Raw genomic sequence first — 72,089 nt, 5'->3', positions numbered from 1 at the left:
GAGTCGTGCTCAATTTGATCGATGTGAGGTTAACTATTACAAATTTGTACTACTTATCTCAATGTCTAATGTTCGATCTCCATTCTACCTATGGAAAAAATATATATATGACACCAAGAGTTTAAATTTTCACTTTTAACTCTTGGATTTTAAGATGGTTCCAAAAATTACCTTTGTACATTTTGTAACTAAGATAAAAAAAGATGAGCATAGTTCAATTAATTTAGACATATACTATCAACCGAAAGATTTGAAGTTCAAATCTCTACTCCTATATGTTGAAAAAATAATAATATAAAATGCGTACTTGAAACAAAATTAGTATGAATTGATGTAAACTCTTTATTCTACGGATAATTCCATACATGATGTCAACGATATATTTTGAGTTGGAGTGGATTGTAAAATTATTATTCTATACCATTGAAATTAATTTGTACCTTATGTCCTTAAGATGGTTCCAATAGTTACTTTTGTACATTTTGTAACTAAGATTAAAAAAAATTTAACATAATTCAATTAATTTAGATATACACTATCAATGAAAAGATTTGAAGTTCAAATCTCTGTTAAAAAATAATTTACAATGCATATTTGAAATAAGTTAGTGTGAATTGATGTAAATTTTTTATTCTATGAGTAATTTCATACATGATGTCAGATGATATAATTTTAGCTGAAATGGATGACAGTAAAAAAAGTTATTATTTCATACATTTGAAATTAATTTATACCTTATGTTCTTGACATAGTTCAAATCGTTACGTTATTTTTATTAGGAGTGTTCAAATAATCTGATAACCTGAACAACTCAGACTACTCAACCTGAACAACTCATAGACTACTCAACCCAAAATGTGAATGGCGGATTGGGTTAGTTTTGTTATTGGGTTAGACTGAGCTAAACTTTTTTTTGTTGGGTTGGATTGGGTTGTGGGTTGACTAAAAAGAAATTTGGGTTGACCCAATCCAACCCAAATTTTATGTATACGAATAAAATATATACCTAATATATGTTTCTCTTTGTTTAAGGTTTGATTATTTTGTGTTGATTAATGTGTGAATTTTTAATATTTTTTTCTTTTAAGATTGTTATGATATCTGTCTTTGTCTAAAGTTTACAATAAATATCACAAATATTTGGTATTTAGTATTTGAATTTTATGAGATTTTAGTTATTAGTCATTTGTTGTATATAAAATTACATATTTTTAATTAAAAAGGAAAAAAGAAGTTATATCTCGACAACCCAACTTGAATTTTAAGGGTTGGGTTGGAGATTTTTTGGGGTCTTTTGGGTTGTCAATCCAATCAATCCAAATTTTTGGGTTAGTCCAAAAAACATCTTCAATCCAACCCGAGTCAACCCATGTACACCCCTAATCTTTATCATAAATCAATCACTTTTTGGGATCAAATGTTTTTACATTAATAGTATAAAATATAAGAATTTCAAATAACAAATAATCAATTGTTAATTTATGGGTAAATTATAAGAAACAGGAAACATAAAATACTTAAACCCAAAGTGAGTTTATGTCCGTAGTAATTGGCATGACATTTTTCTCTAAAAGTCAAAGTTCCATCTCTATGCCTGTAATTGTTGTACTAGAAAAAGAAAACACAAACGTTACATAAAGTTCCAAAGATGTTCTTACGACTATTTATTATTTTATAAATAATTTGATATATCAATTTGAATTTCTTTTAAAATTGATATAAATTATATTATTTTTATATTTTATTTTTCTCAACAAAATAAAATATCATAATCTAAGATTTTTTATAAAATAAATATTAATTTCAATTTCAATTTGAATATATTACTAAAAAATAATTAGGATTATGATATAACTAAAAATATACGATATACATAATTGACACAAATATTTACACTTTATAGCAAAAAGTTCAAAAGTGCTTTGTATTTTTAGAATTTTTTCCTTTTATATAAATATTTTTCAATATTTTATTTTTATTTTTAAAAAGATATCTTTATTTTAATTATATAATACAAATGAACATAAATATATATATGTAAAATAAAATAAAAAGAAATATGACAAAAAAATAAAATGGTGATACCTCCTGAAATTCATGTTTGACATCCAAAGTTCTCTAAAACGTAAAACCATTCTCAATCTCTCTTCTTCCTCAAAGATCTGTTCTCTCTTTTCTCCATTCCACACCATGAGAAGGTCTTCCGCCATAGCTTCCACCTTCCTCTTCCGCTCAATCTGCACCTCTCATGCCGCCGGTGCCCTTTCCGCCTCCGCCACCTCCAATCACCGTCTTCTCCAAGCCGCGCTCTTCAGTTCCGGCCCTCACCCCCACCGCCGCTGGTTATCCTCTCTCCTCGATTCCGTTACTGGTAGCTCTACTCGAGCTCTGTCGCTTGGCGTGGTTGGGGCTGTTGCTTCTTTAGCCGCTGCTGTTTCCATGTCCCAGGAGGTTTATGCGAAGGAGCCCTTGCGCCAGGAGTTGGTTCCTAAGGAGGTCGTGCTCTATCAATACGAAGCCTGCCCGTTTTGTAATAAAGTTAAAGGTGAAGTTCTTAATTTATTGTTCTTGTTGATCTCAGTCTTCTGATTGATTTAGTGGATTGATGAATTTGTTGAGAGGGATCTTGGGGAGGGAGTTCGGGTTTATTTATATGATGCGACTAGATAAACATTGTGCACTTTCTTCTGCTGAGGTGGGGGCAATCCAATTAAGGGTCTTAGGGACATCTGAAATTATAATGAGCAACAACACATTTTGCTCTTTTCAGGATAACCAATTTTGATTTTCTTTTGTGTTCTCTACTTATAAGCGTGAGCTTCCAGAACTAAATATACGTGACTGTTTTGGAGCCCAACATGAGATGGTATATCCTCACATCCTATATCATCTTAGTGTTTGGAGATCTATTATTCTATTTCACCGATTTTAATTGTTTGTGGGCCCATTTTCGGAACGTGTTTTGTATCTCACAGTCATTTCCTTTGTGTATTGTTTGTCATCTCAATGTTTGAACATACTCGATCATACTTGATTGTTTATACTCGATCAGAACTCTCAAGACATCAGAATTCTCCAGATATCAGAACTCCTCACATCCTATATCATCTCAGCGTCCCAAATAGCTCCTTAGTAACTTTGTTATGTCTTCTAAAAGCTTTCTTAGACACTGATAATATAAAGTCATTCTTGCTACTCGACTGTTGATTTCTCTGCTTCAGATTGACACATCATCCTTTCTTTTTCGTTTTGGCTACAATATGAATAAATTTTAGGATTGCATTTGAGAATGGTTAAGGAGAGATGAATTGTCTACGAAAACTGTGGTAAGTGTATGTATCTGCTGCTGAACTTCTCCAGGCAACATCTGGGTTGAAGTGTTTTATTGGATCCCAATCCAATGAAGTCTTGTAAATTTTTAATCTACTTATTTTCGTAATCATGGTGAGACTGCAAAAGAAAATAAAATTGTATGTGGTTTCCACTATATTGAGATTTAGTCTTTTTTTTTAACCAAAAACTGCAAATTCACTATGGCCATAATTGTACTTTTCAAATCCCTCTACATGGTTTCATGCTCTCGTGCACTTAATGACGATGTTTCACTTTCGATCTCAGCTTTTCTTGACTACTACGATGTTCCGTACAAAGTTGTCGAGGTTAATCCATTTAGTAAGAAAGAAATTAAATGGTCGGATTATAAGAAGGTGCCAATACTGGTGGTTGATGGTGAACAGTTGGTTGACTCGTCAGGTACTATTTCATTATTCTGAGTGTTCTTTTGAATATTTGAAACAGCAAATGTCAGTTTTGTCTAGGCAATTATTTTACAAGCACATTTAATTTCGTGTTATGTATATACTAACTCCTGGCAATGGCATTACTGCAGCCATTATCGACCAGTTGAGCCAGAAGGTTCTGTCAGATAAGAATGCTTCTTCCGTGTCTGGAGATGATGAAGAGACAAAGTGGCGTAGGTAGTTTCTTACTCAGAGAACCTCTTTTCCAAATTTCTGTTCGTCAAATAGTTTGAATAAAGATTACTCTCACTTTTCCATGCAACTGAATTTCATATATGAACTATTTATTTAAGGGGGAGGGGAAGGGGGGATTGATAATTGTTTATCAGGTCCGTCCACTTATGTCATTATGATCATATCTTGATTATACATACACCCTGTGTGAAGTAGTTTTATATCATCTGAATGAAAAATTGTGATAGAAGAGCAGAGGCTACGCATGTTCTGCACCTTGTTGTGATATTAGTATTACGCACAGGTCAATCTGGAAGCCTAAGCTTAAACCAGATGCATGTTTTTGTTCCTTGATCCATATTGCATACTTTTTAGTATCATGCAAGTCAATTTTTGATAATATATTTCTTGAGTTCAACAATTGTAAGGAGGGGATTGAACTATTGACCTTTGAAATGATAATTGATGCTTGAGCTATGTTAGTAGGGGCTCTTTTTAGTATATTTATTTTATTTTAAGTGACCATTGTATTATTAGCATTAGTTTTATGAAATCTTTGGCGATGCTTTTCATTTGTTTAACTTTCTGTACTTCTCATGGTTACTGATGCAGATGGGTAGATAATCACTTGGTACATGTGTTATCACCAAACATATATCGAAATACTTCCGAAGCTCTTGAAGCATTTGACTACATTGCTAGTAATGGTATGACCTAATCATAGATTTTTTACTGAAATGTTCTGCTTAACAAACATATCTTAATGTGGATTGAGGATTTTTCATTCTTCATTGGCATTATATTCGAATCCACTTTTGTTAGACTTTAATTTCTATAAATCTTTATTTATATGGATAACAATTTACACTGTAGCTAGTTTCTGATTATGTTAGGAGATTAACTTCTTGGTTTGAGAATTCAATTATGGTTTGATTCTCATTCTCATTGTTACTTTATTTTGATTTAGGCCCTTGTTAATATCTATTGAGTTTGTTAAGCTATTATTTCATACATCCGCCTCTCTTGTGAACCTTATTCTTAGGTAATTTTGGCTTTACTGAAAAGATTACTGTAAAGTATGCTGGAGCTGCTGCTATGTACTTCGTGTCGAAGAAACTAAAGAAGAAATATAATATTACCGATGAGCGTGCAGCATTGTATGAAGCAGCAGAAACGTGGGTAGATGCTTTGGCCGGACGGGACTTCCTAGGTATGTACTTTTGATTTTATTTTTTAAGAAACCGGGAAGTGCATTCAACAAAAAAGAAAAAATACAACTAAGGGGAGGGGGAAGAGAGAACTCCCTTCCAAGGGAAGCTACTTAAAAAAAAAAAAAAAAAAAAAAACTTTCCAATCTGTGGAGTAATACCAGAAGAGGATAATTGAGCTGTACATTGCTACAGAAAAAATTAATAGGCGAGAACTTATCTTCAAATATTCTATGGTTTCTTTTCATGCCAACAACTCCACAGACGTGTCTTTTTTACGCACATACTACTGTAAGTTGTAGTCTTGTGGACGCTTTTTATTTTTATAATATTTTAAATTTTCATGATGCTTTTTTTTTCATGAGATGAATTGTTAGACTCAACTTGAAAAAAGAGAACTTTTTATTTTGGTGCTAATGCAGTTTTAAAGCACCCCCTTCAACATGACTCTTCTTTTTTGTTTTGAAAAACTAACCGTGTTTCCCACAGCATTGCTTCATTGCTCTAGGCTACATCTTTGTCTTGTTAAAACTTAAAAGCATTTTAGAAAGAAGAAAGAGAGAAAGTAAGAACCACCCCTTGTTTGTCTGGCCATTTTTCTACCAAAAATGGGAAACAAGTTGATATCAAACTCATCCCTTTTAAAAAGAAGAAAATGAAAAAGGAAGTTTGGGACAAATGTTTAAGGCTTTAAAATGTCGTTGGGTTTTCAGAATCAACTTTCCTTAATAGCAACACTTGAGGATATAAACAGTTCTGTCAGTTTTTTCTTCCATGACATGAATTTCAATGGTTCTTGTTTTGCATTCTTAGGAGGCTCAAAACCTAATCTAGCTGATCTTGCGGTGTTTGGGGTGTTAAGACCCATCCGTTACTTGAGGTCTGGTAAAGACATGGTAGAGCACACACGGATCGGTGAATGGTATACCAGAATGGAGAGCAGTGTTGGAGACTCCTCCGGGATCAGATCTTAATCTCTCCTGTTATCAAATCTCATTTTCTGGGCATTGGTTATCCTGGAAAATTCACTTTTTGTTCACTAAATTATCTCTCTTTGTGGGTACACAAGATCTATATGTGCAAATTTTGATATTGCAATTGATTTTTTTAGAAACTACCATTGTCATTATTACCATGAGAGATGGTGTCATAAATATCAGAGTAATAAAATGAATACTTTTTTTTTTGGGGGGGGGGTTTTACTGTAATACTTGTTGAACAGAGTTGCAAGAGAGAGCAGAGAAAACTTACCATTTGGAGAGGAGCCAGAATTTGAAATGGAAGTACAGAACTCAACGTATGGAGTAGATTTTCCCACAGGAGAAGGCAATTGAAACTCCCTAATCATACCAAGCTTTTATTTGTTTTTTTTTTTTTTTTTTAAATTCTCTTTTGTTTGTACTGCATGATGTGGATGGATATATGTTGAGGATTGTGATTTGTTGAAAATATTTTGTAAGGATGTGATATAACCTCCTGTGCTTTGTTCAAACTATGGCATTAATGGCCTCTGTTTGAATACTCTATTTGAATTCTCTGTTTGAAACTTTCAATGTTGTACATGAAGGATTTTAGAATACAAGCTTGTTTTTAGTTGTTATTCACATAGATGGTTGGAATTTTAATCTCCCTCTTCTCGAGAGTTAATTTGTCTATGTTTGTTGTATAAAGTTGAGTTGAGTTGGTAATTATTATCTGTGTTTAGTGTGTAGAGTTAGTTTGAAAGTTTGTATTTAGGTGCAAAGTTGAGTTGAATTGAATTGGATTGGATTGGTTTTTTATTTTTATTTTTATTATTATTATTATTATTTTGCTTTGCTATTGTTTATTAATTTTCAACTATATACCTATTTTCTCCACTCTTTTGTGACATAAACTGGAAAATCTCAATTTGTAAAACGAAGTCGATTCTTTTCAACGTATTCTTTTAAAAAACTTTAAAAATTCTAACTCTCCTCAATCTGTAAAACATATCATCAAAATACATGTTATATTGCTGCTCAATTACTTATAAATTGGTATATTGTATGTATGTATATTGAACCTTGCTAACTTAACATTATTATTTAACATATTGTATACATAAATGTTGAAAAACTGGATAACTTAACGGCTTATGTTTATATAATATGAATTGTATATGTGAAACTGAAATTGTACATAGAATAATTACCTTTTATTTTATAATGATGGTAAGAATGTGATAGTGTAGTATGATTACATTGTTTTATATATCACAAAAATTATGTCAAACAACCGACCATGTGACCATTCCATAAAATATATGTTTTCGGGTTGAAATATTAGGTGGTCAGTCTAGTGGGTTCGAGCAAGTAGATGTATGCAGTATCGTAGTTATTTCTCTTCCAATGGTGTTTCTATGCCAATTATATCAATTAGGTCACATCTGTCATCCCCAGCCAGTCCTTCAATGCCAAATATGGCATGTACTACCTCCTTCCGATCCATCTCATATTTCTCAGTTTGCTACGCAACGAGTCTACCTACGTACGTTGACTGCATATCAACGGTTGATCACATGATGTTGATCATTTCATTCTGAATGTTAGTTGTTTCCTCTTACTCCCTCTGGATGGCTTTGCCGATATGCTTGCTATGCCGATGGAAATATCTGGTACACTTATTCTTCCCGTGGACATATCTACTTGATCTCCTTCCATTGCATCCTCAGGTACCTGGGTTTGTTCAATCTGGGGTAGGGTATTATTGTGATCCTAGCTGAATCTCGTCCTCCATTTCCCGAAACAAATTCGACGCCATCATCACTAGGGGCTCGCAAGACTGGCCGTTTGCCCTGTCCTTCCCAAATACACTTGATAGTTCATCATAATGGGGGAATGACTTGTTCAATGATTCCTTCGCATTAGGATGACTTTGCACTGGTATATGGAAGCAATATTAAAAATTATACAAAAGTAGGTATGATGTAGATTGTTCATTATTTTAAAAAACTTACCTGAACCCAAATGTTGAAGATCTCCTTGTCCACATGAACGCACTTGAACTCCTTGTTCCATCCAAACCCTGACTAATTTAACATCTTTGAATATTATTTCTTCAAACTTCTAATCTTGCATTTGATGGTATTTTGGTTTAGGCCACACCCAGGAAACTTCTCTTCTATCATTCACTCCAAGTGTTGTTGATATCCCGATCGAAAAGTCCCATTGTTGGGCTTCCAATCGGACTCCACCAAAGAGATTAGGGCATTCACCAACCCAGCATCCTTGGCTTTCGTCCATGTGTGTTTCGATCTTTTTCCATCACCTACCATTCTAATTCATGCATGTATACGTCGTAAAGACATTATTCAAAATTAAACATTTTCGTGCGACATTTAAAAAAACCATGAAGTCAAATAATCGAATTAAAAATATTTACAACATAAATGAAGCACAGGAATTCAACAAGTAGATAAGATATTCAAGTATGTTTTTCTTCGTACACATAATCATGATCCTTGTCATTGGGAAAACATTTCGATAGACAAGTCAACTCTAAATTGGGTCCATTCGTCTGATGTCTTAATAAATTCAATATTCTCCCTCTCTATAAACAGAAGAAAAATTATTGTCCAAATGGCTCATCGAGTAAATAACCGATCCCCATTTTTCTTGTGATTAAGTTGTGAATCAGGCAACACAATTATCATTCGACATTGGACATGTATCGAGTAAAATGATTTGCCCCTAAGAATTGTCCATCGCCCCTTCAACGGTCTGAATGCCCGCTCAATAACATTTATTGTCGACGAATGCTTCATATTGAAAAATTCTCTCGGTGTTGGTGTGTTGCCCGCGCCATACCAGTTTGAGAGATGGTACAGTTCCCCTCTATACGGAGCCAAAAATCCTTCAACATTAGGGTAGCCAACATCACACGTGTAGTAGTATCTTGTACCATTTTTGGGATTGTAATATATGTCTATTAATGGATTAACTCAAGGTTGCTTATATACATTAGTGATTTTTATACCCTTTGGAACCCTCAGTCCGTGCGGTTACGCAACTGCATCCTTCAAGACCCTAGAGTCGGCGGCGAGCCCTCCCCTTTTGGTATAACAAAGATGAATTCTCTGTTCTGGTCACAAATCGCAAGAACATTTGTGGCAATTTCCCTCTTCCTCGTCCTATATCGGTGATCGATCTATGACACTAACATTCACTTTCACGTACGTGTCATCCAATGCACCCAAACAATTATGTTTAATTTGTTTAATCATGATAATTCAAGAAGATGTCAACACGATTTATTTCGGATGCATTAATATAATGATACTGGAATTTTTTTCTACCTTAAACCATTTCCATCGTCTAATGGTATATGCAATTATAACCAGTTCGAGGGTTTTCAACAAAACTGTGTGTAGCTATATTACTACTGAACTACATTGAAGTATCTCGAAACCGTCTCGCAGATCTCGAAAAATATGTGTGTACTACTCTATTCTTCACATCACGAGTAAAAATGTGTAGGAACATTGTCATCGTCTTCTCAATACCAATACATCTACCTGGCTCCAAACATCTCATAATTCTAATCATGTTGCACAAAATCATAAAACGTCCTTCTATCCATTCAAGTACTCTCACAACACGTCAAGTCACTCTCATAAATGAGGTGAAAGAACGTCAGTCGTTGAATTCAGTGTTTAACGTTCGTTGGTTATTGTTCTATCATTCTATTATTATTAAGCAACATTGCCAATGTCAATAATAATTGTCTTTGAGACTCTATAATACTTGTTATGATTTTAAACAGCTCCTGAATAGTCTCCATCTTACTAGGGTAAGGAGGGAAGTATGTAGATCCTAAAAAGATGAATTATGCTTAGATTTAGTGAACTTAGGTTTAGTTACAAAATGACAAGTCGTTACAACGAAGTACATCACTCATATCCTACTACGAACCGAGTATACATTACGATCATCCCAAAAGTGGAGCCTATTACAATTGCAATGGTTGTACTACATTGTCTTATACCCTGGTTAATAACTTGTCCAACGTGCATTGTACTGTAAGACCTATACGCATACTCCGCTTCATTGAATGTTTCATGCAACTTGTATAATGCCTCCTTGTACTTACTGACATGTCTATTACATTCGTGTTAGGATAGGTAGATCCCTAGGTTATGACCAAGGAAAACGACATAGAATTTGTGTTTTCCCATCTATCTACATTTTCAAAACATGGGCAGTCGTTACCAATAATCAGCGTTAAAGTGAATGGTTTTTCAGAGAGTTAGGATGCAGAGGTTCTAATGGATATGGTACGAGGGTTCTCATGCAGCCCTTTACTACCTATAAAAAAAATAAATTGTGCAACTAGATATTCTAGTTGACAAATTATAAGTATATTTACGTAATAATGAAACAAGCCTACATAAGTATTATAATAGTTGAGATTTTTGGATTTGTCTAAAATTTATTATAATAGTTGAGAACACATTAGCCTACAATTTAAGCATGATCCAAAGTTGGTTTGTAATGATAGTTTTGGGACTTAATAACATTACCTAGAACAACTTTGTGTAACTATATAATAAATATCACCTAAAAATGTAGTGTATATATATATATAAACAAGACACTACTTTCATATTGTAAAACAATTTAGACAATGTGGTTTTAGTCAAAATTTGAGGGTTACAATTTTGGAAAAAGTTATAAAGTGAAAGAAATATATACAAAAATATCAAAGTACCCAAAATTAATTCTAGGAAAACCCTTGTCATCTCACACCCAAAAAATAAAAATAAAATAATAAAATTTGATTTTTAAAAGAAATTTTTTTCTCATATTAGAAATTAACGGTTCAAAATTTAAAAATTTGATTCTTGTTAAACGCAATTTTAAGACATGTTAAAAGAGCAATTTTAAGACATTTTTCATTTTATTCCTCTGTTTTTATGTTAAAAAAGTACCAACTTTCGTTACTATGCTCATTCCTATACTTAGACTTTATTTGACGTGGAATTTATGTAATATTAGAAAATATTATATGTACTTTCCTTCAAAATCGATCTCTATTCATTCATATTTTTTTTGTGTTTACGGATATTTTAATGAAGATTAATTTTATGTATTTATAGCTATTCTTTATATAAATAAAAACAGATTTTCTAATCTATATACATTTGAAGTGTACTTTTTAATTTCACAAAAGATTGCCATATAAAATAAAATGAATATGGAATGCACCAAATTAAATTTATGAATAGAATTCTAAATTGAAATTTAGAGATTGAAAATTAAAACAAACCTCAAAATACTTATAACATATCAAAGTCCACAAATAAACAGTCCCCAACAAGTTCAACAAACGATAGACTATAATAAAGATCATTCCGAACATAAAACTTATGAACCTCAAACTAGTTCCGAAAGGTATGTTCAATTAGTTTAAGCCCTACACGGAAGAAAAATAAGCATAGTTAAACCATAGGGTATCATACCTTTGATTATGTTCAAAATGAATGAAGGTCGAGACAGTCCACAACTAGGGGAGTAGAAAAATCAGTTCAGGGCCTAACAAAAACACATAAATGTTAGCAACAGATCTTGCTTTCATTATAAAGAAAGAAGGAAGCATACCTTATATGGATGGAATAAGTTGAAGTTAAAGATGAAAAAAATGAAACAGAATATATTGCAATAGCTAAACAAAACACATGAGAATGTAAAATGGTATTTAAAAAAAAAAAAGTTGAAATGAAAAGTTTAGAGTAAGGACGTACCAACATAGTTTACTAGAGGAGGCTGTGGAAAAGTCTTAACAAATACAAGGAGGGTTTCAAGTATAAATAGATGATAGAATAAGGATGGTTGGTGAGAAAGTTAAGTACACTTAAGTGCACCTAACCGTAATAAGTACAAATAGTAAGTACAGTACATCCATAATAAAGAGAATCAACTCATAAATAAATAAATTAAGTAATGGTCAGGTCAATATTAATTCAGTGGTTGAGTTGAAAATGGACATAAATACAACATAATATCTCACACATGAATAGACATTATAATAAAGATTAGAATACCTCAAAATTGAAATAACTATTTCATTGGAACAAATCCAACTCCAAGCAAAGAAAATAAACAATTTCAACACTTGTAAAATTGAATTTAAATTTAAATATACGAAAATTGAATTTAGTTGAATACTGAAAACAATTTCAATGGAACAGAGAAAAAAAATCCATTCATCAGATGTAGAACACAAGATTGATTGAATATGTATGGAGGAAGAAATTATAAAGCAGTCCACAAAACATAAGGAAAAACATAAATGAACTAATTTTTTTAATCTAAATATCAAAATGAAATAAAAATAAGTTAGAAATCATACTCAAACATGAGTTTGTAGAGACAAATCAACATTGGCTTTTAGGGGGAAAAAAGATAGAAAACATACCTATCGTTAGGGTGGATTGCCACCCCACAAGCTCCAATAACATGGTCAGTATCCTCTACCAAGAATTTACTTGTCCAATTTTGATGGAAAGACATAAGAAAAACGACAAGGGAAGGATACGTGGTTTATTATTGAAGCGGCAAGAGAAAATCTAGAAGAAAAAAAATATGGAAGACAGTTATAAAACAAAACAGATATCAACAAGGGAAGGAAGAACAAAGACAAAGTAAATACAATATAAATTGATAACAAAAAATATAACCTAGTTGAGCCAGTGGAAACAAATTATAAGAGACTAATAACAATTTATAAGAGTAAACCCTAGTTAGTCACAAACATGCAAGCCAACATGATACCCAAAATAGAACGAAAGCTAAATTAGAACCGTCCAGAATCGAACAAAGTACAGAGCCAACAACAATCGAAAAATCAAACATGGAAGGACGAATAAAACATGAGGAAATCAAGATGACAACGTACAAATCTTCGGCGAGAAACCAAATATTCGAAAAAATAAATTAGATCTAAACAGTAAAAAAAAAAAACAACTAAATCTATTATAAAATCATTCATTTATACTAAAAAATAGTTAGATCTATACAAATATGGTTAGATCTACTGAAATATCGTTTAGAAAATTGTTCGTATCTACCCGATCTAAAAAATAGACATATTTAGAAACCAAATAAGAGAAACGTATCGTTGAGCAAGAAAATTCGAATATGGAATGAAGTATGAGAAGGATACAACTCATTCGAGCCGAAGAGAGAACGAAAAGATGAGATGAAGAAGACAAATCGAACGATGAAAGAAAAGAGAAGATGAGAAGAGAGAGACGTGAGAATGAAAACGCGTGATGGGAAGAGGGAGAGAGGAATGGGAGAATATAATTAAAACGCCTGAAAATGAAGTGTGAAATGAGGAGAGAGAAGGGTAAGTAAAATAGTGAGTTTAAAACCCACCGTTTTCTTTTAAGCGACAATCAAACAGGGTGTGAGATTTTTAAGCCCACCCAACCTAACTCCATGGAGGCTATCAAACAACCCCTAAATCATTTTTATCGACTAAACAAATATGTTGTCACTATGGACTAGAAATTAAATACAAATATAGTATAAATGTTATCGACATACTTAAGGAAGTATACTTAGGTTCCCAAGTTGTCTTACTATTGGGTTGTATGTCATAAAACTCGCAGTTTGTATTGTTAAACATATTCTATTATCAATAAAGACGTTATTGATGTCTATTCAATAAAACAATTGTTGAATATATAAATTGCACTTGTAAAAACCAAATTCAATAAACTAAAGATCCATGGTTATTATATGAATATTCGAACTTTATGTAGAGACGTAAGAGTGGATCAAGTTTAGTAAATAACCAAAACGGTCTATAATATATGAATAAGACTGGATACCTTATTCTGGTAACACTATCGGATGTGGCTTACTCTGTTGTCATTATAATTTGTTGTAAAGTGTTACAAGCGAAGTGATTCTAATTTGTTCATGTATCGACATGAGGAGCAGGGGCGTCTTATGGCAATGACTTTGCATAAGATCATACCAATAAATAAGTCACTCTTACTTTATAACGTTGTTTTCTGTTTAAGACTAACTATTTCAAATAGATGACTTGGGTAACTTAACCTTAATCATGAGCTAACTATGAACTGTTTATTTGGGATTATCCTTATATTTGCATGGGTGAGGGTTGACTCAACAGCGTCGGCTCAATAAGCCTCCCATTTCAGGGGTAAGACCGGGTAGATAGCTGGGGACATAAGGTGCAAGATGGAACTCACTCCTACCCGCTTTTAGGGATAGTAGAGAGATTGTTCCTTTAAGTGCTGACTTCGGGTCTTGAACAAGGGGCCCCACCCTCTCATTGACCTGAGAGGGACTCAATTTAGTGATTGGATCGCAAACCAACTGTTTATTAGAGGATCAGTGGGACTTAAGGAGCAAGATGTAATCTCAAGGATAAAACAACTATTGACTCAGACGTTATTACGAATAACTTGTGAAAGGTTAACTTACTAATCATGATTATATCGAGTGGACATAATGTATCTACGTGGAGGGGAGTGCAACTACTGGACTTTAGTAGAGTGACCCGGTAATTAATGTTGGTGGTTAATTAGGTTAGAGAGTTTAACTGGTTAATCTCGGATTGTTGGAGCTCGTGATCTGTAGGTCCATAAGGTCCCTCTACTAGCTCGTAAATCTTGGATTACTATATTAAAGGAATTTGAAGCGTTCAAATTCAAATTGAGAATTCAATTTGAAGTGTTCAATTAAGTTAGGGTTTGGATGATTATATTCGATATAATTAACATTTAATTTATCGAAATTAAACGTAATTGGAGAGTTTAAAATATTTAAATGTTGATTTAAATATTAAATACATGAATATGATTCATGTATGATATAGGTGTTTAATCAATTTAATATTTGATATTAAATTATTATTTAATTAATTAAAATTGTTTTATTAATTAAAATCAAATTAATTTTCAATTTTCAAATCCAATTTTAGAAATTGAAATATGTATTTGATTTGTTTTTTAATTAAATCAATTGAAATTGAAAAATAATATTTGAGATAGTGGAAAAATCCATTTTTTAAAAAGTGGATTTTTCCACATTTGAAAACCTATCCCACTTAATCAATCGAATTTGATGTGTCAATCAACATCATAACATGATGTTTGTATGTATTAGATCATAAATACTTCAATTTTTGGCAATTGAAGACAAAATTGTATGTTGAACTTCAAAGTTTTTTCCATAGAAATTGGTTTCTGCTTAACCTTTTATAAATCCACTTCAATTCCCATCAATTCAGAATTCCACCACTCCAATTCAAGTTGATGAATAGTAGATAAGACACTCTTGGTGGTCCAGAGTTGACTTGCATCTCAAATTCATGGAGAGTAGCTTGGATTACGTGGAAGTCTTCAAAGATGTAAGTTATGAAATCTTTATCGTTTGAAATGTTATTTATTGCAAGCTTTTATAACTTAAATTAAGTGTAATTAGAGTGTTTATTGATTCTGTTTGCTTCCGCATTATGCATATTTATTTCATCACATACTACGATTATTGAGAGATCATTTTATGTATGCCATGTGATGGTTTTGGGGTCTATATATATATATATGTATGTATGTATATATATTTTGCATAATGTTCATGTGTGATGGCTTGGAACTCCCGGGTGTGTTCCATAAATGAGTGAGGAAGAGGATGGCACCCCAAGGCACCACATGGTTGGTTAATACATAATGCTCAAATTTGTATAGTGTTTTTTCTCTATTGAAACTGAAAATGAAATCGAAAAAATCAATTCTTTTAGATAGTAAACCAAGAACTCTAAAGAGTTAGAAAAAATCCATTTGAAACTGGTCGGTTCGGTCCAGTTGGTTGGTTTTTACCAAATTTTGTGCACCCTTATAGTAATCTATACTTGAATTTATTATAATGCTCAATGTAATTCGGAAAATTTATACCGATGACCTAAAAATTAAGCAAAAAATATCAAATGACTCAATTTTTGAAAAAAATGTCAAATAACTATTTGTTGATATCAAATTCGGGTAAAATTACCAAACTCGTGCGCACGCTGAAAGGCATCTGGCTCTCGGTCTCTCTCTCACTCTCCCGCTTGCTAATGATCCATTTGCTAATATCCATGGAATAATGAGCCATCTTCTTCCCCCATCTTGCCCATCTCACTCATGCCGATCTCGCTCTCGTCGGTTTCGCTCTTCCTTTCCTCACTCATAAAATCACTATTTTCTCTCGCTCTTGTTCATTGTAGTTGGTCACGTCGAAGTTGCTCGTGTAAACTCGCTGTACTAGAGAAGAGGAAGAAAACGCGCAGAGGAGAAGAGGAAGATGACGTAGCGGAAAAATAAAAGAGAGGGAGAAAGGAAGAGGAAAAAGAAAAAAAAAGGCGTGGAGAATAAAGGAAAAAGAAATAAAATCAAGAAAGTAAGAAAGCAATGACAACAAAGTAATTTAACGTGATCATGACATCAACATAGAACTATTTGACATTTTTTTTTTAAAATTTGGGTCATTTGTCCTTTTAAATCTTTAAAATATTATAATTTCAGGTGATTATGATATTAACAAAGGATTACTTTTATTTTTTCAATTTTCCCACATAATTCAACCTATCTCATGCTAAATATCTGTTATTATTATTATTATTATTTTTATTTTTGAAATCTTTTTGTTTTTTGAAAAAAGAAAGAAAGAAATAAAAGAACCCTACTCATCGGGGGGGGGGGGGGGGGGGGGACTCCGAATTACTGATCCATGAAAGTGAGACTTTTCATAATTGCTAAAAATTATGTTGAAAAAATATAAAATATAAATCTACAGTTCAACCCCCGAAACCCAAAATTGACGGAAGAAAAGGAGAAAGAGAGAGAGGAAAGCCTCCATCCACCATATCCCTCATCCTTTGTCAATATCTCTAGTAAGCCGGTTACTCTAATCGTTATCTTCTCTCTTTGTCTCCACCTAAAACCCTTCTGCTGAATCGCAACTGAGCTTCTAGGGTTTCCATGGCTTCCAATTCTGCCAACCTATGGGTTCTCTTGGGATTGGGTTTGGCTGGAATCCTTCTGATGACCAAAAAACTCAAGAAAGCGATTAGAGAAGACTTTGGAGCGTTTATCGACAAGTTTCAGCTACTTCCTCCTCCTCAGCCTGCTCCTCCTAAAGCTCCTCATCCCCTGACCGGTCTCACCTTCGCCGTTTCCGACGTGTAGGCTTCACAGTATTTCATTTTCGTTTTATGATCCTTGTTATTGTTATTTGTCGCTGTTGTTATCGCTTTCGTTGTTTTGGCCGGCTTTTCTTTCACATATATGTTTGTGAGGGCGTTGGAGGTGCAAAACAAGTTGAACGAAAAAGCGTCTTGATTTTATTGACTGGGGGTTGGTTGCTTTGTGATTTGTTAAATGCTTTGCATTTCAATTTATGGAATGTGGACTTCCTCCATTTCCCCTTCGTGTTTGCGTTTTGGATTTAGGAAGAAGAATGTTTGGGGAGTCTATGAAAAAACTAACGTTTTTTGAGATTATGATGTTTTTGTTTCATTGAGGATAGCTGTTGGAATCTATATGGTATATATCTGATCAATACGTTCTCTTAACTGCCGCGAGAATCCAATAAAAGTTTTTTGAAGTCTGGAAATAATCTGCCTTTTTTGTTAGGGGAATAAGGAATAGATGATTGTCATGTCACCTTTTTAATTTTAGCCATTAAGGAATATTTGGTTAGAGAAAAATAGGTGAACTTTTGAAGTTTAGACTTTAGAGGCCATGGGAGGAGTCTTGAGATTTGACTCATTTCAATTAATCTTTCCGAGTGTTTCTCTATGTCCAAACATTTTTTTTTCTTGTAATCATTATTATTATATTTTTTTCCTCAATGGTTGGAGCTCATTTTTGTAATTTTTGTTTTGTTTTACGCTTTTGATTTTTATTTACCAGTTAGTTTTTCTTGTTTCACATTTGGGAAGAAAAAGAATATAATAACTAATTGTCTATAACGTTTTGTGATGGATTCATGATTACATGTTCATTCTCTCTACACGAGCCTTTTCTAGTTGGTTCCTAAAGTGGAGGATTTATATATGGTAATAATCAGATTTGAAATTGAAGGACATGTGACTGGGTTTGGCCATCCAGACTGGCCAAGAACACATGATGCAGCTTCTCGTACATCTCCAATAGTTTCTGCTCTTGTCGAAGGAGGAGCTACTTGCATTGGAAAAACTGTTACCAATGAATTGTCAATGGGGTAAAGATTTTTCTTCAATTTTTTTTGTGCACTCAATTTTCTTTGATAGGGTTGAAATGGAAGTTCATTAGATCTGTGGATTAAAAAAAAAAAGAAAAAAAGAAACTTTATGGTTTCTCTCAACTCCTTTTGCGGTGAATGAGCATTCTCTTTAATTTGGTCAGGTGTCCTTTGGTATGTTATCAACAGGAGCTGTTCATTTAGTTTAGAGTCAAAACCATGTTTTTCATAGCTTACAGTAATTTTGAAAAATACTACTCTATTACCTGCTCATTTAATTACTAGTTATGATAATAAGGTGTTGCTTGAATTCCAATCAGAGTTTTTATTTAGTTATGTTTAATTTTTCTTAACCTCAGCATCAGTGGAGAAAACAAGCATTATGGCACGCCCACAAATCCTGTATCACATTCCAGAGTTCCTGGTGGGTCATCCAGTGGAGCTGCTGTTGCAGTAGCTGCAAATCTCGTTGACTTCTCTTTGGGTGAGTTTCTTAAATCCTGTGTATCCTGCAATTCAATCATGCTCTCTATCAAAACAGGTTTTCCACACATTTAGGAGGCAAGGGTATCAGCACTTCAGGCACCTTCGCATATGCTTTCCTGCTCCAAAATTTCCCCTATAAGAAAACCTTTGAAATCTCTTCAGTGATTTCTCCATCAAATATTCTTGTAGGCTCCCAAGTGGATTATTTGTTAACTTCAGCATCACATCCTTCCTTTCCTTTAACTTATTGGTGTTTCTTTTATTTATTTTTCAAAAGTTCCTTATATTATTTTGGCATATTTATTTGATTACTATATGAATATGCCAAGGTGTGAAAGCTGCTCTGTCAACTTTTGAACAAGTTTTATCTTTATCTTGCTTTACTACAACAATATCTTCCACTTTATACCACTCCTGGTGCTCTCTATCAAAAAGTTTTCTTCAAACTGGAAATTCAAAGTCCGATGCATTTCATCCCTATGCTTACCAGGCATTTTCTGGCATTGGAGATTTTTTAGATATCAAGAAGCTGAAGATTCAGAAGAGCATTGTCAAACCATGAGTCCTTCCAGAATCTTAGCTTTGCCTTTCTCTACAAAACCTCTATGTTCTTCAATATTCATCCACAGCCCAAATTTCCTTTTGCTAGCAAACTCTTTAGTATGACTAAGTAGGCTAGTAGGTCAATAATCCTATACTTACGACAATACTTCTGCACATCGTTTATAACTGATGGCAAAAGATGTATGTGCCTATCTCATGTGGTTTTGAAGATATATTAACGTCCTTGGTAAGTAAGTGCTTATGAACAAGAATTTGATTAGCCTTAAGCTCCCTCCAAAGGCTTAAGTTTCACGTAACCTTTCTTCCTATTTCGCTTCCTTTGGGCTCTTTTTTATCCCACCCGAAAGTGCCAGACCCGAGTGAACTCACCCCTATGAATCTAAATGGAAGTCACGCAATGGATTCCTTTTTGTTATATTAAGCAAGTTGGAGTGCGACACCTAGGTCTCTCTTTCAAGCTCAGGAGAGGGGTTCTTGACTAATTGAGATAGCAACATAACATCTTTTCTTTCCCACCGCACTGGTAGATGAGATTATGTTTAAGCTCGACCAGTGTCCGGGGAAGATGTTTCAGGGCTGGCTCTACCACCATCCGAGTAAGATTAATAACGAGTAACAAGTTCGCTAAGCTTCCTGGGTTGTCAACTAGAAGGGTGATTCAAAGAGATGGCAGTGCTCACTTCAAGGGTAAGCTTGTATCCGGCTTATGTCTAGCTGAAGGAGGGCGTAGATTAGAGGAGAGGGTGGGATACGAAGTCGGGCATCTAGGTGCAATCCTCCATCTGTAGTCAACAACTTATGATGGTTCAGAGCTGGTTGCTAAACCCTTGAGATGACTTCGTTATCCAAAAGATCTTGTTCATGTCTTGCTCTTTGCCCACGTCGAAAAGGGGCAGGTGAAGGTGCATTTCCAAAGAAGGAATTTGACATTGAAGAAGTGAGTCTTGCCTTCCTTGAATGATCTGATTGATTGGATTTCCAGTCCGAACCCCAAGATGGGGAATTCTAGAGTACACCACTGGGTAGATCCGGATGAACGGTCCCAGTGTGAGAAGATTCAGTCTTTCCCTAGGTCAGATAAAAGTCAAAGAAGAGAAGTCAAAGTTCGTTAACCCCGACACCATTCAAGGTCCCAAGCCTTCGTCATTGCTTAAATCGCCCCTTTTTAAGCGCAAAAGACGAAACGTCTTCTCATTTTGAACGAGCTCACCCCATTGCCTTCTCTCTTTAGGGCAAAAGAGCTTTCCTGCCTCTGCCCGATTCTACTTTGGATCTCCCATTTCGTAAATTGAAGCCAAAAAGGCTAGCTTTCTTCTCCACTTTCGATTGAAGCGAAAACGCCGACTTTCCTCCACTTTGATCGTTTTGATCCCCTCTTCGACAAGCTTGTTAAGCCAAAAGCACGAGCTTTGAAGCAGAATTGTTCTTTTGCTTGACGTTTCGCCGAGCGTTCAGTCCTGACTAAGCTGAACCCCAAGAATGATTATCAAACTGCGGGCATCGCTCATTAGTTGAATCTGGTGAGGGAAAACCAACTTCGAAAAGGTGGTTCTAAGAATTGAATTCCACAAGTTCAAACCACAGAGGAAGGTCTAAATCCTAGTGAGAAAGTCGGGGTTCGGGCTTCCCATAGTGAGTTCATCGATCGTCAATCTGAAGTCTGTAAGCGCCTTTTCCTGAGTCTGCCCATTTGTGCCTGGTTAATAAAAGAGCTCGTACCTTCTAGCTCCTCCTAGTTCGACAAGTGAGTCTGCTCGTCCTGCCTTCCCTATTTGATTTCCTAGAAGGTTTTCAATCCTAGGAGCTTGGTTCTGCTGCATCCCAAAGGCGTCTTCGGTTTGTTAGGATTTCTATACCATCTTTGCCCACCTTCCTGTACTGACAGGTGAGATAAAGGGCCACCCCCCGGATCTCTCTTACTAAAGGTTAGGGTACGAGGTTATTTTACTGAAATCGAACCCAAGCCCCATCCCTTTGCCCGTTCTTCCAGCCCAATAAGTGGCTTTTCCTGAGTGAGCTCCTTTGTGTAATACTGTAATACAATAAGTAGTTGACCTTGCCCGCGCTTCCCGCTCTGGAGTCTGCTTTGGCGTCCTGTCTTCTGTTTAATGGATAGAGATGTGGGGTGAGATCTCCTCCACAATCACTTTGGGAGCAAAAGGGATGTTTCTGTTTCTGTTATTCTATACTCCCAATTTGTCCATAGGATGAGGAAGGGTAACCCATTTCCAGTTTACAAGGTAGCTACTTCTGTCCACATTTGTCCCGTCCCAATGAAGTCTCTCAAGATTTTCTCCAGTCTTTTGCTTGCTTAATCAGAATTTTGAAGATACATAAATGGTAGGGGAAAAACCTTTGACAGGATCATTGTCTTGAAGTTAATCTTTCACCTCTAATGATAGGGAAGCTGTTCCATTTTGCAAGCCTAGAGCGCACTCCATCAATAACAGGATTGCAAAATGTTGTAGCCTTCAAAATTTTCCCTAGAGTAAGCCTCAAATAGTTTAGTGGCAAACTTTTACATGGTTATGCAAATGCGATGGATCATCTTACCAGGAAGCTTCCTTCGCTTGTTGGGCCATTTTGCTGCATTCTCTGTCGGAAGACGGAGGAAGATCTGGATCATATCCTTTGGCGCTGTGAGTTTGCTAGTTCTGTTTGGGAGTGTTTTCTTCCGACGTTTTGCTATTCATTAGTTTGCACATCATGATAGCCAAAGGTGAGAAATGGAGGAAATGGATTATGGGATGTTTATCTTCAACCAACTTCTCCATTGGCAAGCCTAGAGGCAAGATCAAAACATCATGTGGGCCTTAGACAAGGGGATCCCCTCTCCCTTTTCTTATTCACTTTGGTTGTTGATTGCCTTGGTCATATGCTTACCAAGGGGCTTGAATCTAATCATGTGGAGGGTTTTGCTGTTAGGAACTCGGATCTCAGTATTAACGATCTACAGTTTGTCGATGATACCGTCCTTTTTTCCTCCCCCAATGAAAAGCTGGGAAATCTCTTCGAGATTTTTCAAGCCTTTGAATATACCTCCAGTCTTCGCATTAATTACTCTAAGCCAGAATTCATGGGCATACACTTAGACAATAGTTTAATTGCTTCTCTTGTAGCCTCTTTTGATTGCAAGGTCAGAAATTGGCCCTCTACTTATCTTGGCTTGCCTCTGAATGGTAACCCTCACACATTTGCATTTTGGGAGCCTATCATTGAGAAGGTGGAGAGGCGTCTTAACAGTTGAAGGGATAATTATATTTCCAAAGGAGGTCGGTTCACCTTGATCCAAGCCATGCTTAGCAAGCTACCCACATACATCCTATCTCTTTTTAAGATATCATCCACGACAAGTGATAGGATTGAGAAACTTTATAGAAAATTCCTTTGGAATGGGCACAATGACAAAAGCGGTATACACTCTATCAATTGGCAACAAGTTCAGCTTCCTATTACAGAGGGGGGCCTTGGCTTAACTAACTTGAAAAAAAAGAAACAAAGGCCTATTGGCCAAATGGATTTGGAGGTACCTGTTCAAGATAGATGCTTTGTGGAGGCTCCTTATTGATGCTAAATATGGCTTACCTTTCCATCCCCATAGTAGATCCATCAATCTTTTCAAAGGCCCATGGAAACATATTGCTAAGATGGCTTATTTGATTCATGATAACATTGAGAACGTGATTGGAAATGGTGAGAAAACATCATTCTGGAACGATAGTTGGGTTGGATTTATCCCCCTCAAGACCACTTTTCCTAGGCTATATGCTTTATCCAGGAAGAAGGAGGCATCCCTTGCACAATGCTAGAATTCGACCTATCAGGCATGGGATCTTGATCTAAGAAGGCATCTTAACGAGGTCGAAATAGATGAATGGACTGTGATGTCCTCCATTGTGCTTGCCCTCGGCAACCCCTCGGATAATGACACATGGAGATGGAAATTGGAGAAATCTGGTAAATTTACATCGAATTGGATGATCCTTCAACTCGCTCGAAGTGGTAACGACAATAATGCTGCCCTATACAAGCATATTTGGAAAGGCCCTTTCCTAAGAAAGTTCGATTCTTTCTTTGGGAAGTAAGTCATAGAGGCATCAATACTGCAAATGTTCTTATTAAACAGGCCCCTTGGTTGATTTCGACTCTTAGTTTGTGTGTCTTATGCCATAATAATGGAGGGACTATTATGCACCTTCTCGTTTTCTGTGAATATGCCTAATCCTTTTCGAAGAAGATTCTCACATGCTTCAACTACCAAATGATCCTATCACTCTTCTGAGCATGCTCCTTATTGGCCACCCATTCAAAAACAAAAAAGAGATATTCTGGTGCTTCATCATCATCAAAGCCTTCTTTTGGCTCATATGGAACGAGTGAAATCATCGTACTTTTGAAAATAAGGAATCTAATTTCACCCACTTCTTTGATCATCTATTGTATACTTCATTCACTTGGTGTAAATTCACCCAACACTTTTGTGATTACAATCTTACTTCTCCTGTTACACAATGGCATAGTATTATGTAATCTCTCTCACAACTTTTGTGCCTTTTTGTAATTTCAACCCATCAATGAAATTATTCATATGTTTCTCATAAAAAAAGGGACATTAGGTGCTATGATTGAAGAGCTCCTCCTCAATCCACCTCGTGAGAAGAAGGGTCACTTTTTATAGTTAGCTGGGGTGTGTGCGATCTTGCGGGGTGAGTGGAATGGTAGGATCTTTAGAGGGTGAAAAAGGACCCTTGTGAGATTTTATCCCTTGTTCGCTTTCATGTTTCCTTGTGGGCTTCGGTTCCAAAGACCTTTTGTAATTTTTCTATTGGTGTTATTTTGCATAGTTAGAGTCCCTTCTTGTAAGGGGAGATGCATTTTTTATGGGCTGGTTTTTTTCGTATGCTCATATATTCTTTCATTTTTTCTCAATGAAAGCGTTGTTTCTATAAAAAAAAAAAAAAAAAAAAATTAGCAGCAAAGGCTTAATGTTGAAGTCAAACAACTGGCCTACCTTTTACGCCTCTTGAGCTTTAACACACAATCCCGGATAGTGAGGAATTAATTGATTTTATTGTTAGACCAGAAGTTTGCTGAAAGTTGTTAAGAAGTTCCATCCATTTGGAGGGCTTTCTTCAACTCTAGAGTTGGATGAGAAGGTATTATTGGCATACTGACTTGAATGAGATGTATTTCCTATTCACCGATTTTGATTGCTTGAATTCTTCCTGTATTCTTGCATTCATTATCAAGCGGCCAAAGGGATTAACTACTAGGGTCAAGAGGAAGGGAGAAAGCAGGTTTTGCTAGCTGCAAATACTTGGATGAGTTATAGCAGTTTAAATACCCATTTTAGAGCTCAAAAGAAAACCCCAACATTGGCTATTCCCCCTCAGGGCCAAGTTGCTCCAAGGGTTTTATCATGGGTTACTTGGTTAATCTAGATTGTAGATCCCTTAATTACTCCCTCCGTCTATGTAAAGTTGGCTTCCTGTCTCCCTGGCCTTTTGGTTGTTTTGTTTAGCAAAAGTTTCTGTTTCGTATTTTGAAAAAAAAAAAAAAAAGGCTTGATGACTGGGATATGATGAGGGCGTAGGGTGGTTAACCTAGTTAAGATGGCTGGGTACGCCTGTTGATCCCTTTATCTCGTTTTTTTACATTATTATGTCTCCTTGTAATCTGAGTACTAGACACTTTTCATTATATCAATGAATTTTTTTTTTTGTTTCCTTTTAAAAAAAAGGCTTGATGACATAAGCTGCAGAGTTATGGCATGCTCTGATGTGAAAAATGTATGTTTTTATGCCTAGCGTGCTTGCAAATTTCAGTAGTTATTCTTCTAATTATATTGGTCTCACGACATGGTTTTTTGACTTGTACCTTGCAGGTATTGATACTGTTGGTGACGTGAGAATACCTGCCAGCTTTTGTGGCATTTTAGGATTTCGACCTTCACATGGATCTGTTTCCCAAGTTGGAATTGTACCTGTTTCAACAAGTCTTGACACTGTTGGTATGTACTTCCACATTTTTGTATGCTTGTTCTGTAGCTATTATTAGTGAACTCACTGAGATTCATGAGCCATTCTATTAACCTTTTGGATAAGAATGATTTGTGATTACCTCGGTCTGCCAAAACTGTAGCTCTGTCTATCATTGAGAAAAGTGAAAAAGTTTTATGGGAAAATCGCTTGGAGTCCATTTTATTACAATGTCTCCAACGATAAAAGAACCTCTCATTGAAATGCAATGCCCTTCCATGCCTTCAAATATAGCAGCATCTCCTCCTTGACAATGCAAATAAGAATTGTGCCATTTGCTTTGCCTCTCTAAATAGAGTGATTTTTTTTTTTGGGAGTTCAACAATATGCGGGGTGGGGGCCAGATTCAATTTACTTCTAGAAATGATCATCATTTTACAGAAAGCAATCTAGGGAATACTTGTTAAGTTCTTCTGTACCTCATGTTCATTGTTTGTTCTTCCATTCCTTTTACCTCAGTGGAGTAACTTCGTTTCTCCTTGGTGGAATCTTTTTTTTACTGACAATATGTTTGGTTATACTCATACTTTTATTTTTACTGTTGGATTTTATTTTATTATTATTATTTTTGAAACATGTTGGAATCTTACTTGTAGGACAAAAGAATGGTAAATGAAGATGATTTAGTACACAGATTATGCATTCTTTCAGTTTTGGATTTGTTTTTATGTTCATCATTAGTTTTGTCATTTATGGAATTTTAATTCCTGAGGCATGTACGTCAACTGTCATTAATTATTAGAAAGTTGTTTCACTATCCATTGCTTTTCATTTCATAAGATTAGGAGCTTTTAGTATTATCTCCAATTTGTCTCTTGGTTAGGGGTTGGGCAATCTTGTCTCCCTCTTATAAAACATGTTTGGTGTCTTTTTGTTTGGGCTTCTATTGTACTATGGCAGGAATGTTTGCCAAGGATCCTAATGTTCTGCGTCGTGTTGGCCATGTGCTTTTGCAACTTCCATATGCGGTTCAACGCAATCCTAGACAAATTATTATAGCCGATGATTGCTTTCAACTACTGAAGATACCTGTTGACAGGATTACCCAGGCGGTGATCAAATCTACTGAGAACCTTTTTGGCAGTATGTTCTTAATGCCCTTTGTAATTTAGTTATTTGTGAGTCTCTCTTTAGTTTCCTAAAGAATCTAATTTTCATTTCTTGTGTCACTCTTAACACAATATTATTCATCAGGACAAGTATTGAAGCACGAAAATCTTGGAAGCTATTTGAGTTCTAAAGTTCCAAAATTGAAAGAGTTAATTGGGAAGAAGACAAATGGGAATCTGAATTCCTCTTCAATTAGAGTGCTGGCCAATGTGATGCAGACTGTTGAAAGGTGTGACTGCGATCTTTATTGATGTTGGATTAACTTACCTGATGTTATTTTTAAGTTACATGGGTCAAACAGATACTAAAGCTTTCCTTTTAGTTTTCCATTTTCAAGGACCAGTATTCTTCAGATCTTGTGCATAATTGAAAGATCATTTTTAGCCTTATTTTCCTTGATCTGATACCATTTATGGAAGACCTGTGAATGTAGCTTATCGCAAACATATTTTTACAGGATTGAATTCAAAGGCAATCATGGGGAATGGATTGACTCGGTGAAACCAGATTTGGATCCTGCTCTAGTGGAGCAATTAAATGAGAAGTTGGAGATATCAGATACAATGATTGAAAACTTCAAGTCTGTTAGAAATGAAACCCGCATGGCTATTAGTTCTCTTTTGAAGGTAATCTTTATGAAAGTGCTTTAGTTTACATATGATAGCTAAGGCAAATTCCTCTAGTGGAAGGAATATGCCCATAGAGAAAAAGCCAATTAGTAAGTAAGATTGAAAGAGCAGGGACTATTCCATTTAGCTTAAATTGTGTTGAAAAATGAGAAGGTTTACCAGCTGGGAGACCATTCGTCTGCATATTGATTGTTTTGTTAATTGTTACATTGGATTGGAATAAACCTATTATGTGATAGCTTGCTATTTAGAAATCACTAGGAAAAATGTAATTGTTTCCCGAGTTTTGAGACAAACGAAAAAACTTCACCTGTCATTTAAAATGCCATTGATTCCGAATTTGTCTGCAGATTGTAGTTTCTTCAACGTGATTAAGAGAGCATAGTTAAATAACTCTAATTAAAGATAGAAGATTAATGTGTCTTGTAAATATTTCAGACCACCTAATTAATTTCTTTACTTTGTATTACGGTCATATTTCTCGTTTGATGTTTTCAATGAAAATTGATGGTAGTATATTTCCTAGTTGGTTCTTTTGTGGGTATTGTTCCCACCCCAATATTCTTTGACACGGCATTTCAAGTTGATTAGCCTGATTTTTACATAAATTTTTCACTTTGCTTAGGATGATGGAGTTCTAGTCATTCCCACCACTGTAGATCCTCCTCCAAAACTAGGGGGAAAGGAGATTTTTTCAGAAGAGTACCAGACTCGTCTATTTAGTTCATTAAGCATTGCTGGCATATCGGGTTGCTGTCAGGCAAGCGTTCCCTCACTCTCTTTTGGCATCTTCTTCTTTTGATTTTATTCTGTTAATTTTCTTTTGTAAGAAGCCATTGCTTGCATCTTTTTGGAGGCTGGTTTTCTTTTTCGTGACAAATTTCCCACCAATATGATCTATATTTGCCTAATTTCAGGTCACATTGCCACTGGGATTTCACGATAGTTGTCCTGTATCTGTGTCCTTCTTAGCCAGGCATGGGGCAGATCGTTTTTTACTAGATACTTTGCAGACCATGTATAAGTCTTTACAAGAGGAGGCTGAGACTGCTTCCAAATCCAAATTCTCAAAAGATGCTGTTAGCCAAGAACAGTCAGCTGAGATTGCAAAAGAAAAGGTATGGGCCTTAAGGTTTTGCTGCTCTTTAGACTATTTTCTTTGCGGACATATCTTCCTGCTCTTATTTTTTTCTGATAGGAATTCCTTGATGCTATCCGGCTTCATTTACTCATGCAACCTGTTAATTCTGATCAGTGTGCTTCTGCAGTTGTGTGACCTCTATAATTATTCTTATGGCCGTTCCCTCTCCCCTTGTACCAGAACTGTTGGATGTTTTAATGATGAAATTCACGTTACAAATGTTTTGAAGATTTATCTGAATCAGCTCTCTCTCTTACTGATTAAGAATAACTGGGTTCTGTGGGTTTGAGAAGTATGACAAGTTACTTTTAGGTTAAATTGCAAAATTTCCTCAAACATTGCTATATGTTTCAAAAAAACCCTATTAGGACTAAAAGGAAATATTGAAAAGTTGCAATATTATCCTTGACCTTTCATAGATATTTCATTACTACCTTAGAGTAAAAATCTGTTGAGTGTTGTGGAAATTGGGACTTGGATCAGTGTAGTGATAATCTGGAACGATGTGGTGGTTTTCCGGTCCCAATTTTCGTTTCACATCACCGTTGGACCATTTTTAAAACTCAAAGACACAGCTGTACAACTTATAGAACAAATTCTGTTGAAGTAAGGTCAGTGTTGTTGAGGCGACCCCGGGTGCGCGCCTAAGGCGAGAGGCGAGGTGCCCAGGGGCATTTGCGCCTCTTGTGATGCTTAAGTGAGCCTCTTCAAAGAGGCGATTGCCTTTTGGCGCCTTGGTGTGCTTTTAGCTTTGTCAAAGGCGAGCACCTAAATATATTATCTTAATATTTATATTTTTTTCTTTTTAAAAAAAAAACTCGGTTTCTTCTACTTCATCGAATGTCCACTCCTCACACTTCTACTTCTCCTTCACGATTTCGTTTCTCCTTCAAGGCTTCTCTAAAGGCGTCACCTTCTGCGAATAGCTTCATCAAATCATCAATTTTGTTCTCTTGCGTTTTGCGGCTGCTTCGATTTCAAGAGTTGTGTGGCTGTCTGGGTTTCGTTTTCCTTTTGATACTGATTTTCTGGGTTGTGTAAAGGATTATAATTTTTATGTTGATTTCTTGAACCTTGCAGCAAGTTTTGTCGGTTAGTAGAGTCATACTTAGTGGATCTGAGTGGATCAAGATATTTATTTTGAGTTGTTTTCTAATAACTTATAATCATTTTAGTTTTTGCATGTTATATATTCGGTGAGTGGGGTGAGGGATATTATATATTCTTCCTCTCAATTCATCTTATAATTTATATTATTAATTATAATTATATTTTAATTTTTCTTTCAATAAAATCAATCTGATAGTTTATATCTTATTATTATTATATTCATATTCTACATATATTATTCATTCATTCATTCATTGTATCTCACTTTGCTCAGGCGACACCTTTTTGTTGCCTCTCGCCTTGAGGTGCACCTTGTGCTTTGAAAACACTGAGTAAGGTCGTATTGATATATTCCAAGGGTAGTTTTGAAACCTTTATTGAAGATAAAAGGTAATATTACAACTTTTGTGAGAATAGAGGTATTTTTGAAAGAAAGGGTAAAATTCAAGGGCTTTTTAAAATTCAGTTAAATTTGATGCCAAGTTGCAGAGTGAGTAGCATATATGATGACCTCCTTGCAGTATAAATTGACAGTGATAGGTTCCATTAATATTTTCAATTGCTTCTTAAAATAGTGCCAATTATTTTGATATAATCAGGCATATCAATAGCTCTGTATTTGCTGCTTGCTCTCCAAAACCCCATCTCTCTTTTTCGGTAAACTTGATGGCAGGGAAGAATTTTTTTTATTGCTTACCATATTGCTATAGTTTCACAATATATTGCTAGAGATTGTCCACAACTCTCTATTCTCTAGATTTCACTGTAGAGTTTGTAATACAAAATCCTGTTCAGTACTTATCCTTGTAGTCTTCCTCTTCAATAAATCTTATGAAGCAGATGTATATTTGTTGATTGGCTCTTATGATGTTTTCTAATCGGGCACATTCATGTGTAACTTTGGAATACCAGGGAAATCAAGCATACAAAGAAAAACAGTGGGAGAAGGCTATTGGTTGTTATACCGAAGCCATCAAACTTAACAGCAGAAATGCTACATATTACAGTAATAGGGCTGCAGCATACTTGGAGCTTGGGCGGTATGTTTATTTTTTTTAAGAAATAAAGTTTCCTTTAATCTCTCAACCGTTTCCTGTAGGGTTATGATAATCTCTTTCTTTCCTTTGTGTCTTTTCAGGTTTCACCAAGCAGAGGCAGATTGCAGTAAAGCTATTGACCTGGATAAAAAGGTGATTTGTGTAGGAAATTTTTATGTCGGGATTTAGATTTTAATGGTCCACATCTATTGGTTTATTCCTTATGATAATCAGAAACCTTTGAAATATCCTTTTGGTCTGTTATTTGCTCCTCTGTACATCCTGCTCTGCTTTCATAGTAAATAACAATGACTCCATTTGGTAATCATTTCGTTTTTGGTTTTGGGTTTTTGAAAATTAAATTTATTTTAGTTTAAAAGGTTTAGCTTGGTTTTTGAAAATATTGGTAAACAGTCGATAACAAAACATGAAACTTAGGGGTAAGATGAGTGTTTATAGGTTTAATTTTCAAAAACAAAAAATGAAATGGTTACCAAATGGGGCCAATATTATTCATTTAAAATTAATAGTGTTGTTTGCAAAATTATAATTTGAATTTGTATGGCTTGTTTTTGCTTTTGCGGCGACTTTACAATTTCATTGATACTGAAATAAAAGGAGGTTGCAACTCCCTTTATCTCATCGACCTTATCCTTGTTAGCGTTACTCTCTATCTGAATGAGTTCCAAAAATTTGGATATTATCTTGGATAGATGTCTGGATTATGGAGTCATGAACGGATGCATTTTGGTGAAAGATATTTTAGGTCCCGTTTGGTAACCACTTTGTTTTTGAAAATTAAGCCTATGGACACTATTTCCACCCCCAAATTTCTTCCTTTGTTATCTACTTATTACCAATGATGAGGGTGCTAAGGGGGTGTCAACCTAGTTGAGATGCCCAGGTGCGCTTCCTGATCCCTTTGTTTTGTTTTGTTATGTTCTATTTTCATGCTCTTTGTATAATTCTCTTGTACCTTGAGCATTAGTCTCATTTTATTTTCCTAATAAAGAGGCTCGTTTTCTTTTAAAAAAAAAATCAATAGTTTAAAAAACTAACCCAAATTTTGAGAACTAAAAAAGTAACTTTCAAAAAGCTATTTTTGTTTTTAGAATTTGGCTAAGAATTCAACCATTGTACTTAAGAAATATGTAAAGTATTGTAAGAAATATGGATGAAATAAGTTTAATTTTAAAAAAACAAAAACTAAAAATAAAATGGTTATCAAACGGGGCTTAGTTGTTTGCTCTCTTTTTGTAAATTTTATAACTTGTGAACAGAGCTCGAGTGAATAATATTTTTGGTGAACGGTGTAATTTAATCTTAAATTTAGTAAGCATCATTATTGTGGAGTCTTTTCTTCAATATGGGTGATAATGATGTTGATTAAAAGTGTTGAGGATATAAAGTTCGTATAAATTTGAAGGGTTTCCTGTTTGAATGAAAGTGCAATGTTCCCATATTTTTGTACTAATAATGGATTCCATAAACATTTTCTCCGCACTTTATTTGACCTCCATTTTAGTGAGACTAGCCTTTGACTTTAAATGCTTCCATAATTTGCTTTAACATTTCCCAATCTTCTCCATCTTCCAGAATGTTAAATCCTATTTACGAAGGGGTACAGCAAGAGAGATGCTTGGTTTTTACAAGGAAGCAATTGAAGGTAAGCTGTTTCTTCTTGTCTGACTATAATTTTATAGCTTCCTGAAGGATTTTTTTTTTGCCAAAATTCTCACAGCTGTTCTCATACATCGTGAATTATTGTTGAGTTAATATTATAATATTTTTGGTGAAGCTCATATTAAAATATCATAACGGCTTATGCTAGAACGGACGATTAATTGTTGGGGCTGGTTTCTGATGCTGAGTTTTGTTAAAACTTGATCGTTTGATTAAAATCCAAATGTCATTTGCATCATTCTTATTTCGACTGCAGATTCTCTTTTTGATTGATTACTACATTTCTGATGCATCAAATCGAACTTGTCACTAATTGGATGGATTCGTATTGCACACCACTTTGGTGTCCTGCTTTTGCGCTCGAAAATTTTGAGACCTGTTTCCTGATATCAATGTTTTGATGTTAATATTTCCTGCAGATTTTAGTCATGCCCTTGTTCTTGAACCAACCAACAAAAGAGCATCAATATCTGCAGAAAGATTAAGAAAGCTATTCACAAGTTGACTCAGTGATGAGCAATTTTCTCGGGACTGAAAAATCGCTCATCTGGCAAGACATTGTTTTCTGCCATGAAGACCTATACGTGTTGACGGCGCCCCCATGGTCACAGACGTTCTTGCTGCTGGGAATATTTGAGAGTACATTTGGAGCGAATGATGCTATCCCCTTATTTTTGTATTTTGATTTGATTAGGAGCATAGAAACATTGGTTATTATTTTGCAAAAGCCGTGTAATCCAATTTTGTCTCAACCAACATTTCTCAATGCGGATTGTAGTTCTAGCTGAGCTGAGAAATGGTTACAAACTTGCAATACTATTATGGTGATTGGTGCAAGTACAAGTTAAATATTTTTGGAGCATTCTCTTTGTATTTTAGCTCAACTAGCATTCATGAGTATTACAGAACCTATTGAAGATTGTTTTTTTTTTTTTTTTTTTTTTTTCTTTTTCTTTAAATGCCAGTGGAGATTTGGATGACCTCTTGGTTAGAAGATATGTGATAGTTGGTAGGAATGATTGACCTTATAAGCTTGTTTTAACTTTTATAGTCTTAAAGCTATAAAATAATCTTCTTTTTAATGAAATACTTATAGAATGAATTAGCGTATGTCTTGGACAAGTCTCCGATTTTTATACTGTCATTCAACTTCTTCTTTCTTCTTTTTCCCCCCCTTTTTCTTTTCTTATGCTCTGCTATTTTCATTTGGTAGGGTACATATCTTCAGGGTAATTTTGAAATTCTTAAGATTACTTTTCTCATGCACAAAATTCTTCTAATCATATAAAATAAATTTAATATTTAATTTTGCACTTCTAAATTTAATTTTTATATCATAAAAATTGATTGTTTTTGAATGATTTGTATGTCAGAGTGATTTTGACCATTTCAGAATCACTCCCAAACATGTCTTAAATTCCTATTTCATTTCAGGTGCTCCTCCGTCACTTTCAAATCAACTGTAACATGTTAGTCAAGCTACTACTACATAGAAACAGATTTGAAGATTTACGAAGAAAAATGCAGTTCCCATGTCTTCGAAAGGTTGCAGGCAGTGAACAGGACAATGATTTCCATGCCTTCAAGAACCTTCCATTGAGAGAACATGCTGAATGAGCTTTGAAGATTACATTACCTCAGTCAAATACAAAGAGCTCATCCAACTGCTCATCCGTCCATTGTGGGAGTACTGGTTCTTGTGTTCTAGTCACTGTCTTCTTCATTTCATTGATTGTTTCAGCTTCTTGGTTATTTGGGACTTGAGCAGTGTTGGATGCAGCACCATTCTCTTTGGCTTGTGAGAGTTCGCCTGGATCTGTACCCATAGGATGGTTGATAGGCTCATCCAGCCCTGTTTCTTGATCCTGATCAACATCGACCGTGTAACGACCCACACTTGAGGTTCCTTTGGAGGTACCCACATCGATCACTGCCCGCTCTTTCTCGACGACGGACGGTCGGTTTCTAATGGTTCCATTCCCTTTCGAATTGCTAGATGATGCAGCATTTCCTTTTCCTGTTTGCAGATCACCTAGTTCATTCCCTCTCAGTTTAGTTTGCCTAAGATTGTTCATGATATTTTGAGTTGTTTCTCGTGATACATCAACATTCATCTGCGGCATGTGTAATTCTCCACTGGTATCTGCACAGTGCAAGGAGATTAATTGAAAAATATGCATCTCATCCTATTCATTCTTGTGATATAGCGTTTATGAAAAACCAAAAATCTTAACAGACATAATCAATTTGGCAGCCTTAGACAAGAAATTTGGATGAAAAAATATTGCAGACCTCCAGTTATAGGATCGGACTGTCTGATTGCTGTAGGTTTATTGTGCTTTATAAGAGATCCACTGTCCTTGGAGATAACCTACGGTATCAAAGCACAAGCAAAAGTTAGGTACAAGTGTACGCCCCGCAGTTCTAACTAATGAACGTAAATCAAAAAGGAAAAAGGGGGAAAGAAAAAAAAACTTCATAATTTTCTAAGAATCTTTCGGAGTTGACCATACTGTTCTGTAACTATATATCTACATTACATCCATACTTCCCCAGGCTAAAATTAGTTTCCCGGGAAACTATCCTAGAAAGTTTTGACCTTATAATAATTTCACTAAAGGAATCTAGAGTATTCTCTAGCAGACAGCGGGAAACAAGGGAGAAGTCTAAGTCCACAGCCAACTGCAGCTATCAGCTACCTAACACTGTATTCAAATAAGCAAGCTTATAATTGCCAATGTCAAACAAACCAGGAGTCAAACTCTTCTTAAATATCAATCATTATGCGCATGCATATGGCCTGGCCAATCACCAGTGATGTTTGTCCCCAAGTGGAAGAGCGGATAAGTTGTCTAACTATTGTGATTTGTCACAATAGATGCCGTGAAAACGCAAATCTCCCTTGTCCAGTAAGCTATAAATGATTCCTTTTTCTTTCAGAACCTTATTTTCATATAGAAAAGGTGACACGTGAATAGATGGCTAGAAACAGAGAAACTCACATCGTAGGATTATTGAAAGTAAATATGGTCTCACCCTTTTGAGCGGTTGTCACAGGGAGGTTTAAAGGTACTCACCGAAACTTGTGGAAGGATATTTCAAAAGGGCCCCTTCTTTTGTTTACTTGGTCCATTGTGTGGTGAGGGAGAGGGACACATATTTTTGGGAAGACCATTGCATGGGGGAGAGACCTCTTTGTTCATTGTTTCCTTGTATTTTTCACTTATCTTTCCTCAAAAATCATTTCAAGTGGTTATCAAAGGGAAGTGACGGATGTGGCCACTCATCTTTCCATACTCGAGGGTCGCCTCTTTAGGCGTGGGAGAAGAAAAGTGAGGATGTGGAGTCCCAATCCTTTGTAGGGGTTCTCATGTAACTCTTTCTTTTATTGTTTGGTTGATCCATCTTCTTTAGGAGTGTCGGTCCTTTCGGTGCTTTGGAGGATTAAGATCCTTAGGAAAGTGATGTTCTTTACTTGGCAAGTTTTACAAGACCACACTAACACGATCGATCGCCTCAACTCAAGAGGAAGTTGCCCTCGCTTGTTGTTCCTTCTGTTGTATTTTTTTGAGAGGCGGAGAATGACCTAGACCATATTCTTTGGCGTTGTGAATTTACGAGTTCAATCTGGGATTCTTTCTTCTAGATGTTTGGTATCATGGTTGCTCATCACAAAGATGCTAGTGCTATAATCGAGGAGCTCCCCTTCTCAATCTGCCTCATGGGGAGAAGGGTTGCTTTTTATGGCTAAGCTTGCTGGGTGTGTGCTATGTTTTGGGTTTTGTGGGGTGACCGAATAGTAGGGTTTTTAGAGGTGTGGATAGAGACCCCAATGAGATTGGATCCCTCGTTCGTTTACATGTTTCTACGTGTGCTTCGATTTTGAAGATATTTTGTAATATTCTTTAGGAGTTATTTTGCATAGTTGTAAGTCCCTTTTTGTAGAGGGAGCTTCGTTCTTTTGTGGCTGGCTTTTTTATGCCTTAGTTTTCTTTCATTTTGTAGATGTTGCTTTCATAAAAATAAATTTAAAGAAAAGAAAAAAAGATTGTTCATAACAGAGTAAGATGTTCCTTAGTATGAAGGCTTACTAACTAGTTGAGCAATTCTTAAAGCAAACCATACCTTGACAATGTTACTTCTTGTTACATTGAGCACATGTACAAAACGCGTGGGAGAAAACACGGCAACCTGGGCAATAAAAGAAGACGAGATGAGCATTCATTGAGCAACTGTAACTCTGATTCCCGAAAGTTCAAGTTTCCAAACAGAATTAAGATAATGAATTCAACACAATTATCAAATGGTGTACACCCAAGTGCCTGAAATAATGAAATCAAACCTTCTGCAATATTAAAACTGCACCAACAGATATGTCCTTCCCAAAATTTCCTTCAGCAATGACTCTATGGTGGATGCTAGCGTCGATTGTACCTGTTGGATCCTGATACCAGAAGCATGCTTATTTTCTATCCATAGAATACTGAAATTTTTTTAATGCTACTTTCTGCGTATTGGACATTACTCGGAAATCTAACCTTTAAAGCTACCATCATTCCACCCAGGCCATTTGAAGTACAAGATTTGATAATGGCTACGACCTAACAAAGCAGCCAGGGGATAACATTAACAGAAAACACAAAACCCTAATTGAAAATTTGCAATTAAAAGAAGCCAGAGTGAAGAAATATTAGCAATAATCGATGCCAAGAAACATTCACTAAATGGGTCTTCAGCAATAATCATTTGAACATCGTCCGTTCTATCACTTAGAAACAAATGGTACTGTAATTGTAGGCCAGGAATTTGATTCATCAAGCTTCCAACATTTTTTCATGTCAGAAAAGCAAAAAGGGTTTGAATAAAAATTACCAGATCAACTTTCTCATCGTTGAAGCCATTCTTGATAGAATTCAAAGGAGTTTCAGACAAAGCTCCATTACCGTCCATCGCACCTACAAAAACCCTTGAATTAAACCTCCAACGATTCCACACCTTCTCAAATCACCAAACAAACAGGAGGAGAAAATGATAACCAACTAGGCCGCGGACAAAATCCAAAGCGCAAACCCACGGACTGCGATTGAAATCATCGTCCTCTTCATCACCATTTTCGATAACTCTCCTAATATACTCCTGAGTAGGAACGGGCTCTTCATCGCCAACATAGGAGTTGTCACCGCGAGTTCTGCGCTGCATTGCCGCCTGAACCGCTCCGGCAGGACCAGGAATAATACGCGAAGACGCACCAGACGGACATGGGACCTCTGATTCAGTGGAAATCCGTTGGGATCGACAAATTGAAGTCTGAGATAAGAAATTCGACTCCGATTGGTGGTTATCAGATTCGGGTTGGGACTGGAAAGGGGCGCGATAGCAGGTTTCAAGAAGCGGCAGAGAGAGAGGGGAAGTGGCGGCGGGGGAGAGGGGTTGAGGGCTACGGTGGCGCTTCAAAGGGCGGAGGAGGGAATGTACGTCGGAGTAGTCGAGATCAAGGGCTTCCCATGGTTCCATTTTTGGAGCTTCGAATTGGAAAAGGAACTGTGGAAGCCGCCGATTGCAGAAAGGGAAGCGCCGGATTTGAAGTTCGAACCGGAGTTGGAAGACCACCGTCGCCGTCCATTTGGATTCGCTACAGACTCTTGTTTCGGCTTTCCCGGCAAGTTTCTACCCTGTTTAGTATTGGGCTGGGCCGGATCCGGCCCATTAATGTTATATAAGGTCCATTTTGCAAAGTATCAATTTTGTTGTTTTAAGAGATCTTTACGTAAATAATCATTTTGGTCATATTTTTCAAAAATGTTTATTTTTTATTTTTTTAATGAAGGCTTTTTGTGTTTTTTTGGGATAAATTTACTTTTTTTTTCTTCTAAATTTTCGTTCATAATTTTTTTTATAACTATTTCCTTTTTTATTTTTGTTTTTTTGTCCCGGATTTGTTTGTAATTATTATTTAAGTCACCTTTTATTGTAAGTTGTGTATTGTTTAACGTGCCTAATAATGAAGAATGATGTTTCATATTTTAATTCATTTTTAATTTTTTTTGTGTAAAAAATTATTTTTAGTGATTCTTGGTTTTGGTTCTTCATCTCTCTCATTTGACAATAAAAAGGTGTGTATGTTTCTATTTTTTATATATATTTCCTTATTTTCGAATCTTTCTTAATAATGGAGAGAGAAACTCCATTTATTATGAAAAGAGAAGATGCACTTAATATGAATTTTTCATATTTTCAAATAGAGAGAGAAAATACATTTATTTGTTGAGATTTTTTTTTTTATTTAGTTTAATTGGAGAAAGAAAATGCATTTAATGAAATTTTATTTTATTTTCGTTGGTTTCACATATTTTTTTATTTTTATTTTTTTGCGGATTTATGGCTATTTAAAATATACCTCACAACATTTTGTTATGTATTTGAAAATATTCTAACCAATATATGAAATATATCAAAGTATATAAATTAAAGATTGATTCAATACTTGACATAAATCACCGTATAATCTAATATATGAAAATATACAACAATATATAAATAATATTGGTTTAATGTTTGACATAAATCACAATATATATCATAAATTTCATTTAGAATATATAGATTGACGAATCCGTAAAAGATCACATTGCATCAATAAAATGAAAGGCCCCACATATTTTATGAACTCTAATATATATGTCTATGTCTTTATTCTATTTTTGGAGAAAGAGTTTAGAGGTCATTTGTTTGTTTGTTTTGAAACGTAAATAATCAAAATTTTTAATTGTCTAAAATTATTCTAGAATTACAAATATCTAATATCTTTAAATAAATATGTTTATTTTGTAGAAACGTTTTTGCAAATATCTAAAAATATTTCAATAATTATGTTTGTTTCATAAAATTTTCTTTTGAGAATGTCATAAATTTATAAATATAATTTAAATTTATATAACATATTTATTTTTATCCATTCGAACTTATATTATATTGTTCCCAACAAAATAATATATAATGATTTAAGATTTTTTTTTTTTATATAAAAATGAATATTAATTTGAATTTGAATACTTTTCTAAAAAAAGAACTATGATATAAAAAAAAAATGATATATATGATCAAAAATATTTATTTTAATTATATAATGTAAATAAAAAAGAGTATATATATATATATACTAAACAAATAGTCCCTTAGTATATGATGGTTACAAAACCATGAACATATACTTTCATTAAACAAAACAAAAAATTGAAACCATATGGATAAGTTTGAAGATTACACCTAAAATATCAACAATTTATTTTGAAAATACATGTGTGGGTTGCTCCAAGAAAGATAACATGGGTTTGTCCATTTAGGTCTTCCAACCATCAAACAAATTATATTCCTTTAAAATATTCATGAAAAAAGTGAAGCTCTTTGTCAAGCAAACAAAGACCAAATGGTCCAAAAGAAGCAGACATTTTAAGGTATAATTTGATAGCTTTTCTCTCTCTCTCTCTCTCTTATAGATTTTTAATTTTCCTTTTCTTTTTCTTTTTAATAATAATAATAATATTATTATTATTTTAATGATTGAAGAAAGAAGAGAGTTTTTGAAAAGAGGGAGAACATCACGCAACCATATCAAACCATACATTGATGTGTCTAACGTGTTGAACCATCTTTCTTCTAGTTACACAATAATTAAAAAATATATATATTCATAATTATTTATCAATTTCAGTAAGTAAAATCTTATTTTTAAAATTTTTGGGATTAAATAAAAATTAAGTTTAAATTTTAGATACAAAAGGTCCTATTTTGTAGTTCCATACATTATAAGAACATTCATGTGTATGAAATGTCAAACTATCACTTCTCACATTTAAACCTTCCCTTTTTTACTTCAAATGTTAAAATTTGTTGACGATAAATTTATATGACATAATACTTGGTGAACGGACATAAATTTAAATGAGAACAAAAAGTATTTAAACAAATAAAACTTGAAATTTTTACCATTTTAATAGAAAATTAGAGGAAAAATTAGTTTTTTTTCCTTGAAAAATAGTGAATTACAAAACTACCACAAGCTATAACAGATATTGATGATAAAAGTAAAAGTAAAAGGGATAGAAGTAAAAAGTAAGAGAGATGCACACAGACTTGATAACCGAGTTCGATGAAATCACACCTACATCCAGTAGGCTTTAGAGAGATTCACTAGAATGTAACCTTGTTTTACAACATACACTTCAACTAAGATTACATAAAGTCATACTCATGTTTGAATACTATTGAGCAAGTTAGGCTCTCCCTAACATTGACATTGCTTATGATGAGTCTGCAGATTTAGGCTCCCTAAATCTGATGCCATAACAACGACTTCATTCTCTTTTCACCTACTAGTTGAAGGAATGTTCAACCAACACTCTACGACAATACTATATCGAATCTATTTGGACAACCAAAGCTTTAGAGAACAGTTGTGCTTCTTTTTTAGAATAATCAACAACTTAAATGCATGTAACTTCTGTTGAATTGTTGTCAATCAGTGTGCTTAAAGATGTCCAAAAAATCTGTGGGGTCGGGGGGTTGGGACTCGCGGGGACTCGCATCGAACAGGGTGGGGAATTCCCGAATACACAGGGAATGGGGAAGGGAGTGGAAAATTTTTTCCCCATTTACAATTCGAGGCCGGGGACGGGGAATATATTCCCGTCCCCGATCCCACTCCGCCCCAACTTTGTATATAAATTATAAATTTTTAATATATATTCATATTATATCGTAGACTTTATTAAGATAATTATGGATGTTTTAATTATTTAAGTTCAAGATTTTTATTAGTTTAATTCTTTAGATGTTGTAATATTTAAGTTAGGATGCTCTAAATGTTGAATTTTAATTTTTACAAATTATGAGAATTTAACATTTTAATTATATTTTTTAAATTGTATGTGTATTATTGTTTTAATTAATAAATTGATAATATTTCATTTAAATAAAAATTCCATTGAAAATGTTTAAAGAATTGTAAAAAAATATATTTAATTAAAATTAAAAAAAAATGTTAGAGAAAAATAAATGCGGGGAATTTTTCTCTACGGGAAAATTCGCGGGGACGAGGAATGGAATAGGGGCCTTCTTCGTCCCCGACCCGCTCCGTAGACATCTCTAAGTGTGCCTCTGCAAGAAAAACGACTTACCCTAAAAATCACACCGAAGGCATAGATAAAAACAAGCCTCGTAAGGCAAGAGAGTAGCCAATGACAATAACACAAATAAGGAAAAAATCACCCCAACAAATTTGTCACCAATAAAAAAAGAATATTCACGTCAAATCAGCGACACAATATCCAATATAATAAAATAAATTATTATCCGCCAACCAATAATATAACACCCCTATTTTTTGTGACATTTTTCATCACGTAAGTTTCTATTGATTCAATAAAATGATGCTATGAATTTTTATTCTCAACATAACTTAACATTCCTTAAATAGACTAAATTTATAAAAAAAATATAAGTATAAAAAATTTAATTGAAACTTTTTAGGTAATAACTTTTTTTAAAAAAAATAAAAAAATCATTTTAGAATAATAGCTATTAGAATGAAAGGCACCAAAACTTATATAGTGGCAGTTTGGCCCACCAACTTGGTGTTATAAACAACTCAATTTCAATAGTATTTACTATTGAATTTTGCACATTTATTGAGTAACTCTATCTTCCTTTATTTTTCTACTTTTCATATTTATTGAAAATTGCATCTTCCTCTCTATCTCTATTTTTTACATTTATCGAATAACTTTATAATCTTTTTTCTTTTCACATTTATCAAAGAACTCCATATTGCAACTCTACATCCCAAATACAATCTTATTAACTACAATATGTTAACTTCAAGTGTATTAATTCTACTCACTAAGCTACCAATAAGGCAAAACAATTTGGTGAGACAGAGGTTCAACGGATTTTAAATTCATATAAATGAGTCAACCTAAATTATTGATTTCATTTTTAGTTTTCTATTTTTGAAATTGATGCTTGTTTTCTCCCCATCTTCTATTATATTATTTATATGTTTTAAGTAAACATTTGAATTCCTAATCAAATTCTAAAACAAAACAAGTTTTTGAAGATTATCATTTTTTATTTTCAAAACTTTATTTGATTTTTGAAATATGAATTGAAAGCAAATAACAAAATAATAAAATTCATGAATCGGGATGATGTTTTAATTTTTTTTTAAAAAAAAATCGACGATAAAATGGCTATAAAGCGGGACCTACGGTACTATAAACTCGAGCATCACAAAAAACAATTACGACCTCGAGCAAAATATTGGAATACAATGAGAGAAGTTACTAAAGAGATGTTTGGAGCATTAATTTGGGTTGAGTTGAGTTGATTAACTACTACAGTTTTAGCCTTTGTTGAGAGCAAAAAATTATCAACAAAACTTGAATGTTATCATTTGATTAAACTCTCAAGATGATTGAAAAAATGTAACCAAACAAATTGAAATTATTAACTCATAGAGTTTAATAGTGGTACTATATAGTAATTTAATATTAATAGTGAGCATATAGTCAAAACAAAATAAATTTATGTATAAAAATACTTTTGAGAAAATGTAACCAAACCCATTTATATGTTATTTTAAACAACTCTTCACTTCTTTGTTCACCAAATGAGGATCTCAACGTAAACCCTCGTGATTTTATTTTTGGTTTCACCTAAGATCCCTCATATCATTAGGATAGTTGTTCTCCCTTATATACCCATGACATCCTGTTGTGACCTTGATTGCATCCCCAACACCAATATACGTGCATAATAAATCCCAAGCTATAATTTCTCATAAAATGTCATAAACAACCATAAACTCCTTGATGACTTCTTTTTTGTGTCTCCATATCATACCTTCCACTAATGTAAAAGTATATTATAATTTCGTTGTTTGAATGAAACAAAAATACCATGAAATACATGTAAAAAATTGTAAGATATATGTGAAAGTTTTGGATTGACGGCTGTTAAAAATTTGAAAAAATATGTGTACAATTCATTGGTTTAGCAAAAAGTTAAAAAAACAAAAATAACAATTAGGAAATTAGATTATGAAAAAAACTATATTAGGTAGACTTAATAACCAACATTTAAAATATCTATGTAATATCGAAGTTTTAATTTTACGAAAATTTCGATGGAAATATGGATAAAATTTCAACTTGGATGGATATTTCGAAAAAATTATAAAAACGAAAAATTCAAAAAATAAATTTAAATTAGTAAAATAAATATTTCATGATATTTAAATAAATTAACGTATCTATTATTAATATAATATTTATATTAGTAATATTTTAGTATTTAATTATTATGTTTGGTGAATTTTCACGGTTATTAATTTTAGATTTTAAAAGGCAACTCAACTGTCCCAATAAAGCACGAAATGATTGGAAGAAAAAACAAAGAAAAGAAAAGGACGACCTCCTTTCACACGCCTAAACTAAGCCTCATCCACACCTTCCCATAATTTCCGCAACCTACAACCGGATCTCTTGGTCACCTATCCCTCACCTGGAACGACCAAATATAAATTTCTTAATTTATTCAAACATTAATAGCAATTAAAATTCGCCGCCCGACCAACAAAAATTAAATATTTGACAGATAAAATTCGGTAGCTTCTGGGTCCCACGGAATTTACTCGATGTTTTAAATATTATTTAATTATTTTTTAAAATAATTTGTTCTAAATTTTCGAATTGAAATTTTTTTATTTGGTATATATATAAATAGGAGGGAGCAGGGGGCGATGCCGGATACACCAACATCGCCGAAGAGCGGTGGCCGGCTGACGCTAATGGAGAATCTTCTCGGACTTCTCCGTATTCGTATCATTCGTGGCGTCAATCTTGCTGTTCGTGATGTTCGTAGTAGCGATCCTTATGTTGTTGTCAAGATGGGAAAGCAAGTACGTTTTTCTCTTCTTTTTCTTTCATGATCACCTGCTTTTGTTGGTTCGAATTTGAGGTTTTCTTTCGTATGATTGTTTGTAATGCTGCAAGATCCTTGAAATCTGTTGTTTACTTCTGATTTTCATCGTTTGATTAACTATGTAGTGAATCGATTGATTTGCTTGGGATAAGGGTCCTGTGAGTAGTGTGTTTTCCGAGGAACGGTGAACTATATGAGTAATTGTTAGTAATTGGTTGAATTTGTGGCTCAATCGTTCAAAAAATGGCGTGAATGTTTGGATCGTTCTACATGTACGGATATTTGGGAGTTGCAGAAATGAATCTTGTGTGTGGGTGGAGCTGAGCTGATGTTTAATGCGAGTTTTTATCTGAGGAATGAGATGTATTAAATTCCTGGCAGTTGAATTGTTAACCCAGATGAAAATCACGAGAAATTGTTGTAATGAATTGTGTTGTTTTAGGTAGGCCAATCAATTACTTTGAAGATGTTAATGATCCATTGAACTACGGCGTTACCAAAATGAGGAAGTAGGATATCTTAATATTAGATGTAAAAATCCTGCTTGCCGCCATTTTCTGTGCGCCTTTGTTTTCGTTTCTTACAAGGATATAGAATCGGAGAGCGAGAAAATTAATTTTCATGGATTGCTGCTGCTTAATACTTTTTGTTCTTATGGTTTTAGAAACTGAAGACACGGGTGATAAAGAAGGATGTCAATCCTGTATGGAATGAAGATCTAACTCTTTCTGTCAGTGATCCGAATCTTCCAATTAAGCTGGTAATCATTCTTTAGTTATTATATAGGGTTGTTTTCAATTATAAGAAAACGAACAAAAATATTTACAAATATAACAAAATTTTATTGTCTATCTACAATAGATGTCTATCTGTGTCATGATAGGCACACCGCGATACTATCTGTGTCTGTGTCATGATAGACACACCGTGATACTATCTGTGTGTCTATCTCTATCATGATAAACTCATGATAGACACAGATAGTGGTGGTCTATCACGGTATATTACAAATAAACTGTGATATTTTTTTATTATTTGTAAATATTTTCAGCAGTTTTGCTGAATTATATATTCTATATGTTTTATTTTTCATATAATAAAATTGAAAAAGTTTGTTGAATAGTAAGGCAGTGACATATTTTACGAGTTTTTTTGTTCTTCGCCTAATCTCCTTCTTATACATTAACCATGAGAGAAATTTTTAAAGCTTTTTAGCTTTCTTATACTATTGAATTCCCTTTTGAAATGATGATCCATGAATAGCAGCTTATTTTCTCCGTTAAAATGATATATTATTGGTATGTTGCTCTGCCATCAATCTGGAATGCTTTTTTAACAATTTCCATGTAGATATACTCAAGAACTACAAAGCTGAGTTGTGCTTATTGTTGACCAAATTTGTAGCAATTGCTATTGCTAAGCCAGGCCAAGCTTTTTTGTCCTGTGAATTAGTGCAGTTTTGCCAGGAAAGTTATAAGTGATCATTTTTTAGTCTCCGATGGCTTCTTCCATGGACGCCATACTTTGGCAGCATTCTTTCATATTCCGTCATGATTACTTTTATATTGAAAGAAACCACCGGAACATTATCCCTCACAGTGTTAAATACTAGTTTGGACTTTGAAAATCAAAGTTTGTGTAAGGAGATCTGGCTCTTCAACGATTATTTGCTTCATCTGGTATTTTCATTATCTGCTGTTTTAAAACTTTGTGTACAGTCTTTGACGTTTGAAGAGAAAACCATTGACAAAACGAGTTATCTTCCTAGTATATCTGTGGCACATAATCTTAGTATGGAAGAAAGCTAATCTTTTTTCTGCTTCTCTTCATGTTTTTGAATATGAGGAATTGTTAATCAAGGATTCTAGAGAAAGAGAAAAGGGGCGTGGACATTTATTGTATTATGCGTTGACCTTTCTCTCTCGCTTAGTTTGACATTTCTAGTTCTTCAACTTTGGTCAAAGCTATTTTAATGAGTCCCTTGTCTTGGTGCTCTAATGAAAATTAACTTCCATGACTTTCTTTCAGTACCATGTTTCCTTGCATTGATTTTATTTTCTATTCATCTTTGACCTGGTTACAGACTGTTTACGATCACGACACATTTAGCAAGGATGATAAAATGGGATGTGCTGAGGTCGATATCAAAGCATTCATGGAAGCTCTGAAGATGAACTTGAAGAATCTTCCCAGTGGAACGACAATAACACGAATGTTACCGGCCAGGCAAAACTGTCTTGCTGAAGAGAGCTGTGTCGTTTGGAAAGATGGTAAAGTAGTCCAAGATATCTACCTTAGATTGAGAAATGTTGAATGCGGGGAAGTCGAAATTCAGTTGCAATGGATTGATCTTCCAAACCACAAAGGCTGAAAGAAGACTTGGTTTATCATCATCCCTGCTAGCTAGAGGTTACTGCTCATTCCACTTCCTATCATTTTCCTTTTTCAAGATATAATATTTGTATAGTAGTTCTGATGTTCTTATGGTTTTATGTATCCTAGTCAGTCTACATAATACTTGATTGTAGCATGCATGTTATGTATAGTCTTGCGCTTTGGCCAAGTTTTCTGATGGATTTCTTAAATAAGTTGTATTTGCCAATATAAGCTATGATTTTCATCCAAATTGGACCTGAGTTATATTGATATCTCTAAGACGTCTATATCGATCGACTTTCTTAAGTTCCTTAAAAACATTCTTTTTAAGCAGTTAGAAAATTATTCCAAGCAGGTCGTTAATTCGAAGTAGTGTTTGGTATTATATGACAAACAACTATCCTTTTCATTCATATGCATCCACTTTCTTTAATAAAATGCATCTATGTTGGGTTTCATATTGTAGATCATGTTTTGTTCCAGTGTTTTGAAGACTTAAAAATCATTATGAATCTATCACATCCATCTTCCATAACCAAAAATCACCTAGTACTAGATTACTTCTATATAGTTTCGATACACATCGTTACTAATATGTAATATTCCTAAACTTTGAGGGTTTATTTCAATTGTATCCATGAACTAATTGATAGTAATATTATTATTGTTGTTTCTAGGTTTAAACGTTGTGTTTATTTTATTTTGGTTAAACATTTTATTGAAAGAAAACTAATTTAAAATTTTAAACTAATAAGTATCAATTGAACTCTGTTTTTTTTATAAGCAATTCAACTATAGTATTTCGTTAGGATTTTGTCTGACAATTAATTTTTTTTGAAAGGTATTGTAATTAAAGTGTAGGGTGGGGAATCAAACCTCAAGCTGGGAGGTCAATAGTACAAGCACTATACAGTTGAGCTACGCTCTGGTTGGTAATACTTAACCCTCTTGGTGGTAATACTTCTTTCAATCGAGGGATTGACACTATTGGAGAGAACGGTCAAAATCGAATTGTATTAGCAATTTTTATTTTAATATGACTATTTTCGATCTTTATCTCATTCATCACTTTTCTCTTTTTACTTATTTAGAAAGATTTGCATGATAATTTGAGTAATATTATTTAGGTAATTTTGAGTTGATTTTCAATATAATGAAGTAAATAATTATGAATTATTAATCAAAATTTTAAATTGGTCCACTTACAAAAATTTCGTATATAAATTGAGTTATAATTGGATACATACAACTCTCAAAGTTTAAGTATATATATTAAATTTTTATAGGAAAAATAATATATACCCCTTTATATATGATTTTTCTATGTGAATTTGTTAATCAATTACAAATGTAATTTATGACATTGTATATGTTGTATCAATTGAAACTTTGTTCCATATACACCAATGCTTTCCCATTTAATAACTTTTCTTTAAGATAAAAATCCATTTATATCCTTAAACTTTGAAGTTGTATCAATTTAAATCATAAACTAGGAGTTGTATTAATTTAAACTCTAAATTTTAGGAGTTGTATCAATTTTAACAATGAACTTGTGAGTTATATCAATTTAAATCTCAAACTAATAATTGTATCTATTTAGACCTCGAACTTTCATAATTGTATCAATTTAAACCTTGAACTTTTATAAATATATCAATTTAAACCCTGAAATTTAAGTGCATCAAAATAAAACATAATGAAGGGTTTAAGTTGATACAATTATGAAAGTTTAGGGTTTAAATTGATACACTTATAAAAGTTCAAGATCTAAATTGATACAATTATTAGTTTGGAATTTTGATACAACTTCAAAGTTTAGAGTTTAAATCGAGACAATTATTAGTTTAGAATTTAAATTGATACAACACTCAAAGTTCAAGGGTATAAATTGATATTTGCCATTTTTTTTTAAGTTAGTTATTTTAAAATCATGATAGACACGAACCTAAACATAAACTCAATTGGTTAAAAAATATATCTTCAATAAACTAGTTAGAGATTAAATTCTCCATCCTCACATTTTGGTGAACTTAAGAAAAAAAAAAACTAATATATATCTTGAATTAGTCAAATTTCAGTTTGGTGGTATATATCTCTATGAAAGTGAGAACTTTCCTAAAAACTCAATAACTTTACAAAATTAATGTTAGGCTATAGCTTTAGTGACTCAAGAAAAGGAGAAGCTTTCTTCCCCCAAAATAAGGCAACCTCAATTAAAAGTAGTTAATTTTCAAAGCAACTTACTTTTTGATTGATCTAATCCAAATTCAAAAGTTTTTTCCTTTTTCCTTTAAAAGAAGATCTTGATCAGGTTAATTGGCTAGGGTTTATAGCTTAACTTTGCCTCCTTAGAGACTTTTTAGAGATTGTAAAAGAATTTATATAAAATTTAAAATTAAAAGGAAATTTTTTTTTAAAAAAAAAAAACCCAACTTTATGGATAAAATCAACTTAATGGGATCTTCACTTTTGTACTCCATTCTTAGATTTTTTTAGAAGTCATGCATTTTTAATTTATGGAAATATTGCTATATGTCCATTGAATTATATTCAATATTCAATCATTTTATTTTAATTCTAGTTTTGATGGACATTTTTTAAGAATGTCTTTAAATAAAGAAAAATCAAAACGTATTTATAAATATAATAAAATGTTATTGTTTATCGATGAAAGATCGTAATAATCGAGATAAACTTCTATTATTGAGTGATAGAAGCCTATCATAATCATTACTGATAAACAATGACATTTTTTTATACTTAAAAATATTTTAAGTTGTTTTGCATTTAAAACAATTATTCTACTTTTTATAAGTCTACTTTTCATCCATTAAAGCATAAATCCCAAAAAATTATGTCCCTGTCACCAAAATAAACAAATAAACTTATATATAAATTATGAAATATTTGATTATATTTGTCCAAAATAACATATGATATATGATGCCATAGCTTTATGTCATTTCTTGTATGCACTCATATGGATATGAAAATTGACAAAATAATTCAAAGGTTCATCATTATAATTTGGTCCATTTTAGTTTTGAGCATAAAATTTACAATAGTAATATGCAAATGTCAACCTATTAATTATAAAAATATAAAGTTTCTTAACATTGCATGCAAAATGGAATTAAATTAAAATTAAGGGTGGTCGTAGAATTACAATTCAAACAAAGAAAGATAGATCTAGACTCGAAACTATAACACTAATATATAGAAAACCAATTTAATATGACCATCGCATTGTGTTCGTAAACAAATTTAATATGACCAGACATTGTGTTCTTATCATTCTCTATATACCGTTGGATATATAAAACAATTAGGTCACAATGTACTCTTTTTAAATAATTTTTGAAAGATTATTAATATATGGGTCAATTGAATATTAAATACTCACGTCTGCCCAAAACGGAACCGCTGGGGATACTCATTTGAAATCTGACTCAGATAGCTGTCACTGTCGACTAAAGTACTGTGCAGTACGCGGGCTCTCCCGATAATAACCTCTTTCGTTTCGAGTGAAATCGAAATTAGGATTTCGAAGAGAAACGAGATATTAAATGATATGATTTGGGCATGCATGAGAATAGAAATGAGGGGGATTTAAAAGGGAACAAACAATTTGAATTGGTTGTACGATGTGGGAGTGGGGAATTTGGGGTCCATTTAACATATTGTTGCTTGGTTTCTTCATTCTCATGTTTCCCTTTCTCTTCCTCCACTAATTACCATTTTTGCTTAAGCTCCTCGCGTGCCCAACAATAGTACTTCCACCACTCACTCCCCCACCCCTCTTTTAAACCCCATTCTACCCCTCCCCCATCAGCGGGTCATTTCGATATCGATATTTCGTTTGTTAAATTAGCGATTCACTCAAAAGTTTAAGTTATTTAGAGGAAATGATGTTATTATAGGAGTTTGAACATATGACTTCATGATCTGGTACCATGTTAAATTGCCGATTGAACCAAAAACTTAAGCGGATGAATTATGGTAAATTTAATTATATACATATTCACAGGTCTAATTATGACATGTTTGAGAGTGGTTTTGAAATAATCAAAATCGTTTTTTTGAAAATCACTTTGGAAAAATATGTTTTTAATAATTCAAAACCAATTTTGATGATATGAAAATTACAAATAAAAATGTAAAATTAAATATTAAATAAATTATGAGTGATTAAAAATAGGTTTCGATGTGATTTTGAACATCATAAAAGTAATTTTAACAATTTCAAAATTAATCTCAGACATCCACTTAATTCAATTCTATTTATTCGTTATTCATATTTGTATTAAAAATAAGTTCTTTGTTTGTGCTTGATAGTAGCGCATTGATAACAATTGAGTTTGCATTTGAAGTTAGAATGATAAAAATGTTCGAGACCAATTTAATTAAGTCAATGGATTATGTATTAAAATAATAATTAAGCACAAACTATATATAATTTTACATAATATTTATTAGCTTATCAAATTTTATTCTCCAAGAAAAAAAAAAGCTTCTCAAATTTTAGGCTAATTTTAATTCTTTGCCATGTCATTATATAGTATATCTCTCCTTAAATAAAATAGTGTATGTAGTATGCTTTTTTTTAATGGTAAATGTTAGTGATGTGGCTGAATAATTCCCAACTACACTTGTCCACTCTCTCATTATCCTCCTCACATAAACACGTGTCAATTTTTCTTTCTTTCTTTTGGATATTTAGTTAGAAGAAAATAATTTGAGTGCTCCATTTATGTACATCTCAACTATTATCCAATACGACATTTTTTTAAAATATATATATATATATATATATATATATATATATTAATTTTATTTTTATATGATTAATAAATGAAGAATATGATTGAGAGTAGTCTAAATTGCACTAATTAGAAATCAAAAATGAAAAAAAAAAAATATAGAAAAGGAATTAGAAAGTTAAGAGAATAATAAAACAGAGAGAGAGTGCCATATTCAAATCCAAAACCCATGAGTTAGAAAAAGGGAAAAAGAAAAAAAAAAAAACAAATCCAAGAAGAAAAAACTAAAAACCCCCCAAAAAGAAAGCTCTGTTTTTTAAAAAGCTTCCATAAAACCCTCCAAAACCAAACCAATCTGCCTTACAAAATCTTCCATTTTTTTTTCTCTCTCTCAGAGCTAAAACAAGAAAGAAACTAGAAAAAAAACACATGCTTTTCCATTTCACTTGCCTTTATCTTCATCCCCACACAACCAAAAACTCTTCACTTTCTTCACTTCTTCTTCCTCCTTGGACTTCCTCTGTTTTCCTCTGAATTCAAAGTTCTTTCAAAATGATTACATTATCAGACTTTTACCATGTCATGACAGCCGTCGTGCCGCTCTACGTCGCCATGATATTAGCTTACGGCTCCGTCAAATGGTGGAAGATTTTTACCCCTGATCAGTGCTCCGGTATCAACCGCTTCGTCGCACTCTTCGCCGTTCCCCTTCTCTCGTTCCACTTCATCGCCTCCAATAATCCCTATACTATGAACTTTCGGTTCATTGCCGCCGATACCCTCCAGAAAATCATCGTTCTGGTGGTGCTCGGCATCTGGACAAAGGTAATATTAAACCACCACTAAATTCAAAAGTTCAAAATGACAATACAAAAATTCAAATATAAGAACTTATTCGAACCATTTAAGTTGATGGGTTATGGTGAATTACGATGAAAAAACTCGAAGTTAATATATTTTATTGTGATATCATCAAATTAAACAGTTTAAGCTGATGGGTTAGGATTTTTTTAACAGGTGAGTCGGAGGGGGTGCTTGGAGTGGACAATTACTCTGTTTTCACTTTCGACTCTGCCCAACACTCTGGTTATGGGAATTCCTCTGCTCAAAGGAATGTATGGCGATTTTTCCGGCAGCCTAATGGTTCAAATTGTAGTTCTGCAATGCATAATTTGGTACACTTTAATGCTCTTCATGTTCGAATTCAGAGGAGCTAGGAACTTAATCTCAGAGCAATTTCCCGACACGGCAGCATCGATCGTCTCAATCCATGTCGAATCCGACGTCGTTTCTCTCGACGGTCGGCAAGTGCTGGAAACAGAGGCAGAGATCAAAGATGACGGCAAACTCCACGTCACCGTCAGGCGTTCCAACGCCTCTCGATCAGATATTTTCTCACGTCGATCACAGGGGCTGTCGTCGGGGACTCCCCGGCCATCGAATCTCACCAACGCCGAGATATATTCGCTGCAGTCATCAAGAAACCCGACGCCGAGAGGGTCAAGTTTTAACCACACTGATTTTTACTCCATGATCGGCGGCGGACCGGTGCCAGGAGTGGCATCAAGGGGACCAACACCACGACCGTCGAATTATGAGGAGGAGCATCACGGCGGAGGAGGGAAGAGTGGGGCGAGATATTATTACCATGGGAATTCAGCACCGGCGCCACCGCATTACCCTGCTCCGAACATGGGAATGTTTTCGCCGACGGGATCGAGAAATGTAGTTTCAAGTAAGAAATCGACGGCGAACGGGCAGGTCGGTCAGTACAAGATGGATGATAGTAACAATAACAACAATAAAGATCTTCATATGTTCGTTTGGAGTTCAAGTGCTTCCCCTGTTTCTGATGTGTTTGGAAGCCATGATTATGGAGCTCCCCATGATCACAAAGAAGTTAAATTGGCTGTTTCTCCTGGTAAAGGTTTGTTCTTTTTTTCATCCCTTCATTTGTTGAGTTTTGTACTAATTTTCAAGTTCACAAGTAGTAGAAACAGTTAAAACTACAACCTTTCTTTTTCTTCCTATCGATTAAGATTTAGTATGGTATCAAAACGAATATAACTTTGAAGTGTTGTTTTTTAAATAGAATATTGTACTAGTTTTCACCGAAGCGAGTGAAGGAGAGTATTGAGAATGAATATACTTTACGAGTTAAACTTTTGAGTCTAATGATGATTTAACGAGTCGAATTTTACAGTAGAAGGTGGAACGAGACAGAACAACAGAGACGATGTGGAGAGAGAAGAGTTTAGCTTTGGAAACAGAGGGATGAACAGCAGCAGCAACAACTGCCAAGAAATAGAAGGAGAAAAAGGAGGGAAGACAAAGACAATGCCACCAGCAAGTGTAATGACAAGGCTTATTCTCATAATGGTGTGGAGAAAACTCATAAGAAACCCCAACACTTATTCTAGCTTGATTGGCCTCACTTGGTCTCTTGTTTCATTTAGGTACTTTTTTTCCTATAAAAATATCAAAATTTTTACGTCTTGGGTGTATTCCGGACTACATTAGTACAACCTACACTCGATTGTTTAATCACAGTTTGTTATGTAACAATTTTTTCTTAAATATTTCTACGGCAATCTAATATGCATCTAAATATCTTTTTTTACTCGGGTTTAATTTCTTTGTAGGTGGCATGTTGAAATGCCCGCTATTGTAGCACAATCCATCTCCATCCTCTCTGATGCCGGGCTTGGCATGGCCATGTTTAGTCTTGGTATGGAAAAGTAAAAGATTTCACTTTCTTTTAGAATATTACACCGCACAAGATGGAGATTCAAACTTACTAACTTTATTTTTTATTTTTTGAAAAAATGGTAGAGATTATAGCTTGGTTTTGAATGTTGGTGACAGGCTTGTTCATGGCTTTACAACCAAGGATTATAGCATGTGGAAATTCCATAGCAGCTTTTGCCATGGCCATTAGATTCCTTACTGGCCCTGCTGTCATGGCAGCTGCTTCAATTGCTGTTGGCCTCAGGGGTGTACTCTTGCATGTTGCCATTGTTCAGGTGCTTTTTTTTTTTTTTTAAACAACTCTCATATTAACGTAATATCCAATCGTCGAATCTTGAGTCGAACCTTCTCGTTATAAATTTACTTTTCTAACAGGCAGCTCTTCCTCAAGGGATCGTGCCGTTTGTGTTTGCAAAGGAGTATAACGTACACCCAGATATTCTAAGTACTGCGTAAGTTAACCTTAGCAATAGTTTTTTTTTTCTATAATATTACATCACATGTTTAGGTGTGCAACTTTTCAAATTTACAGTCTTTTACAACAAAACGATAAATTATTCAATGAAACCGTCACAATGTGATTAACAGTTTTTCATTATATATGAGGAAAAAGTATTTCAAGTTTTTACGCCGTGAATAGAAGGGACGTTTAGATTTTTTTAATTAACATCTAACGGTCAATGTTTATTTGACTTTTGTAGAGTGATATTTGGGATGCTGATTGCACTGCCAATAACATTGGTGTACTACATTTTGTTGGGACTATGAAAAGAATATTGGAGAGTTCACTTACAAAAGCAAATGGAAAAGGGAAGAATCAGAGAGCATTGAACAAGAATTGATAACAACATTATTATTTATTATTAATCAAAAGAAAAAAGATGAGAAAATATTAAGAGATTTGAGGGTTTTTTTTTTCTCTTTTCTTTTCTTTTCTTTTTTTCCCTCATAAAGTTGTAAAATCATGTTCAGTTTGTAGCCAATTTGTTTTATATAAATGTTTCTTTCTTTTTGTATTCTTCTTTTTTGTCGTTGTCTTCTTATACTTTTATTCACGAGTTTAAATTAATTTTTTTAATATTAAATTAAAATATTAATTCTAGAGCGATTGGATTAATTTTTAAAAGACTAAACTTGTAATTTAATCGTAATTATTTTAAAAATAAAGTTTGTATCTCGGGCAGAAAACATAACTCGTAGCTGAACTTGCTTTTAATGACTAAAATTTAGCCATGGTGATTCTTTTTATTTTTCTTAAAAGAAATACACTTTATACTTAGTTTTAGAAAATATTTACATAAAGTTCAAATTTCAAAGTTCTTTCTTTTATCAGAGTATCGAATCTCAGTCCTGTCATGTTGGTAAAGTAGTTATTATAATACTATGTAATTCAAGTATCACAAATTATTATTATTATCTTTCACAAAATTCTACATTTTTATACGTAAAAATTGGCAACAAAATTGAAAACTATTTGTTTAAAATGGTGGAAAAGGACACGCCCAGTGCATCTTTCAATAAAGAATCTAAATTTGTAACTTAAATTACAATAAAATTGCTTGGTAATCATTTTTTCGAGGAAAATTATTTTAAATGATAAAATTATAATTAATAATAAAATATCACTATTTATTTATGATATATCACGTTAGACAGCGATAGATTGCTATATATGTCTATCATGACACAGATAGATCTATAGTATTATATCGTCGTCTATTACAAATAGATTGTGATATTTTACTATTATTTGTAAATATTTTTATTTATTTTCTTATATTTGAAAACAATACATTTTTGAAAATAACTATGGTACATGTTTTTCAATTATATATCAAAATAAATTCTATTCGAAATGTTTCTCAAATGATCGAATGTTGCATTAATTAGTCAACATTATTCTAGGTTAATACATATAAAGGTTTGGTATGTTTGGGATGGTTTAAATTGCAATTTTACATCCACTTTTTAACTTGATACATTTTTTTTTGTCGTCCTAACTATTTTTCTTTTTAAAAGGGAAAAAATTGAACGAGCTCAAATGTCTTGGTTAATAGCATATAGTAAAATTATGCTTAGATTGACGTCATTATTAGAATTTCATATGTTTCATATGTTATTAGTTAAGATAGTCATATGAAAAAGTAGGTATCAATATCAATTATATATATAAACCATATACTTGAGGTATTCAATTAAACCATTCATTAGCATGGTAATTTTGGTTTCAATTTTTTAAAGGATGTAGCCATTTGTGTTTAATAAAATGAAAAGAACTTTGGGTTGCACCCATTTTTTGTGTAGCTCAAGTTGTACCTAATAAAAATGTGTGTCGTGTGACATGTATTTTTTTTAAAAAAATTAGATTATTTTATTTTATTTTTACTATGTTAAAAAGAGAGTAGTATTAAATTAGGTGCACTCTAACCTGCACCAAATCATTGTCCTAATAGAATTATAGATTATCATTATAAGATATATATTTTTTATTTTTAAATTTCAAAAGGTATTAGATAAATATATAAGATCAACAGATAATCATTTTGTTTACTATTTCCTTTTTAGAAAAATTAAGTTTAGCTACTTTCCACATTTTTTTTCTCTTTTTAAAATTATTTGCAAATTTCTTACTTCAGATTCGGGTTGTTGAGCTGTTTTTAAATTGTATTTTTTTTAAAATTTTTAACTTTGACTTCGAACTGTGATATCCTCTTCTATTTATTGCAGTTTAACACCTTCGGAAAAAAATTCAAAACAATGATAAGTTTTGGATTGAATTTGTAACATAAAGAACTTCGAAAGTATTTTTCTTAAAAAAAGGATTAATTTAAAAATAAAGACAATAACTACATTTTAATTAGTGAGATTTTAAAAAATAGAAAAAAAAACTATTTACACGAAATAACAAAATTTTAATCTTGTTTGATAGAGACTGATGGAAGTCTATCATCGTCCATCAGTGACCAAAATTGATAGAAGTTTATTAAATCTATCTGTATTTTTTTTTTTAAAAAAATAGTTTGACTTTTTTTTTTTTCTTACCGGTCAAAATTTCCATCATAATTACCGAAACTTGTATATATGCTTTAGAAAATAGAAAAATATAGAAAGAGAGAGTGGAGGGACCATTAGAATTTATTTACAATATGAACCTTTTTGGAATATTTAGGGGACAATTCTCACATTTCCAAAAGCCTCTTTTGTTTTTCTTCCAATTTCTTTTTACACACTTTTTTCCTTCTTCAATCTAACCTTCTTTCATTACTTACATGGAATATGCCTTTTTGATGCAGTTTTCCTTTTCATTCTTGGTTTGTGTTTGTGCTTTGTACAACATTCCTAAACATTGTACAAATCTCTTTCTCCCTATGAATTATTTGGATAAAGTGCGAGTAGTTTTGTGACATTCGAGTTGTTCAACAAAGACCAAAAATAATTATTCGTGTAAAACGAAAAACGTATACAAAAAGTAATTATTATTATTATTATTATTATTTTACAAGAATGACTTTCTATATATCGAAAAGTTTGATAGATCTAAATATAATAATACAAAAGATTGATATATCAAAATTTACGAAGACCAATAACATTAATCAATTTCAAAATTTTATTTGTATCATCTTAAATTATAAATATTGTTGACTTTTAAGGAGTTTTAATCTCATATTTTAAGATTAAATCATTAGAGAACAAGTTAGATTTATTATTTCATTTACTTTCAAAGATGAAACTCAAATGTTGTAAATATCAAACAATATATTTTTAAAATTAAAATTTAAAACTAAAATTCTAACATTATTACCCTTTATAGTCTATATCATTCCTATTCCTTTTAGTACTATCACAAATCTCCGTTTTCCCCTACCTTATCAACGATCGTTATTTCAAGAATTAATAGCATAACTCTTTTGACATCTAGCAAAATTGAATATGTCACCAATATTGAAAAAATATCACTACTAGAAAACTTTTGATTCCTACTTAATGCGAGATGCCTGAGTTTTTTTTAGACGCAAGATTCATTTGTTATTTGCTAACTTTCTGTTTAATCTATTCCTAATTATATGAGTTAAAAGATATATAGAGTTGAAGTTAAACATTATAAATATATGATTCAACTTGTAAATCAAATTGATTTAAAATATTTCTCATGAGTTAAAATCTCTCTTTTTGTAATCTAATACTTTGAAAAGACAATATAAACACGCGAGTTACGTAATTTCTTTAATTTTCTACAATTGAATTATTGATAAATCAAATTAAAGATATTGATATTGATATTTATATATATTTTTTCCATGTCATGTTAGAAAGAAATTTCCAAGAAGGTATAATTTTGATGGGGAAAAATAATGCATATTGAGTTATGGACAAACTCAAACCAATTGTTTCTAAATTGAATTGATATTCCACCCTATTATTTGTCATGTCAAAAAAAAAAAAAAAAAGCTGCAAATTATTCTTATGAATTATGAATGTATAATCACACCTCAACAAAGAGAGAGAAAATTAATGAATGTATTGGCTCCTAAAGTTGGATATGGAAAAAAAAAAGTTCAATTAGAAGTAATTAAACTTTGAAAAGTGATTGACTTTAGTTTTAATTTTTTTTTATATATATATATATTAATATATGAATTTGATTGAAAACAACTCTTGTAATTAACTTATACCTAACGTACTTTATATCCTATCAAGTTATAATGTAGTGATCACTTCGAGTGATTTAAAAAAAAATGATGAAAATTTTACTAATTAATTTAATTAGCTCAAGTTTTAATAGACTAAATATTCGAAAAAAAATGTATATTAATAGATTAAAAAATTCGAAAAAAATATCAAAATGATGAAACGAACCAGAAATGAGAAATGAGAAATGAGATGTACTTTATTTTCAATATAACACCAAGAAATTTTTATAAGACTATATTAAATAGAGTGATGGATGGATCAAGATGTCTCTTCATTTGCATTTGATTAATTTACATGGAATTTTGTTCCCTAATTCCAACCTTCTTATAGAACAGAGAAAAAAAAATACTCTTAGATTTTTTTTTTTTAAAATTAAAAAAAAAAAAAAACAGCTGAAGATTCTCATTCAATGAAGAATATATTCTTGTTTACAAATTAGGAGCAATTTTTGGTTGGAATCATCATATCTTTCCATTTTCACCTAAAAATTTTGGGTGCTCAACCCTTTTTTTGTTTGGCTTATATCTATCAATCATCTTCTATTCTCTTTTCTTTTCCCTTTTTTTTTAAGAAATTATCACAAATTGTATATTTCACAGGGTTGTTTTCAAATATAATAAAATAACCAAAAAATTTATAAATGTAGCAAAATTTCACTTTCTATCCACGATAGACTACAACAGACCACTATCTGTGTCACAATAAACAGAGATATGTCTATCACAATCTATCACTAATAGATCACTGTGATATTTTACTATATTTATAAATATTTTCAGTAATTTTATCATTTAAAATAATTTCTAATATTAGTACTATTATCACAAATGAAATGTGATATTAAAATGAGTTTGAACCAATTTTATGTAGTTAAGATATTTCTATTTTCTGAAAGGAAAGGTATAGTATGTTTGAATTCTCATTGTTCTTGCAAAATAACATTGAATACTTTTACTTTTTTGAAAATTTACTAAATTACTAGTTAAATCAACGTCACTAAAATTTTCATTGATTGTAGTAATAGTGCATTTAAAATTACCTTTTTACAAAACGAAAAAATATTTATTTTTTAAACAAAATCAATTTTTGTATATGTAATTTGGAAAAATTAAGAATTTGAGATGTTTCTAGTATAGCTTCTAGAATGATTTTAGATCATTGAATTCTTTTCTATAAATCTTAATAAATTAAAAAAACACTTCAAAAGTTATATTAATTTAAAAGTATTGTAAAATTACGAGAACATTGATATCGATAAAATATAATATAATACAAATAAATAAATAAAAGAAAATCATGGAATTTGTCTTTGAATTTTTCTCCAACGTGATCTCTATAAAATCTACTAATGACCACTATTTATAGTAAATTTAATAATTAAGATGTGACATTACATCGAAATTAAGCGTGTAAAATTATAAGATAAACACATGAAATCATAAAGGATAACACATTTGTTATTTTAGGACACATGGGCATCTACTATATTGTAAAGAAAAAGAAAAGTATTTTAGAGTAATATATTGAAAATTTAAAAGAATTATGTAGTAAAAAAAAGAAAACATTATTTGTAAGTAATAAAACTACTTTTGAATATAGTACAACAAAAAACACTTGATATTTTTCTTTTTAATAAACATACATCACAAATAAGGGGTTGATGTTCAAACCATATGCCTAGTAGGATTGCAACAAAAAATTAAAAAATCGAAAAACCAAATTAATTCAAATTGGTCCAATAGTTTGGTTAGATTTTTTAGTATAAAATTAGACATATTGATTTGTATTTAGTGAAAACTAAAAAATATTGACTCGGATTGGTTTTTTATTAGAAAAATCAATCAAAACAAAATCGATCCAATAGTATATATATATCATTTGATACATATATATTTGTTATTTAGAAAAAGACTAATTATTATGGAGCATGTATTTTTTATTTATAAAAGTGCTAAGAAAAAACAAATGTGTGGAATTTCAATTTATATATATAAGAAAAAGAAATAGATTCAATTTTAATTTTAAATTAGCAAAAATGACCCATTCAAAACAAAGCGGCAATAAAAATTGGAAGAAAAAAGAAAATGTCAAAAAATTGAGAACCTTGGTTTTGTTTTTTTATTGGACATTAGTTTAGGTCTCTTTTTCTAAAACCGATTAGTTTAATTTGGTTCTTGGTTAGTTTCAAAACCGATAAAACCGAACAGATTATTACCCCTATCACCTACCATTGAATTAGTAGAAGTGCGTTTAATATAACTATTGAGTGATTTTAATATATTACAAACATTTTTTTTTCAAAAAATCTAAGTAGATAAAAAATTGGTTTAATTTTAAAACTATTTAAAGCAGAAATACTAATTGATAATCCAAATGATATAAAGTAATTAATAAAAAAATCTTAAAAAATTTATGAAGTAAGAAAACATTATAATTAAGCAAAAAAAAAAAAAAAAAATTAATAAAATCATTTAAAAATACAATGATAACAAATAAATTTATTCGTTGAAACAATTTTAGAAAGTGTAAGATTTAAAAATATTTTTATTAGAAGAAATTGTTAGTTAAAGTTCATTTCAACTTCATATTAGAGTCCTTTCAAAGAAAGAAAGAAAGAAAGAAAATAAAAAAAGAAAAAAAGAAAACCCCTCAATATAAGAGTTGTTGAATTCTATTTTCTTTTAAATAAAGAAATACAACACGGGAAAATATTTAGAGAGATGGAAAAAAACAGCTGAGGTGGTAATCATTTCGTTCTTTGTTTTATATTTTTAAAAATTAAACTTATTTCATCTTATTTTTTATAATGATTTGTATCTTTTCTAGATATAATAGTTGAATTCTTAACCAAATTTAAAAATATAAATAAATTTTTAAAAACTATTTTTTTAGTTTCAAAATTTAGACTTGATTTTTTTAACCATTAATAAAAAGTAGATAATAAATGAAGAAAATGGAAGATAAAAGTAATATTTATAGACTTAATTTTTAAAAATAAAATAGCTATCAAACATTACCTAAATAAATACAAAGGAGACCTTTGAGGCAAAGAGTGAGTTATTATAGTCCTAGATTATTATAGTTAGGTTATGATAGATTGTTTATCAATTTTTCTTTTTTTGCTAATTTATGTAAATAGTTTAGTATTTTTTATGTGTGAAAATTTTTCATATTTTTATTGATATTTTTATATTATTTTTTATTTTTAACATTTTAAAAATATATTTATCGACATGACATTTTATCAATAGTTCTAATCAACATTTTCATAAAATTGAGATATGAATCATTTCATCCTTGTGGACATTTTAAATCCTAGCAAAGATTCCCTTAATGAATGATCATGTTATTTATGTTTAAATATATATATATTTTTTAATTTGGAAAATTCAAAATAAGTTTGTTTGTACGTTTTTTTTATATAACAAATATGAGTATATACAAATTTGAATATTTTCTTTTAAAGAAAATTAAATTTTAGTCCCTGAATTTTTTACTGCTTTCAATATTTTTTACCATGTACTTTCATTCAAATAATAATTTAATTAGTTTATATGAGTTTAGTATGTAACGGTATAATTTCAATAACAATTTACAATATTTTTGTTTTAAAATTTAATCTTTATATGTTAAAACATATATCAATTTAATCCATATAATTTACGTACATATATTTAATATTGATATATTTAACTAAAATATAAAGAGTGTGTTTGGAATGTATTTTTAAGTGTTTTATTTAAAAAATAAGTCATTTAAAAAAAATTGACGTTTTTGACAACTACTCAAAATAATTTTTAAAGTATATTTTCAACTTTTTTTTTTTTTGTCAAAAATGTTTAAAAATGTTTTTTTTAAAATGTCTTTTTCTCAAGTTATTTCAAATAGGCCTTAAAGCATAACTCGAATATAGATGAAAGATAAATTATCTTAAGAAGAAAGGAGATGAAACGTGTCAATAAAAAAGAAAAAAAATCTTCGTGAATAGTCTCTCTATTAACATTTCCTCCATAAATGTTAGGACAAATTACAAAACCACCTCTAAAATATGATAGTAGTTGTAATTATACCTCTCAAACTTTATATTATAAAAAATGAGCCGCAAAATTTATACAAGTGTTAAAATTGAATTCTCAAACTTACATAATAATATAAAATTGTAACAATTGTATAAGTTTGAGGATTTAATTATTATCAATCAGGAAACCAATTATAACACTAGTCGAAGACTAAAATTTTACAATTGAAAGTTTGAGAGTATAATTGCAACTACTATCATATTTTAGAATAGATTTTGCAATTTATCTTAAAGTTTAAAAATATATATTTATATAGTGTCTTTCTTGCATTAAACTATCATTACTTTTTTTTTTTTAATTAAAAATTAACTTTGACAAAATAAATTTAAAATTCATTTGAAAGTACCTTGACTGAAATAAAATAAAGAAATTTAAGGCCCGATTGATAGGCAATCTGGAAATATAAATTTCAAAATAAGAAATTCAATAAAAATATATTTGTATTTCATGTTTTCAAATATGTGTTTGGTAATACATTCAGAAATTAAATTTCAATTTAAACAAATTTTTTTAAAATGTGATTGAAAATATATTTAGTTATTCATTAAATATTAGGTTGAACATGAACCAATTACTAATTAATTTCTAAACTTATTTTATGTCATAATTTTTATATAATTATTATTTTATAATATCATATGATATATATAATATATTAAATATTTTAAATTTAACAAAAATGATTAACTTTGTAACACGAAATAATATGATTGTTACTGTTTTTATCATTTTTAATATAATTCTATATTTTAAAATTTTGAATTTTGGATACATTGAAAACATAAAACGTTGTTTTTTAGAGTTTGCATTGTTTAGATCACAAAATTTAGAAATAGTTTTCAAAAATAAAATTCATGTTGACAATCAAATTCAATAAATTTGAAAACATAAAATAAAATCTTGAGTTTTTTTTTTTTTTGTTTTTTAAAAAAATTGTTTCTAAATTAAATAGATACTTAAATTTTAAAATTAGAAAAATAAAAATCGTGAGTACCAGTACAGACATCAAAGATGATATTTTGACTTAAAAAAAAAAAAAGGAATCAGCGTCAGTCCTATCTTCATCGAATTTGATGAAGAAAAGAAAGTAGTTATCTCTCAATTGTGTGTTAGTAATGGGAAATTGGTGAAGTGTGCCTTCCACTATCTTTTGTTGTGTCGGCCCTTTGCTCGACAATTCTATTTAACTTTCTCATTTCTTTATTGTATTTTTTCCCCTTTCCTTCATTTCTCTCTCCCACTAATCTTCTTCTTTCTCCATCTTTTCAATATCTTATCAATTTATAACGAAGATTGGTATAATCATAATCGAATTTAATTGACAAATCAATTATAATAGACCACAATTGAAAAATTAATTGGATTTTTATTTATTACATTTACTTAAAATTATAAATCTGTTACATTTATTGTTCACGTTATCGTTACCATTACATTTTAGGGTCAAACGACATCGGTAACAGAAAAGGTAATAGATTTTGTGGTTCTCATGTTGTAACAGTACCATAACCTTAACCGTAACCGTAACCATTATGTAATTTTCAAATCCAATCGGATGATCACCTTCCGTTTCTCTAACGAATTGTGCTTTTTTATTACAAATTTGAAAGCGGTCCTATATGTCAGTACGGGTACATAACATCAGTAAACAATACAAAAAATAATCAAATGAGACCCAATTTTCATATTATTATTGATTTATTATGTTTCGCTCGGGGTAAACGTGACCTATATTTAGTTAGTCTATCTTGACTTTTACTAATATGTTCAATAATATATAATATTATTATACATCAACCTAAAATTTCATTACTCTTATTTTATCTTAATGGTCAACACAAGTATATGTTGGCGCCCTGGCAGCTCTTTCTTTGTCCAGGGTCTCCTTTGGTCAGATGAATTTATTCGAGATGACCTGTAAGGAACTTGCATCGCGTGGTCCCAAGATGGATACACTTTGATTCCTATATTAGTGCATAGAGTATTTAGTTCAGCTAAGCACACATAATATTGTTCATCCTTTGAGGTGATGGATTGAAACTATTTATAGAGTCTATGGTCTGATATCAGCTTGGGACATGTCCCATATGGGTTCTAATAAGTGAATTTGACTCAGTTGTTACTGTTTTGGTAAAACGGAATGAGTTTGACTAAACTGACTCAAGAATCAAAGCCATAACTTCTCATTTCGGGATGCATAAACTCCCAAGATTTTGTTGGCCTTCGGTCCGGCCTGCCTGTGGGCCTAGGCCTTGCCTTGGATAATCCTCAATAATATAGTTTATTCCTTATTTTCTTTAAGAAGTTGTAGTTTATTCCCTATGACATTTGTTTTTGTTGTTCTAGCCTCTACTTTATTTAAGATTGTGCCTTTTTTAGTTCGGTCGGTCGATTCATCGATCAATCCTGTTGGAGACTTGGATGGGTAAACTTTTTCCCATCCATGTCGAGACGCCACTTTACTGCTCAAGAGTTTTCTCAAGTCGGTCCCTTCCAGTCAACTTGTGATTGTGTAAGAGGAACTCATTTTCATCCTTGCTGACACGGTCTTGTATGTTCTCTAGGATAAGACCAACTCAATGTTGCCTTCGCCTTCTCCTTTCCTTTCCTTGAGAACCGCACGAGCATTGGATCCATGACCCTCTTTCCTTTGCGATGGCAGGAAGTGACCTTGGCATGGCTTCCATCTTTACCATAAGCTAGGTCATTGTTGCCTAGAAGCCAAGAAGCATGTTGAAGGTCGGGTTGGCCCGACGCATCCTCGTTGGGTTCTTGAATGACTTACCGGCTCCTTGAAGCAATATTGTCGTTTGGTTGCATGTTAGGTGATGGTGTCTTGCCCCGTGGGGTTCAATTTTCCACCATTTGGTTCTTCTAGTTAAGATTTTTTTGCACGTGATCACCTCCTCTCCCACTGGGTCTTCCCATTCGAGTGTGGGCCTTCTTTCCATTTAGCAAAGTTAGGTATGATCAAGTTGAAGGAAGGGTGAAGTTATATAGTAGAGGTGGTAACATGACCTAAATCTTGAGTGAGTTGTGAACTCCTGCCTATGAGGGCGATCCTTTGATTTGTATGGGTTAGAGTGTCGAGATTGCCAACTCAAGAAGCCTACCATTTTGGGGATTCGTTTGATTGGGGAGCTGGGAACACAGTTACACAAGATGAAATTCACTCTTTCCCTATTGTCGGGGCAGGTAGATAAATTGCTCCCTTAAGGGCTGATTCCGGGGCTTGAACAATGTGGCGCCGCAACCTCTCATAGCTCAAGAGGGATTTGATCATAGTTGGACTATGATCTATTATTCATTAGAGGAATCAGTGGTACTTAAGGAGTTAAATGTAATTATAGGGACAAAATAGTAATTTTGGCCTAGCTGTACTTACAAGCAATTTGTGAAGGGTCATCGTACTATTGATTGGTTATATCCAATGGACATGAAAATATATCTATAGTGTGAAGATTGCAGCTGTCAGTCTTTAGTGGAGTGCCCGACAGTTAACAGATGGTGAATAATTTAGTTAAAAGTTTTAATTAATTATCCATGTAACGTTTGAGCTTCAAACTACAAGTCCATGAGGTCCCCTCGGTAGCTCAACGGGTTTAATGAGAATCAGATTTTGGATTAATTTGAATTGTTAAAATTAATTGAGGGAATTAATTATATATGATATAATTAATTTAATTTTAATTATATAAAATATAATTACTATAATGTATTTGATACATTATAATATTAAGTATTTATGAGAGGAAATAAATATTTGAATGTGATTCAAATATTAATTATATGATTTAGATTCATATAGTTAAATTTAATATAAATGTGATTTATATTATATTAAAAGTCATTAGTGGGAGAAGAATTGAAACTATAGGTTATATGTTATATGTGATATAACATATAGTTATATGTATAATAAGCTAGTTATTTTATATATATATATAATTATATTATATTAATTTAAATTAAATTTGTTTATTTAATTTGAATTAATGGGAGGGAAATAATTTCCTTCCCCTTTTTTTCTCTCCACCTACGTTTAATGTGGGTGGTTGATAGAAGTTCAAATTGTTCTCATTCTTAATCCTGCAACAAGAACGATTAAGTTGTGTGACTTCTCTGGAAGAAAAAATCTCTCTTCCTCTCAATTTTTCCCTCTAAATCCAAATAGACAGAGCCCATACCTCTTGGATTCTCTGCCAGAGAATCCTGAGGTCTCCACCTGGTGGTATCCAATTTGCCAATTTTTTGGTTTCTGTTTGTGAATTTCACATAGAAGAGATTCGTGAAGATTGCTTTCAAAGGTGAGGTTTACTGTAGCCTTTTATTTTTCACAAGCATGCTGTATGTTTTTCCTTTAAATGCATATTTTTTCTTCTTCTCTGTAAATTGTGATTCTATAAAGAATTGGAATTTTGGAGATTTGCTTCCGCTCAAAGATCCCTTCATTAGGGATCCTTCACAAAAAACATTATACATTATAATTTAGAATGATTAGGAAAGAATTGAAACTTACCTTTGAAGACAATTTTTCACGAGGTCCCTCCTTCCAGTCACGAATTCTTCGTCTAGATCTCGAACAAAAATATAGCAACCCAAATGGAAACCACTACAATAGAACCTCCTGTATTCACTATTAAAATTTAAGAATAAGTAGGAGTGGTGGGCTCTACTAAAATTTTGGGAAGAGGAACAGAGTTTTGAGAGAGGAAGAAGAAAACCTTTTTCTTCTCTGTGTTCTTATGAGTATATCTCAGAGAATTCACAGAGAGACCTTCTCTACTGTGAAGAAGACAAAGGAGTAAAAAATTGAACTGCCCCTTCACGTTTCACGATGGTTAGAGAGAAAAATTAGGGATAACTCCCTCAATTAATTTAATTAAAAAATAAATCAAATTTAATATATATAAATATATACATAGTTTTATTATATGTATATATAACTATATGTTATATCAAATATAACACATAATCTAGAGCTTTTATAATGTATCAAATACAATATAACCTATAGGTTTTTTATTTATTTTAGTCATTCATGGTATTTAATATAAATCACATTCGTATTAAATTTAATTGTATGAATCTCATCCATATAATTAATATTTGAATTCTATTCAAATATTTGTTTCATCTCAAGTAAACTTTACATTATAATGTATCAAATACATTATATTAATTATATCACATATAATTAATTTAAATCTATTATATCGTATATAATTAACTCTCTCAATTAATTTGAACAATTCAAATTAATCCAAAATTAATTATCAATAATCTCTGTTGAACTACAGAGAGGGCTTTATGAAGAAACCCTTTGAAGTGACCTTGAGCAGAAGCGGGATCATTCGAATTTCCTAAAATTTACAGAATTCATATTTTACAGTAAAACATACAAATTATGCATTTAAAACAATAAAATATAGCATGCTGGAAAAAAGAAGAGAAAAAGAGTTTAGAAGGCTTACCCTAGAAGAACCAATCTTCACGTAATTCCTTTTCTCTGTGTAAATCATGAACAAAATCCAAAAATGACCAATTGGATACCACCACTTAGAAACTTGAAACGCACTTTAAAAGTGCATTATTTGGGCTTGGAATTTAAGTAGTTTTATGTTTAATATGAGGTCTTTGATGCTTTTTGTGTTTGATTGTAGGAAATCGAGCAATGGGATCGGAACAAGATTTTTTTTAGGATTAATAACCGAAATACCCCAAGAAGGTAAAAACTTTAACATATAATGATCAAGGGTGAAAAGTGAAGAAAAGGTGAAGACTGAAGGCAGGGCAGCGTCAAGTGAGCGTTGCAATGTTGGAGACCCAAAAGGTTTTGAAAACAGTACAGCGTCACAATGCGACACTCCGAAAAATAAAGGTGTGTTAAGTATAAATCAGCGTCAGTATTGTATCGTTGGTTTGCAACATTGCAACACTGCAACTATTGCCTATATATGCAGTGCTGACCCGAAATTGAACTGAGAAGGCTTTTAGGGCTGATTTTGAGAGCTTCAATTGATATTGTAGCGAGGTCTCCCTAGGGAGAGTAATTCTGGACAAAGGTGGTATTTCGGAGCTTCAAAGGATTGAATATTTGAAGATTCGTTGGGTTACGATTCCGGATTCGAGGACGAGAGTCAAGAACTCGGCTTGCATATTCTTCCCTTTTTTATTTTCTGTTCCTTTGGTTTGGAAATTTCATGAATGGTGTATGTTTGTGTTGTAACCATGAATGACTGATTTGTATTTCTAGGGTTTTGATCTAGTTTTATGGATTGCTCAAACTAAATTGGTTATTTCTTTATATTTGATTTTAGCATAATTATTTTAGCATGCTTGTTCTTAATGCTTGCGAACAATTGGCCATTGTCTGAATGTTCTTTACTTAATGTCTTGGTTAAGAAAGAAGGTGTTAGGTTCGATCTAGCATGTTAAACTGTTAATCAAGTATGCACGAGAGTGATAGGAGATTAATAGAGATTGTTGATGGAGGAGCTTAATGCTATAACTAATCAAGCAATTGCAAGAGATTGAATTGATGGTTAATTATTAGAAAGGATTGAACTCGAGAGAAGATACCTTGATATAAGACTCCTATGTCTATATTTGCATGAAATCAATCTAAGGTCAAAATAATTAATTTGGTTAATCCATTCAACGAAATTATACCCTAGAACGTGTCTTAGTCTAGTTTCGCCCCAGTGTTATCTTTTATTTGTTTTTTAGGAGTAAATTAATTAGATTCTCATCACAGTCTGATCCCCTAAATAAAACTAGAAGGATCTTCAAATAGCTCAAAGAGTCAAACCAATTTCCCAGAGGACGATACTCAGTCTCCTAACCATTTTACTATATTATAACTTGATGCGTGTGTTTTCGCAAACACACGGACACCCAGGAGGTATGAGCTCAGGTCATTTTGGATTGAGAGGGAGGGATTGATGAGAGGAAGAGATGAGGTGCAGGGGAAAAACTTTTCTGTAAAATCACATAACTCACTTCTATATCCACCAACCCTTTTGTAGGAAGAAGACAAAGAAGAAATTTTGAAACTGTTTTTTCACTCACATAAAAAAAAAGTGGAGAGAAAAGAGGATGACCATTAATAAATTCAAAAAATAATTAAATTAATTAAATAATTTAATAAATACTTTAATATATATTAATATGATAACTACCTTATCATATAATATATATTAAACTATATGTTATATTTGTTATATCCTATAGTTTTAGTATTGTATCATATACAATATATCCTATAGTGTCTTTTTTTTTTTCCACTAATGACATATAATATAAATCACATTTACATTAAAATTTAACAATATGAATCCAATTCATATAATTAACATTTGAATCATATTCAAATATTTATTTCCTCTCATAAATAGTTAATATATAATGTATCAAATACGTTATAGTAATTATATCACATATAATTAAATTGAATTAATTATATCATATATAATTAATTCCCTCTATTAATTTGAACAATTCAAATCAATTCAAAAACTGATTCTCATTATTCTCATTAAGCTACCGAGTGGACCTCACGGATCTGTAACTTGAAGCTCAAACAGTACGTGAATAATTAATTAAACTCTTTAATTAAATTATTCACTATCTGTTAAATATTGGACACTCTATTAAAGACCGGAAACTGCACTCTTCACCCCTACATATATATTTCTGTGTTCATTTGATATAACTAATCAACAGTACGATGATCCTTTACAAATTGCTTGTAAGTACACCTGAGCCAAAATTACTGTTTTACCCCTGTAGTTACATCTAACTCTTTAAGTACCACTGATCTCTCTAATGAACAATAAATCATAGTCCAACTATGACCAAACCCCTTTCAGTCTAGGAGAGAATGTGGCGAAACATTGTTCAAGTCCTGGAATTAGCCCTTAAGGGAGCAATCTATCTACTTGCCCCGACATTGGGAAGGAGTGAATTCCTTCTTGTGTAGCTATCTTCCCAGCTCCCCAAAAGACGAATCCCCAAAATGGTAGACTTATTGTGTCGGGGATCTGGCTACTCTCACCCATACAAATCAAAAGACCGCCTTTATAGGCAGGAGTTCACAACTCACTCAAGATTCAGTTCATATTACCTAAGGTTATCCTGGTGAAATGTAAGTCTTTATTATGAACGATGTTATATAATGAGACTAAACATTTTGTTGTCCGGTCTTACATAAACTAATTTGTATAGAATATCTTCGCTCACATATCTCCACATGAATGATCAGAATCACATGAATGATCAGGATCAAATCATTTGTAGCACTTTACAACAATTGTAATATCTACAAAGTGGGTCATACTCGTAGTATCATCAAGATAAGGTATCCAGCCTTATCCTTTTACTACATACTATTTAGGTTATCACTTAAACATGATCGACCTATATGTCTCTACATACATGTTTAAGCTACAAGATAACCCTGGATGTTAGTTTATTGGTTTGTGGTTAATGCAACTTATTTTGAAATAAAACATCACATATTTTATTACATAGATAAAATGTTTGTACATTACAATTACAAACTATAAGACCCTACGAGATTTAGGATATCAACCCCAATACTTTATGGACATGTAGATTGAAGCTCCAATGGTACTTGGATAATTAATTAAATTACCCAACATCCATTAACTACCTGTCACTCTACTAAAAATCGACAGTTGCACTTTTCGCACTACAGATATATTTCTATGTCCATTGGATATAACCGGTTAATAGTGCGATGACCCTTTACAAATTGCTCGTAATTATAGTTGGGTCAAAATTACCATTCTGTCCCTGTAGTTACATATAACTCCTTAAGTACCACTGATCCTTCTAATGAACAATAAATCATAGTCCAACTAAGACCAAATCCTTCTCGGGCCAAGAGAGGGTGTGGCCACATTGTTTAAGCCCTTGAATTAGCCCTTAAGGGAGCAATTTATCTACTTACTCGACATCAGGGAAGGAGTGAATTCCGTCTTGTGTAGCTATGTTCCCAGCTCCTTAATCAGACGAATCCCTAAAATGGTAGGATTATTGAGTTGACGAACTGATTACTCTTATCCATACAAATCAAAGGACCGTCTTCATAGGCAGTAGTTCACAACTCACTCAGGATTTAGATCATGTCACCTATGGTCATCCTGGTGAAATGTAAGTCTCAATTATTAACGACATTATTTTATAAGA

General features: G+C 32.5%; 5 protein-coding genes across 11 annotated transcripts; 4 read left to right on the top strand and 1 right to left on the bottom strand.

Moving 5' to 3' along the window:
* The first annotated feature begins 2,059 nt into the window (after positions 1-2,059).
* On the top strand, positions 2,060-6,786 carry LOC120070601 (uncharacterized). Its single transcript, XM_039022414.2, has 6 exons — positions 2,060-2,545; positions 3,619-3,753; positions 3,890-3,977; positions 4,587-4,681; positions 5,017-5,184; positions 5,996-6,786. The coding sequence occupies exons 1-6, from the start codon at positions 2,098-2,100 to the stop codon at positions 6,154-6,156; spliced, it is 1,095 nt and encodes a 364-aa protein (XP_038878342.1). The 5' UTR covers positions 2,060-2,097; the 3' UTR covers positions 6,157-6,786.
* A 10,130-nt stretch (positions 6,787-16,916) lies between these two features.
* TOC64-III (translocon at the outer membrane of chloroplasts 64-III) lies at positions 16,917-33,098 on the top strand. 4 transcript variants are annotated; one of them, XR_016527710.1, is made up of 14 exons: positions 16,969-17,398; positions 18,286-18,438; positions 18,798-18,922; positions 25,373-25,498; positions 26,427-26,609; positions 26,721-26,865; positions 27,094-27,262; positions 27,891-28,025; positions 28,183-28,383; positions 29,791-29,906; positions 30,429-30,556; positions 30,655-30,706; positions 32,150-32,219; positions 32,656-33,098. XR_016527710.1 is itself a non-coding variant. In XM_039023282.2 (13 exons), the coding sequence occupies exons 1-13, from the start codon at positions 17,196-17,198 to the stop codon at positions 32,739-32,741; spliced, it is 1,776 nt and encodes a 591-aa protein (XP_038879210.1). In that variant the 5' UTR covers positions 16,917-17,195; the 3' UTR covers positions 32,742-33,098. The 4 variants fall into 4 exon arrangements, 1 of the variants encoding a protein (XP_038879210.1); XM_039023282.2 differs by lacking the exon at positions 29,791-29,906 and having other exon boundaries at positions 16,917-17,398; XR_016527708.1 differs by lacking the exon at positions 29,791-29,906 and having other exon boundaries at positions 30,655-31,457.
* Positions 33,099-33,542: 444 nt separating this feature from the next.
* LOC120071176 (nuclear localized protein) lies at positions 33,543-37,888 on the bottom strand. Its single transcript, XM_039023285.2, has 7 exons — positions 37,273-37,888; positions 37,109-37,191; positions 36,775-36,837; positions 36,579-36,680; positions 36,362-36,427; positions 34,529-34,607; positions 33,543-34,379 (listed from the first exon to the last, which is right to left on the bottom strand). Exons 1-7 carry the CDS (start codon positions 37,748-37,750, stop codon positions 33,874-33,876), a joined length of 1,377 nt encoding a protein of 458 aa, XP_038879213.1. The 5' UTR covers positions 37,751-37,888; the 3' UTR covers positions 33,543-33,873.
* A 5,957-nt stretch (positions 37,889-43,845) lies between these two features.
* Positions 43,846-47,652, top strand: LOC120071697 (protein C2-DOMAIN ABA-RELATED 4-like). The gene is made up of 5 exons (XM_039024076.2): positions 43,846-43,898; positions 44,018-44,192; positions 44,880-44,975; positions 46,299-46,624; positions 47,433-47,652. The coding sequence occupies exons 2-4, from the start codon at positions 44,034-44,036 to the stop codon at positions 46,584-46,586; spliced, it is 543 nt and encodes a 180-aa protein (XP_038880004.1). The 5' UTR covers positions 43,846-43,898; positions 44,018-44,033; the 3' UTR covers positions 46,587-46,624; positions 47,433-47,652.
* A 3,909-nt stretch (positions 47,653-51,561) lies between these two features.
* On the top strand, positions 51,562-55,120 carry LOC120070764 (putative auxin efflux carrier component 1c). Of its 4 annotated transcripts, none has more exons than XM_039022643.2 (7): positions 51,562-52,179; positions 52,372-53,281; positions 53,558-53,810; positions 53,997-54,082; positions 54,220-54,377; positions 54,478-54,554; positions 54,804-55,120. In XM_039022643.2, the coding sequence occupies exons 1-7, from the start codon at positions 51,907-51,909 to the stop codon at positions 54,868-54,870; spliced, it is 1,824 nt and encodes a 607-aa protein (XP_038878571.1). In that variant the 5' UTR covers positions 51,562-51,906; the 3' UTR covers positions 54,871-55,120. The 4 variants fall into 4 exon arrangements, with proteins under 4 accessions (XP_038878571.1, XP_038878572.1, XP_038878574.1 ...); XM_039022644.2 differs by having other exon boundaries at positions 51,702-52,179; positions 53,561-53,810; XM_039022646.2 differs by having other exon boundaries at positions 51,717-52,179; positions 52,372-53,275; positions 53,561-53,810.
* Positions 55,121-72,089: the final 16,969 nt, after the last annotated feature.

This window comes from Benincasa hispida, chromosome 2 (assembly GCF_027475165.1).
Source record: "Benincasa hispida cultivar pf3 chromosome 2, pf3_genome.v1.1, whole genome shotgun sequence".
Lineage (NCBI taxonomy): Eukaryota > Viridiplantae > Streptophyta > Magnoliopsida > Cucurbitales > Cucurbitaceae > Benincasa > Benincasa hispida.
The sequence above is the reverse complement of the archived record's forward strand: the minus strand, read 5'-3'. Positions and strand labels throughout refer to the sequence as shown.

Bases quoted from the DNA above. Each gene is read 5' to 3' on its own strand.
- LOC120070601 (XM_039022414.2), top strand. From the start codon at position 2,098: ATGTTTGACATCCAAAGTTCTCTAAAACGTAAAACCATTCTCAATCTC. The intron at 3,754-3,889 runs GTACTATTTCAT...GCATTACTGCAG, and splicing joins ACAGTTGGTTGACTCGTCAG to CCATTATCGACCAGTTGAGC. The intron at 5,185-5,995 runs GTATGTACTTTT...TTGCATTCTTAG, and splicing joins GGCCGGACGGGACTTCCTAG to GAGGCTCAAAACCTAATCTA.
- TOC64-III (XM_039023282.2), top strand. From the start codon at position 17,196: ATGGCTTCCAATTCTGCCAACCTATGGGTTCTCTTGGGATTGGGTTTG. The intron at 26,866-27,093 runs GTGTGACTGCGA...ATATTTTTACAG, and splicing joins GTGATGCAGACTGTTGAAAG to GATTGAATTCAAAGGCAATC. The intron at 28,384-30,428 runs GTATGGGCCTTA...TTGGAATACCAG, and splicing joins CTGAGATTGCAAAAGAAAAG to GGAAATCAAGCATACAAAGA.
- LOC120071176 (XM_039023285.2), bottom strand. From the start codon at position 37,750: ATGGAACCATGGGAAGCCCTTGATCTCGACTACTCCGACGTACATTCC. The intron at 36,681-36,774 runs GTTAGATTTCCG...TTCTGGTATCAG, and splicing joins GAATGATGGTAGCTTTAAAG to GATCCAACAGGTACAATCGA. The intron at 34,380-34,528 runs GTCTGCAATATT...TGCACTGTGCAG, and splicing joins GTCCGATCCTATAACTGGAG to ATACCAGTGGAGAATTACAC.
- LOC120071697 (XM_039024076.2), top strand. From the start codon at position 44,034: ATGCCGGATACACCAACATCGCCGAAGAGCGGTGGCCGGCTGACGCTA. The intron at 44,193-44,879 runs GTACGTTTTTCT...TTATGGTTTTAG, and splicing joins TTGTCAAGATGGGAAAGCAA to AAACTGAAGACACGGGTGAT. The intron at 44,976-46,298 runs GTAATCATTCTT...ACCTGGTTACAG, and splicing joins CGAATCTTCCAATTAAGCTG to ACTGTTTACGATCACGACAC.
- LOC120070764 (XM_039022643.2), top strand. From the start codon at position 51,907: ATGATTACATTATCAGACTTTTACCATGTCATGACAGCCGTCGTGCCG. The intron at 54,378-54,477 runs GTGCTTTTTTTT...CTTTTCTAACAG, and splicing joins TGCATGTTGCCATTGTTCAG to GCAGCTCTTCCTCAAGGGAT. The intron at 54,555-54,803 runs GTAAGTTAACCT...TGACTTTTGTAG, and splicing joins CCAGATATTCTAAGTACTGC to AGTGATATTTGGGATGCTGA.